The following is a 72,089-nucleotide window of genomic DNA, read 5'->3' as shown; positions in this document are numbered from 1 at the left end:
AAAATTAAGAAAAGAGCTACCATGTTACCCAGCAATCCCTCTACTGGATATCTACACAAAAACTCGAAAACATTGGTACATAAAGAAACATGCATCCCCATGCTCATCACAGCATTATTCACGGTGGCCAAGATATAGGAACAACCAAACTGTCCCTGGATAAAGGATTGTAGAAAGAAAGTTTGTTACATATATACAATGGACTATTACTTATCCATAAGAAATGATGACATAGTGACATATATGACAACATGGATGGACTTTGAGAACATTATACTGAGTGAAATAAGTAAATCAGACAAAGCTAAGAACTATATGTTTTCAAACATAAGCGGGATATAAAAGTGAGACTCATAGACAAAAGTAAAAGTGAAGTGGTTACCACGGAGATGAGAATGTAGTGAAGGATTGGAAAGGAGAGTAAAGAAGGACAAATACCCAGTGACAGAAAATGATTTGACTTAGGGTGATGGGTATACAACATAATCCACAGTTCAAATGCTTTAGCAATGTTTACCTGAAACCTATGTACTCATATTGATCAGTGTCAACCTGTTAAATTTAATTTTCTAAATAAAATTTTTTAAAAAGATTTTTTAGATTTGAATATACTAAAAAGTAAACCATTTCAGGTTTTGAGTCTTTTGAGTTTCTCTATGGTTTACCACAAGGGGGCATGTGAAGATCAAATACAAGAATATATTTATCAAAGGTCTTTGATTTAAAAAAAAAAATACAGTTGTTTGAAAACATTTTGGAAAAAGTGATTTATTTTTCCATAGGTGGGTTTATTTTGTGAAACACAGTTTAACTGAACATTAGAGTTGGCTAAATATTAAGTCATTTCATATTCTTTCCTGAATTTGGAGCTGAAGAAATGATTTCGTTGTTTTCTGAAACAGTTTAGCCCTCTTGATTTAGTGGATGAGGAAAAATGTTAACTCAAACATGCCTGCAACTGTCATTTTAATAAGCATGTATTTCAGGTGGACAGGGACACCTTTTGTGAAACTGGTTGTCCTAAGAAAACTGATAACGTTTGAGAATTTTTTTTACTCTTTCATGTGGTGCAGTTTATTTTTACTGTATTAAACTTATTTTAAAATGCCTTTACTTAAAATAATTAACCTTCAATTCTTATATTAATAATAAATATCTGTACTCCATTGGTTATTTACTCTCACAAACAAACACATTTGCACACATAAATAATAAATCAAGACTTACATGTCTCAATGGAAATATGAGCAATTTGATGTAAAAAAATATACACAAATCATGTTTTAAAAATTTATAAGCGTTATCTTTAACTCTCTAAACCATTTGTCATAATTCCTCAAAAGAGAATATTAATTAAAAAGGGTGAATGGCCAAGCAAAACAGAAATTTGGAATTGAAAAATGTTTTGAAAACTTTAAAAGCAGATATATTTTTAGTGAAAGATATTTTATTGAAATAAGATACAAGTGAAAATTCAAGCAAGTGTTTTAAACTTTAGGTAAAAGTTGGTATAAAATTTGATATATATTTCACATATTTCAGCCAGCCCACTGTGGAAGTCTGCAGTAGTTCTTTTTGTAAGGGTTATGAGAACAGGAGGCAAAGTTTTGGGGATTCCATACAGGAATATGATAAATACAACAAATATTTTAAACTTGTATCACATTTATATGAAGGGTATGAGAGGCTGAAGCAATTATAAACTGGCATGCTTATGTTTTCCTTCTTTTATAACTTAAATTAAAACTGGAATCATTACAATATATACAGTGAGTTTCCAAAGCATTGTGTATAGGAAGCCAGGGCAAATAATTGCTTTCCAGAAGCATCTGGTCTAGATTATAGCGTGCATTACTGTGGCTTTATGTTCTTTTTAAGTGTGTTGGAATATTTCATTATATTATAGGTTAGAAACTTCAGAAATATTAAGTTTTCTATGTTAAAATGGCATATTCTTATAGAATTTATTAATGCATTTATTCAACAAATATTTGTACAGTGACTGTTATGTGCAAAGCAACTATGCTTTGGGAAATAAATGTAAATAAATAAGCAATGATTTCTGTGTGGGAGAAGCTTTTGCCGAATTGGGAGAGAACAAACACAGAGCCAAGAAAAGTGAAGTCTTGCAAACAAGTCACATTACAGAATGTGCCAAATAGATACTAAATGTTATTGGATTTCAGAGAAGGAGCAGAATAGAGAGACTAAAAAGCATATAATGTGAACAGGCAGAGAAAAAGGAACTGAGACTTTTAGTTAACCAGGTCAGTATGAATAAATCATTAAAGAGAAATTGGTATATACATGATGACTTAATGACAGAGAATACATCAGACTGGCTAAAGTAGAAATTTCCTATTTGGAAACAGAGGTCAGTAAAATTAGAATGAATATTAAGTCATATAGTGTGAGCAATAGGCAGTATCCATTGCTCTTTTTTTTTTAATAATTTTTTATTAATGGTAATGGGATGACATTAATAAATCAGGGTACATATATTCAAAGAAAACATGTCTAGGTTACCTTGTCATTAAATTATGTTGCATACCCCTCGCCCAAAGTCAGATTGTCCTTCGCCACCCTCTATCTAATTCTCTGTGCCCCTCCCCCTCCCCCTCCCCCTAACTCTCCCCCTGTCCTCCCTCCCCCCACCCCTGGTAACCACCACACACTTGTCCATGTCTCTTAGTCTCATTTTTATGTTCCACCAATGTATGGAATCATGTAGTTCTTGTTTTTTTCTGATTTACTTATTTCACTCCTTATAATGTTATCAAGATCCCACCATTTTGCTGTAAATGATCTGATGTCATCATTTCTTATGGCTGAGTAGTATTCCATAGTGTATATGTGCCACATCTTCTTTATCCAGTCTTCTATTGAAGGGCTTTTTGGTTGTTTCCATGTCTTGGCCACTGTGAACAGTGCTGCAATGAACATGGGGCTACATGTGTCTTCACGTATCAATGTTTCTGAGGTTTTGGGGTATATTAGAAACAATAAACCAATACAGTAAGGTCGCAGGATACAAAATTAACATACAGAAGTCCATAGCCTTTCTCTATGCCAACAATGAAATATTAGAAAACGAACTCAAAAAAATAATCCCCTTCACGATTGCAACAAAAAAAATAAAATACCTAGGAATAAACATAACAAAGAATGTAAAGGACCTATATAATGAAAATTACAAAGCATTGTTAAGGGAAATCGAAAAAGATACAATGAGATGGAAAAATATTCATTGCTCTTATAAAAAATGGGTAACATTAAAGAATTTGGGGCAGAACAAAGACATCGTGAAAAAGAGTTTTAGAGAAAATGAAGCTGGCAGTGTTTTATAAAGTTAACTGGAAGAGAAAATTGGAGACTAATGTTATAATCTAGAGGCAAGGTGATATGGAGTTGGACAAGAATGATGGAAATAGAAACTGTATTACAAGAGCCTGACCAGGTGGTGGAGCAGTGGATAGAGAGTTGGACTGGAACTCAGAGGACTCAGATTCGAAACCCTGAGGACGCCAGCTTGAGCTCAGGGTTATCTGGTTTGAGCACAACTCACTAGCTTGAACCCAAGGTTGCTGGCTTGAGCAAGGGATCATTATGTCTGTAGTAGCCCCCATGTCAAGGCACATATGAGAAAGCAATCAATGACAACTAAGGTGCCGCAATGAAGAATTGATGCTTCTGGAACTTTGCTTGCTTGAATAAATTTTCATTTGATCCATGAGTAGTAGATAATCTTGAAAAATTCTAACAATTAAAAAGGTAAGTATGCACTTCAAGTCTTGGCTTATTCCCAAAAGCTAATTTACACGTCCTAAAAGGATAATTATCTATGAATTGTTTCTGCTAATCTGTAATCTTTATACCAATATCACTTACTTATATGTAATGGATTACAGAAATATATGTTATTTTGGAACCTTATTCTACTCCCAGATGTTCACTACCTGAACACTTTCAGTATATAAAACTCTCAGATGTCTGTAAGTTAGAGACTCAAATCGGGAATTGATATTACCAAAGGATAACCAGATTCTTCAAAATATGTAGAGAAAATGGGAGCAAATTTATGTGACTATTCACAGCAGCCCGACCATTTCTTAACAACTTATTTTATTTTAGATACTCTGGGAACTGAAATAATTCTAGAGACAATAGAAATTAAGGAAAGAATAACTTAAAATGTGGATGTGTTCCAGTGTTATCAGTTATCCTAAACTGACCCCCTCCGCATACTATTTTGGTAAAGATAGTAAAGAACCTTATAACATTTGTCAGGTGAGAGCACCAGGTAAGGAGGATCAACTTGATGACTTTTATGGTGTTTCTAACCTGATATCAGAAATGTGAAAGAATTGAAGGATACTGAAACATACTATGCCCTTGTACTTTGAGGATAAATAGAAAATAGTGAATGAAAGCAGACGATTAATATTAGATGAATGCACTATTTCTAAGTAAGATTATGGCAACTCCATTGATTAAATTTTCCCAACTAAGGCCCTGGCCAGTTGGCTCAGCGGTAGAGCATCGGCCTGGCGTGCGGGGGACCTGGATTCGATTCCTGGCCAGGGCACACAGGAGAAGCACCCATTTGCTTCTCCACCCCCTCCCTCCTTCCTCTCTGTCTCTCTCTTCCCCTCCCGCAGCCAAGGCTCCATTGGAGCAAAGATGGCCCGGGCGCTGGGGATGGCTCCTTGGCCTCTGCCCCAGTCGGTAGAGTGGCTCTGGTCGCGGCAGTGTGATGCCCCGGAGGGGCAGAGCATCGCCCCCTGGTGGGCAGAGCGTCGCCTCTGGTGGGCGTGCCGGATGGATCCCGGTCGGGCGCATGCAGGAGTCTGTCTGACTGTCTCTCCCCATTTCCATCTTCAGAAAAATACAAAAAAAAAAAAAAAAAATTCCCAACTAAGTGTTTGGCTAGACAAGCCCAAAATTTTCTGGAGAGAAAAAAAAAAAAAGAAAAAAAAAAGCGAAGTCTCTAAGTCTTTGTTATTTAAGTAACATCTGATCTGAGTTCATGGGTGATAACCATAGATTTAGCATGTATCCTCCATGGAATAGGTTCTCCAAATTCAGGGAGGTGAATTAGCCTGTGTATCCATGTGTTCTTAAAGGTCAGAGGCATTTTGTGCTGTGTTGCATTTAAAGTAAGAGTCTCTCAGCAACTTTATTTTTTGATTATTTTTATTCCTAGACCTAAAGATTTAAATGTAAAAGTGAAGACGTTGGACAAAGTTATCTTCCAGGTTTAACATTCTATAATTTTAACTGAATGTACCGATATCACTGTTGATAAGATTATTTGATGAACTTCTCCTTGAAGTCTTTCTTTTTTTCTTTTTTTTGTATTTTTCGGAAGCTGGAAACGGGGAGGCAGTCAGACAGACTCCCGCATGCGCCCGACCAGGATCCACCCAGCATGCCCACCAGGGGGCGATGCCCTGCCCATCCTGGGGCGTCGCTCTGCCGCAATCAGAGCCATTCTAGCACCTGAGGCAGAGGTCCCAGAGCCATCCTCAGCGCCCGGGCAAACCCTGCTCCAATGGAGCCTTGGCTGCAGGAGGGGAAGAGAGAGACAGAGAGGAAGGAGAGGGGGAGGGGTGAAGAAGCAGACGGGCGCTTCTCCTGTGTGCCCTTGCCGGGAATCAAACCCGGGACTTCTACACGCCAGGCCGACACTCTACCACTGAGCCAACTGGCCAGGGCCTCCTTGAAGTCTTTCTTAATCTATCTTTTCTCAAAAGAAATTACCTTCTTCTAGCTTTGGATCTTCATAACATGTATTATATATACTGCTCGCTTTGCTACTATAGTGTATTACTAGTGACATTTTTGTTACTTCTGTCCCCAAATATATTGAGAGTTATTTGAAACTTTGCTATGCTTAGCTTCTCCAACAAAATGTTGGGTACTTGACAAAAATATATATGCGGACAGGAAGCTCTGACCCTTTTTAGAAGAGTTGGAGGAAGAAAAGATGGCAGAAGTCAATATTTTATTTTTAAAAAATTTTATTGAATTTATTGTGGTGACATTGGTAGCTTTCAAGTGTACAATTCTATAATACTTCATCTGTCTATTGTATTGTGTATTCATCGTAAAAAGTAAAATCTCCTTCTGTCACCAATGATCTCTCCTTTATCCTTTTGACTTGCTCCCAATCTCCCTTCCCCTCTGGTAATCACTATACTGTTGTGTGTGTCTATAAGTGTTTTTGTTTTTGCTTACTCCCTTTACCTTTTTCACCCAGTCCCCCAACCCGATTCCCCCTTGATAGTTGTTAGTCTGTTCTCTGTATTTGTATTATTATGCTAAACAAATTAAGCCAGTCAGGGAAAGACAAATACCATAGGATTTCCCTTATATGTGGAATCTAGTGAACAAAATAAACAAAACAAAATAAAAAGAAGTTACTGTTTTAAGACACATAAGGAAAAAAGAAAATGTGGGTCAAAAAAAAAAGAAGATAAAATAAGAATGGCAAGAAAAACAGCTTCTTTACTTATTTTGGAGAAATAGTTGTAAAAATGATTCTATAAACATGTTTACTAAAGGGATTATAGTAGATAATTTTAAGTCTGTGGAACCTTAAAGATCTTCAGGGATTTCTGTGAAGCTACATATTCATTCGTGTGGACTTTGTCTTGGGACACTCATAATAGAACCATATCTCCTTTAATAGAAACCACACTCTAAAGAACTGAGATTCCTGATTTGGTAAACACCAGTTAAATGATCCACGTGTATGTTGAGATGGTAGACTATAGACTTACTTTGGGAATACTTAAGTATATGAAATCATTCCTCTAGTCAGGATATTTTAAAGTTGGGAAAGCAAAGGTAAAATGTGTTCATTTGTCAAGATACAGTATTGACCTTTGGATTTTGGGTACTTTGTTATAGAGGCTGTCTGTCCTGTATGTTGCTGCATGTTCAGCAACATTTCTGGACTCCATCCACAAGATGCATGTGACATCCACTTCCCAACTGTGACAAACAGTTATCTCTCCAGACATTTCTAAATGTCTTTTGAATAATCCCTGATTTACAAATACTGCTCTGAACCTAAGGTGTTTTTGCACCAAACCTAAAGCTTTGAATCATCAATGTTTTAAAACTGGAAGTTTTCTTAGAAATAATTTATTCTTTCCATTTTTGCAAATGAGGAATCTGAGAACTAAAAAAGTATTAAAAATTATTTTGAAGTAGAAATCTTTTCAGTTGACTTGAGGAAGGGGGAGTTGGGGGGAGGGGAGTAAAGAGGGACAAATATGTGGTAATGGAAAATGGTTTGATGGGCACAAAACTCAATCAACAGTTCAAATGTGACAGAGATGTTCGCCTGAAACCTATGTACTCTAACAGATCAATGTCATTCCATTAAATTTAATTTTATAAATAAAAATTTTAAAAATAAAAAATTCTTAAATTGAAGTCACATTTAACTCATTTTAACCAACCTTTCCTCTTTGTCTTTGTCTCCAAACATATATTCTTTCATATATAGATTAATTCTTTCATATATATTCATTCTTACATATATATATTTATAATACACATTTATATTCATATATATTATATATATATATATAATTTAGTCTTATAGTAAGTCAGTCAGTGAATCAGTCATCTTCCTGTCCCAAATGACTGTTTATCCCACATTCTCTCTTGGATCAAGTCTTCAAGCTCTTGCCAACATCCATTCAGCTGTGGGTTACAAATTCCAAGTGTTATGAAAGGGCAGCCAAGTACAACAAAAAATAGAGAACCCTAGCCAATCCAATGTATCTGGTTACCTCATTTCATGCTAACAGAGAGAAATACTTTACTCATATATTGATAATGTATTGGGAATTTTTTCCAGACTTCTCTGTAAGATTATGGTGATCAGTAATTGCTAATATTCTCAGTACTCTCACTATCTTCCCATTTCTCAAAGCTTTTAAAATATTTCTCAACTTAAGTAAATAGCTAGTCTGAGTTAAAACTAAAATGTAATTTATTATACTGTGAAAGAGAAAGGAAAGTAAACAGTCTTATCCAATTTTAATTGCAAAGTTTAGAATCTAAAGTGAACTAATGGAAACAGAAATATACACAACTGTTTATCTGAGGAAACCTTACAAAACTCTCTTCAGTTTAGAAAGAGTGAGAAAAATTAATGACTTGTGTGAAAGACAAATTTGGGTAATGAGGAAAGTTGTATTGCAGTTAACATTTAAATGTATGGCCTATCTTCAAGTTGTTATTTTGTGCATAGAGGTTTGTGGATATATAATTGGCTCTTATTTAGAAAGTTGTAATTAAATAAAATAATTATTTTGTATAAGTCAAATTTATCACCAATATTAGTGGTATTTTTCAATATTAGTTCTTGGCATTACTAATAAAAGATTTTATAATTATCTATTTTATTAGACACTATCTCATTTTAGAGTTGTTTTAAAAGTGCTAAGAAAAGTATGCTTTAAACATGTACACTTATACATGGTTTCCACAAACCTGAAGATCCATTGAAACTTAGTAATTAAAAGAATTTAGGATGCTTTTGTTGTTAGCTCAATATGTAGTTAACTAGGGACCAATTGTCTTATGTTCTCCACTACCACCACCTCCATCTAGTATACACATATGATACATTCCATTTTTCTGACTTCTCCCATGTGCCTTTGCACCTAAAATATAACTATATATATATAATATAACTATATATATTTATATATGCATATAAATTAAAGGACAGAAAGAAAAGAGAATTATAAGACCAGTTTCTTCAGGAGTAATTTATTTTTATGATTTTATTAGGGTAAGAGCTCTGGTTCTGAATGTCCCAGTAATTTACTATTATAGTATGTGCTATAATGTCAACCTATAAAACCTTCATTTAAATATAAATACTGAGAGTTAACTGTTATTAAGTTGACCCTTTCTGTCTCAGACTCCTTTCCATATAATTTGGAAAGAAAAGTATGAATTTTTAAGCCTGTAGATTCTAAGTATTTAGATCAAAATTAATACTAAATTAAAAAAGAATGGTTAAAACTTGAGTATAATTATTTGCTTAAAATGATATAATATGTCTAAGTCATATGCAGATGAGTAGCATGAATATCTCACATTACCAAAGATAAAAAAACATAAATAACTTAATTTGTAGATAATTATGTGATAGAGTACATTGGTTCTAAATGACGGTCCTGTGGCTGATTTTTTCTTTTCTTTTTCTTTATACATTGCTTAACCAAAAAGTTTTTTATGATATTGTGACATTTTCCACATTCAGGAAGCATTTAACCTGAGAATCATTATTTCTACAAGAACAATTTCTAAATCTAAGTATAGAGATATTAGGTAATTTGCATGTAGCAAAACTTTTCAACTATTCAAAATATATGAACAATAAGTATGAACCAAACAGAAAATGCTCTAATTTTTCTTTTTATTGTTTCTAGAACTCACAGTATAAGCATGCCTGAGAACTGTGAGCTAACAGCAGCACACCCTTGCCTCATTTTCCCATAACATTTCTAGACAGCCAAAGCAACCCTGCCTAGTCTCTATCCTCTTGCTTCTTCTATCCTAAATTCTTCCTTGTTTCACTGTCCTCCACTTTACTAAACGTAGTGTCAAAACAAACAAATAAATAAAACAATTCAAGATTAAATCAAGCAAAAGAAAATGCAACAGATGTAGTAAGCAAAAGATGTATAAAGCTGTTATTGGTGTAACACAGCAAACTTTATTTTGTAAGTAGAAAGTACACTCTCATGTAATGATAAAAAGTATAATATAAAACAGACTCATGGGCATAGATAAAAGTGAAGTAGTTACCAGGGGGAACAGGATGTGGGGGGGGAGAGCTATAGGGGAGAGGATGGAGGGAAGGGAGTAAAGAGTAACAAATATAAGGTGATAGAACATGATCTGACTTTGAGTGATGAGTATACAACATAATCAACGGTTCAAATGCTATAGAAATGTTTACCTGAAATCTATGTACTCTTATTGATCAATGTCACACTGTTAAAGTTAATTTTCTAAATAAAATTTAAAAATAAAAAAGTATAGTCGAGTAAAGACTTAAACCAGTAACAGTCACTTTTATCATTATTATTATGTACTGTATATAATTGAGTGTATCATACTTTTATATGATTGGCAACTCAGTACATTTGGTTATATCAGCAACACCATGACACATGCGTAATGTGTTATGCTATGTTGTTAAAATGGCTATCATGTCAGTAGGCAATAGGAATTTTTCACATTCATTATAATTTTATAGGAACACCATCATATATGAGGTATCATTGACCAAAATATAGCTTAGTAGCATACAATCATAGTTTATTTCATGAAAGTGAGAGAAAGGCTGGGAGGATACAATTTAATTTACTTACATTAATTTTTGTTTGTTTGTTTGTTTATTTATTCATTTATTTATTAAGTGAGAGGCAGGTAGGCAGAGACAGACTCTTGCATGCCTTCCGATTGAAATCCACCCAGCAAGCCCCCTACCAGGCGATGCTCTGCCTCTGTGGGCCACTGTGCCATTGCTCATCAACTGAGCTATTTTAGCATCTGAGCGAAGGCCATAGAGCCATGCACAGCACCTGGAGCCAACTTTGTTTGAACCATTCAAGCCATGGCTATGTGAGGGGAAGAGAGAGAGCCAGGGAGAGTGGAGAAGTAGATGGTCACTTCTCCTTTGTGCCCTGACCAAGAATCAAACCCAGGACTTCCACATGCAAAGCCAACACTCTAATACTAAGCCAACTGGCCAGGACCATAGTTAATTTTTTATATAATTTTCTTATGTGGAATGATCTGTAAACAAACTTGGGAAAATATCTCTTCTTCTAATCTTGTTTTTATGTTGACCAAGAAGTATGACAGTTCTGCCCCCCCCCCAAAAATGACTAGTCTTTACAATCAAATACCATATCTTTTGACAAGTAAATAAAGTTTGATGAAGTTAGTCACAATTTTGCAGTTCTTTCTCAGATGCATGTTTTCCTTCTATTATACACAGTATATTTTATATCTTTCTGTTATCTACCACTACCTCTGTGCAGTAGATTTTAAAACCAGACAACAGATTTAAAAATACATTTAAAGCAAAATTTACTACCTACCAATTTGACATCCAAGTTTTCTGAACTTTTCAGAAGCCTTAGCCATGTAAGTCACTTCCTTTCATCACCTTCATTGCATGTTCTCGCCCACTTCCTACACTAAGCAACAAAAGAGAATATATCTAATTATAAAACTCCCATTCTCAAGACAACAGGTTATTTAAAAAAATAAGTTGAGTTTATATGTTTTTCCAAATTCTTTGGTTTTGATCATTCCACAGTTTATGTCAAACATGTATGTATATAAATATATATATATATATTTTGATGCCAACTCACAACCATCATGAAAGATTTACAGATACCTGGGCGGTAAAATCATTGAAATAAACATATTTAACCAATCATCTAGGAATTGCTAAGCCATCAAACAGTGTAGAAATTAAATGATGTGATCTTTTAAGATAACTTTCAACTCAGCTAACCTATTATTTTATATTCTTCTCCCAAAATAAGTGATCACTTTTAAAGATGTTTTAAGATCACCCTATCTAAAATACCATCCTCATGTTATCCAACTCTATCCTCTTACTATGCTTTATTTATTTTTTATTATGTAACTCTTCACAGCTGACACTGTATTGTGCAACTATTTGTTCATTTTCTGCAAATTCCATGACAGAGGCCTGGACTATGTCATTTTTACGACTGATAATCCAGTACCAGAAATATGGCTGGCATATAGTAGACTCTTGAAAAGAATCTGTTCAATGAATAATTGTAATATGTATGGTGGTCCTGGCTAATTCATAAACAAGGCTAAATTCAGAAAAAATATATATATTGAACTGTTACATTATTAAGCTAAAAGACACATGGTTAAAATTGTGGTAATCATAATTTTAAAACAAAAATTAGTTGGAGATTTGATGAAAGGCTTGTTTTAGAATAAAAAAAAATAAAAATACTTAAGAGACATGATTCCTGAATATAAATGGAATTTGTTTAAATACTACACCAACAGCCAAATGGTAAAGAGGTATTTTTAGACAATTAGGGAAGTTTGAAGAAGGACTTCACATTAGATGATAAATAATGAAAACGTGTTAATTTTTTAAGCTATGATGATAGTATTTTCAATACAAATATCATTATTTATCTTTTCTGAAAAACAAACTTTGGTATTTAGGAGAGAATTAACATTATGTTGAGTCATTTAAAAGTACTATAGCTTTTAAAAGGGTTAAAGAATATATTTTAAAAATATGGTAAAACATTGATGATTTTTAAAGTTGGATGAGTTCATAGAGACTTGTCGTACTCTTGACCTTGGAATCTTTCCTCTTAAAATGTGTATAGGATAAAGTGTGATTGGTAGACAGAAAAAAAAAATTATATGAACAAATTGAGTGTAATCAGGAGAAAAAAGTAATTTACTTCTCAGTCTCTTGTCATTTCTATTCTGTGATTCAATTGCTACTTTTGAAAAATCAAGGAACAGTATTTGAATTTCAGTGCTCCTGTGGCTAAATCTATCCAAAGGAATGTAGAGATTTGAGGAGTCTGTAGATAATTGGAACCAATCTTGGTAACATAAGGCCACAAAATAATTTTCTTTATTATATGAATAATTGTTATTTGTCCTTATAATCTAAAATTTGAGTAATTGACTTAACGAATACTCAACATGCTTGGTAGGTGCTATCATGAACAATGAACACTTCTGGCATAACTGTTATGCAGTCATCTCTGTTCAAAAGGATTATTGAAAGTTTTTTCCTTTTGTGAATTTAGAACCAGAATCATTCAGAACCAACTGAAATGTAGCTGAACAAAAGTTCTATAGGTAAAGATATAAAGAAGAAGTCACATTGAAACTGACAAGAGGGTCCAAGACAGTGAACAGTCTGGTCCCAGACCTATATGCTGTGGTTAAAAATTAGGGGAGATGTCTCAGCTGCAGAAGACCTGCTAAAGGCTGAGTAACTGCAATCCAACGACAAGCTTCACATCCCAGGTTTCCAGTGCCAGGCAGAAAAGTTATCATTACTGCTGACTGTAAAACCCTGTGGGGATTGTGACTGAGTAAACTGATGGCTACTGGATTCCCAGGTGTTCCTCTTAAAACACCCACCGATGGACTTACTGAACTCATTTTCTCTAAGCTCATGTATTGGGGCAATAGTTCAAAAAGCACCAGGAACATACAAGGAGAAACTTAATTATCTGGCTTTAGCACAAAAGCTAGAGAGGCAACTTTCCCCCAGACAGAAGTGTTGGCAGAAGCCATTGTTCATTTGCTGAATATTCTCTGACAAAGCCAGCAAGCGGGCATCATATCTGAGGCTCCATAAACTTGGTGAAACCGTTGGTTCCACACTAGGTGGTTCCCTGAGACCTCACTCCACTCAACTTTGGGGCCCCAGAAAGCTGTTTCCATTGTCGTTTTTACATGAATGGCTTCTTTTAGATAATTTTTTATTTTCCTAAAATATTTCAAAAAAGCAGCATCTGGCCTTAGCATCACCTGTACCTGTGAATAAATGGCCCCAGGCCCAGCACTAGCAACAGCCAACTTGAATTGCAGCTTGAGCTCCCCTGAACACCTCCAAGTCCAACACAAGCAGCAGTCAACCACAGATTTTTTTTTTTTTTAGCTCATGTTAGGTGGCCCTGATCAGGGCATAGGTGGCACCTGAACTTAGCCTTCACTTTTCAAGAGACCCCATAGCCAGCACACCTGGTAGACACCTGCAGACCATACAGAATACTACCTAACAATCTCCACAAAGAACACAATCAAGGGGTGAACTTTGCAGATATTTAAGCTCCACTGAATTGAGTTCTGTTTCATGTGGTCGGTCCCTGCACAACATATCCTCTGCAGCAGTCAAAACCAGTTTTGGCAGCTGATCAGATTGGGGGTAAATCTCTCTCAGTCATGTGCCAACAGCAACCATGGCTCAATTACAAGAGGATGCACACAGCCTTCAAGTATGTGTGCACCTGAAGTGCTCATTTCAGTTATCTGGAGAGGTTGTGCCACTCCAGTCCTAAAGGACACTTACTTGGTCTTAAAGCACACCTACTACATAAGGTCACTCTGCCAAGATCAGAAGATATAGCAGCTCTACCTAATACATAGAACAAACACAGGGAGGCAACCAAAATGTAAAACATGTCCCAAGTAGAGAACAGAATAAAACTCAAAAAAAGAAGTAAATAAATAGACATAAACAATCTACCACATGCAGAGTTTAGAACACTGATTATTAGGATATTTAATAAATTTAGGCAAAAAGTAGAGGAACTTAGTGAGAACTTCAACAAAGAGATAGAAAATATAAAAATTGAGATAGAAAATATATAAAAAGAACCAGTCAATAAGGAAGAATACAGTACTAAAATGAAAAATAAAAAGCAAAAAATCAACTCTAAGGAAGATAAAGAAGAAGATAAAGAAAACACCTAATCAGAACAGAAAAAAGAAAAGACCAAACAAAAACTATGGATGGGGATAGCATGAGAAAACTCTGGACTACTTCAAGCATACCAATATTTGCATCATGAGGGTTGTGAAAAAAGGAGAGAGCAAGAAATTGAAAACTTATTTGAAAATAATGACAGAAAACTTTCTTAATTTTATGAAGGACATATACATATAAGCCAAGAAAACGCAGAGTTCTAAACAAGATGAACCGAAAGAGGTTCACACCAAGACACATCAAAATTACAATACAAACGTTAAATACAAAGAAAGAAATGTAAAACAACAAGAGAAAAGCAGTTAATAAAGTACAAGATAGCTCCCATAAGACTGTCAGCTGATTTCTCAACAAAAACATTGCAGGCCAGAAGGGATTAGCACACAATATTCAAAATGATGAAAAGCAACTATTCAATACATACAACCAAAATTACTCTACCCAACAAAGATATCAATTAATATCAAAGGACAGATAAAGAGTTACCCAGACAAGAAAAAGGTAAAAGACTTTAGCACCACAAAACCAACATTATAAGAAATGTTAAAATGTAGAAGAAGAAGGAGCAGGAGGAGAAGAAAACAATTATGAATAGTGTCAGTTCAGTATGGGAAATATCAAGGGAAACATTCTGTAAGGCAGGGGTCCCCAAACTTTTTACACAGGGGGCCAGTTCACTGTCCCTCAGACTGTTGGAGGGCCAGACTATAAAAAAAAACTATGAACAAATCCCTATGCACACTGCACATATCTTATTTTAAAGTAAAAAACAAAACGGGAACAAATACAATATTTAAAATTAAGAACAAGTAAATTTAAATCAACAAACTGACCAGTATTTCAGTGGGAACTATGGGCCTGCTTTTGGCTAATGGGATGGTCAATGTGCTCCTCTCACTGACCACCAATGAAAGAGGTGCCCCTTCCGGAAGTGCGGTGGGGGCCGGATAAATGGCCTCAGGGAGCCGCATGCGGCCCGCGGGCCGTAGTTTGGGGACCCCTGCTGTAAGGTATATGATTGTCATGATTATGCTATACATCTGAAACTAGTACAAATAATATTAAATGTAAACTAATTTTTTAATGTAGAATAATTTAAAAAATAAGCTCAGCTTGATCAGCGATGACACAGTGGATAAAGCATTGACCCAGAAAACTATTTTTTATTAAGGGCAAAATCTGGCTTCAAAAATATGACCAATAATGCTGAGGTCACCGGTTCGAAACCCTGGGCTTGCCTGGTCAAGGTACATATGGGAGTTGATGCTTCCTGCTCCTCCCCCCTTCTTTCTCTCTCTCCTTTCTAAAATGAATAAAAAATATATATATGACCAATAAAATGGCAACAAATAAATATCTGTCGACAATTAATTTAAAGCAAATGGATGGAGTGCTCTAATCAAAAGACATAAGGTGGCTGAATGGATAACAAAACAAGACCCTTATATGTGTTATCTGTAAAAGATATGCTTGGGCTCTTACCAGGTAGCTCAGTTGGTTAGAGACTTGTCCCAATACACTAAGGTTGCAAGTTCAATCCCCAGTCAGGGCACATACAAGAATGAAACAGAGCCTGACCAGGCGGTGGTGCAGTGGATAGAGTATCAGACTGGGATGCCGAGGACCCAGGTTCAAGACCCGGAGGTTGCCAGCTTGAGCGCGGGCTCATCTGGCTTGAGCAAAAAGCTCACCAGCTTGGACCCAGAGTCACTGGCTCGAGCAAGGGGTTACTTGGTCTGCTGAAGGCCCGTGGTCAAGGCACATATGAGAAAGCAATCAGTGAACAACTAAGGTGTCACAATGTGCAACGAAAAACTGATAATTGATGCTTCTCATCTCTCTCCATCCCTGTCTGTATGCCCCTATCTGTCCCCCTCTCTGACTCTCTCTCTGTCCCTGTAAAAAAAAAAAAAGAATTAAACAGAGAACCTGACTAGGTGGTGCCACAGCGGATAGATTGTTGACCTGGGATGTTGAAGAGCCAGGTTTGAAACTCCAAGGTTTCCAGTTTGAGTGCCAGCTCGCCGGATTGAGCGCGGGGTCACTGGTTTGAATGTGGGATCATAGGCATGACCCTATGGTTACTGACTTGAGCACAAAGGTCACTGGCTTGACCAACGGGTCACTAGCTTGAAGCGCAAGGTTCCTGGCTTAACCAAGGGGTCACTGACTCAACTGAAATCCCCTGGTCAAGGCAAGTATAACAAAACAATCAATGAACAACTAAAGTGCTGAAACTATGAATTGATGCTACTCATCTCTTTTCTGTCCTGTTTGTCTGTCCCTCTCTCTATCTCTCACTAAAAAAAGAACCAATGAATGCATAAATAAGTGAAAAAACAAATTATTCTCTCTCTTTCTCCCTTCCTCTTTCTTTAAGTCAATAAGTAGCAATTAAAAAAAAAGACACAGACCAAGAGGAAAGGGATGGAAGAAAATATTTTACAAAAAAAAAAAGCTGTGGTCACAATACTTATATCAGTTAAAACAGACTTTAAACCGAAGGTTATAATAAGAGACAAAGGACATAAAAATTCCACTTCTGGGTACATACAAAAAGAAACTCCAAACAGTAAATCAGAAAGACATGCATTCATGTGTTTATTGCACTATACACAATACACAAGATATGGAAGCAACCTAAATGTTCGTTGAGAAACAAATGGATAAATATGTGGTATTATATACAATGGAATACTACACAGACATAAAAATGTGAAACCCTGCCATTTGCAACAACATGGATGGACCTTGAGAGTATTATATTAAGTAAAATAAGTCAAATGAAAAAAGACAAATGCAGATGATTTCATTCATATGTGGAATAGAAAAACAAGAACAAACCAAAAATATTAAAAAATTTCAAAGACATGCAACAAATAGATGAGTGATTACCAGAGGGAAGGACGGTTAAAATCAAGGTGAAGTGGGTAAAGGAGGTCCATTGTATGATGACAGATAGAAACTAGACTTGGTGGTAAACACAATGTAGTATATTCAGATGTCTAATTATAATGCAGCACTCCTGAAAATTATATAATGTTATAAATCAATCTTACCTCAAACAAAAATAAATTAATTTTAAATACCAACATGTAAATAAGTAGATAGATACATTTTAAGATCCATTACAACTATCAGAGATAGTCAGTGAAACAAATGTCATGAAGTCTGGCGACTAGACATGAAAAAACTTTATTATTTTAAGATTTTGGTGCTTAGAACTTTTCTTTCTATCCTGTCCTTTCTTTCTTTCCTTCTTCTCTTCCTCTTTCTCTTTTTCCTTTCATTTCCCCTTCTTTTTATTTTCTTTTCTCTTTCACTTTCTCTTTTTTTAAGAATTTTTTCTTCAGTGAAACTGCACTTACTCATTTATACATCATCTTTAGAGCTTTTTACATTTTTATTAATGCTTCTATTCATTCCCCTACATCTCATATTCACCATAATTTTGAGCCCAATATAATTGTTTTGTTACTCAGATACATTTCCCCTATCAATTTCTCCTTTTAATTCCCTTTACAAGTTCCACTAATTTCAGAAACTTAAATTTGACTAGGCCCCAGCTGATTGGCTCAGTGGTAGTGTGTTTGCTGTCATGTGGATGTCGTGGGTTCAATTCCCAGTCAGAGCACACTAGAGAAGAGACCATCTGCTCCTCCACCGGTCTCCCTCCCTTTCTCTTTCTCCCTCTCTCTCTTTCTCTTCCTTTCCCACAGCTTGGTTGGAGCAAGTTGGCCACCGGGCTGAAGATGGCTCCAGGTAGCCTCTGCCTCAGGCACTAAAAATAGTTCTGTTGCTGAACAATGAAACAATGGCCCCAAATGGGCAGAGCATTGTCCCATAGGGGGCTTGCCAGGAGGATCCCAGTGGGGATGCACACAGGAGTCTGTTTTTCTGCCTCTCCTCCACTTGCTTAATAAAAAAAAAAAAAAAGAAAAAAAAGTTTGTCTAGTATAGCTTCCGGCATATATAGGGTTTGAATTTGTTTTTTATTTAATCTAATGACATTGACAAACATGAGGAGGAAAGGCAGTTTCAGTAAAGAGAATTACCTTTAAAAATATTGAAATTTTAATGAATCTTTCTCTAATCTTGCTAAAGAATCTAAAATTGAATACATTAAAAGATTCTATAAAATTTGTGTTAGATCTTCAGATTCATTAAAAATATAAGCATATTTCCTCTCCCTCCCAAGTTTGGACATGTAATACCATTGACTTTGTCAATTTTTAAAAAAGTAACATAAGCCTGACCAGGTGGTGGCGCAGTGGATAGAGCGTCGGACTGGAATGCGGAAGACCCAGGTTCAAGACCCCGAGGTCACCAGCTTGAGTGTGGCCTCATCTGGTTTGAGCATGGGCTCAAGCAAGGGGTTGCTCGGTCTGCTGAAGGCTCATGGTCAAGGCATATATGAGAAAGCGATCAATGAACAACTAAGGTGTCGCAATGCGCAACGAAAAACTAATGATTGATGCTTCTCATCTCTCTGTTCCTGTCTGTCTGTCCCTGTCTATCCCTCACTCTGACTCTTGCTCTATTTCTGTAAAAAAAATTAAAAAATTAAAAAAAAGAAAGTAACATAAAATATTAGCTGGAGGTGCTCTTGTTTTCAGGAAGTAAAAAGTATCTGGAATTCTTTAATCTTGAATTGTGATTAAGTTTTCTCTGCTATGGTTTCGTACTTCACAATGTAGAGTTTCTTAATGAGTGAAGGTAAGCACCCTAACTGAAGTGCTTACCTATTATAAATCTATTATAAATCTAAGAAATGTATATCAGTCCATGGTATTTGTGTTTCATTTGTTGCCACAAATCTCACATAACTGAAAACAAATAAATATATTGCCACTGCAAGTTTATTGAAGTATTTCCATTTTTGACAGAGTAATTTTAAATCAAAGGAACTAAGATAATCTCTTGAGTTCTTAAAAACTGTAGTGAACCTTGATTTTCCAGATTATTTTTCATTTAGACGATTGCATACTCTTAAGCATGGGTAATATTAACTTCACAGCACAGATAGTTTTCAAAAGTTCTTTAAAGGGAATTTTTGTACATTTTCATGGCTAAATATTAAACAACAGCTAACCTTAATTTTTTCTTTTTATCATGCTAAAATTCCTTACTGAGTAGATAATGACTACTGATACCACATTTCCCAAATAAAACTAAAACACATCTTACAAGGTAGAACATTTGCAATTAATTTTATACTAGGACACTTGGAGTATATAGACAATAATCCTGGATAAGAGGAGCATCTAATACAGTGACCTTTCTTTCTCTTTTCCTTAATGTATATTACCCCATAAAATCCAAAATAAACAATTTTACTGAGAACATCTTATTAAAGGTAATACTGTCCTAGGCACTATTGGGCACATAAGGAATTACAACAACTGACTTTCTTTTAAAATTCAGTGAGAGGAGAGGAAGCGGAGAGACAGACTCCTTTATGCACCCTGACCGGGATCCTCCCGGCAAGCCCACTCGGGGGAAATGTTCTGCCCATCTGGGACATTGCTTCGCTGCTCAGCAACCAAGCTCTTCTTCATGCCTAAGGTGGAGGACCTCGAGTCATCCTCAGCAGCTTGATCTAACTTGCTTCAATTGAGCCATGGCTGCAGGAGGGGAAGAGAGAGGGAAAGTGAGAGAGAAACAAGAGGGGGCAGGGTGGAGAAGCAGATGGGCACTTCTCCTGTGTGCCCTGACTGGGAATCAAACCCAGAATATCCACATGCGGGTGATATTCTACCACTGAGCCAACTGGCCAGGGCCACAGCTAACTCTTTTAATGTTACATTATAGTTAACAAAACTGGCAAATGTGTATAAATATGTTGTCTTCTCCCAGGAGCTTAAAGAAAGTATGCAAGAAGTCTTTATGTTATAGAAGCCAAAAGAAATTAACTGATGTATCTAAAGTTACACAGCAATTTTGTGGACTCAAGTATAGATTACTGAAATCACAAGGCAGTGTTCTTTAGCCTCTGCCTGTGGCATAAAACAGGATGCATAGATTTAGGGAGTATATAATCTAGATTGATAATAGTTACATAAAATAAACTAAAACAATATTGTAACATAGCAATAGAGGAGTTGTCAAAGTGAGTAGATTAGTGAATAACAATGAAAGTTGAGATTTAATATAAGCAATCTTTCTCAATAAATCAGTAAATAAAAGCAATCCCAAAGGAAAATACTGACATACTGAACTCTACACAAATATAAAGCTTCTGTACATGAAAAAATAACTAGAACTTGGCCATTTAGATCAGTCGGTTAAGAACATTGTCCCGAAATGACAAGGTTGTGGGTACGATCTCCGTTCAGGGAACACAGGGAAGCAATCAATGAAGGCTTGACTTAGTGGAACAACAAATGAATCCTTCCCTTCCTCTTCTACTCTCTCTCCCCTTCTCTCTCTGTTACAAACAAACAAACAAACAAAAACACATTAAGCCCTGGCTGGATGGTCGGTTGGTTGGAATGTCCTTCCAGAGTGCAGAGGTTGCTGGAGCAGCTTGATTTTCCCATCTTTCTCGCTCTATCTCTCTAAAAAAAATAATAACTAAACATTTTTAAAGAAGATAAATGACCAAGAAATATGCCTCAAATACAGCAGACAAAAAGGTAGTCTATATAAAGAGTTTATAAAATTAAAACAAAAACATTAAAGTCCAAATAAACAAATGATCAAAGAACAGGAACAGACTTTTTATAAATGAGGGTATAACAGCAAATCTATATATAAAAAGTGTTCAACATTTTTACTACAATGTTTAAAGTAACAGGGACCTGACACAAAAGTGTACTATTTTGAATATTACATAGCTTTAAAACTAGAGTATAATACACAAAACTGATGTGTGTACAAAACTGGCTATAAATTGCTGATGGCATAAGAGCCATTGCAATGTACATACTTTTTCTTCAAAAACCTCTTTTTGAGAATTTTATTTTAAGGAAATCATCCAAATGGAAAGAAAATTTTATGCATAAAGTTATGAATGAAAATATTATTTAAGATAACAAAAGAGTAGGAAAAGGAATTCAAGTATGTAACAATAGGGTCATGCATGAGTAAAATATGATGCATGCACAATACAAATTTTTATAAAACTATTAAAATAATCTTTCTGTAGATGGTACCAAAATAGAAAAAATGCTTATAAAATAGTATTAATTGAAAAAAAATATGTTATCTGCTATGAAAATATATGCAGCATAACTGAAATGGAATATGAAAATACCATTAGAAAATTTGCTGATTTTCTTGTGATAGAATGAGTTTGACTTTTTTACATGTGTTATCTCAGTTAATAATCATAGCGACCCTCAGAAGTATGTATGGTCATACATTTAATTTTCCAGATGAGGAAATTGAGACTTAAAAATCTATATTCTCAAATACAATGTTTTCCATTTAGAAACCTAAGAAATTGGGTCAGCTTCTTCAACTTATCATCATTGCCCATCCCTTCTCAAGTATTTCTTTCATGTTTTACTGTTTCTATAATAAAAATAACAATTAAATAATTTAATAAAAAATAAGGCAGTTGAAAATTCATGACCAAGTAAATAACTGGTATAGGATTTCAAAGAGAGAGATTATTTAAGGTTTAACGAAGTTGGCCAGTTTTAAGAAAAAATCTGACTGGGAATTTGAGGTATGGCTGAAGGCTGCAGAGGTGAAGGGAATAAGGAGCTATAAAGTCTGGAAAAAAAAAAAGAGAAAGCTTAGTGATACCAGTGGAGACCATACTGATATGTGTGAAGGCATTAAAGCTGGAGAAGAAAGCTTAAGCCGAAATGTAAGGGCATTTTAATTTTAAGACAAAGGAGATTTTCTTTATTCTAAGAAGCAATGGAGAACCACTGAAGATGTATTTTTCCTCCTTCTCTTCTTTCCTTCCTTCCTTCCTTCCTTCCTTCCTTCCTTCCTTCCTTCCTTCCTTCCTTCCTTCCTTTCCTCCTTTCTTTCTCTCTCTCTCCCTCTTTATTTTTTTCCTTTTCTTTAAAACAAGCTGAGTTTTGAAATGTTGATATAATGGCAGAGACAAAGATGATCCGGAGCAAGTAGTGAGAATGCTCAGGAGGCTTTCCAAGTAATCCAAGTGTAAGCTGGTAAGAAGATGCAGTGGGAATGACAGTGCTGCAAATGGAAAAAAACAGATGCAAGAGAGATTGTCTCAGAAAGCTTGGCAGAATATGGTGACTGATTGGTCACAGGGTGAGGAAGAGGGAAAGCATTGTTCTATTTCCTAACACTCTTTTCCACAACCCCACACAAGTGCTGAATGCTGTTGGCTCCTACATTCAGTTTAAATGATTGTGAGTTGGTTTTGTCCTTTCTTTGCTCCCTACGATTTTACAATGCCTTCTGAGATAGAGACCCACGAGGGTGTAGCAAAACCAGTCACCCATTCCAATCAAAAGATTATTACTCTTAGCCTCCTAGTTAATGTCTACCATTTTAAGGTAAACTCCAGTGTGTGAAGCAGCTATGGAGACTTTTGCTTCCAGAAGAAAAAGTAATATATCATAGAGGTATAGGTTTATAGGTCCATATTCTTATTTCTGTAGAGGATAAATCTAAGGCTTTGAGAAGGATCCTGACTACCTGAGTTTGTTTAGTATTCTTTGCTTGGCAAAACTAATTTTTCAGCAGTATTTTCCTTTAAAATATCTAGGTTATCCAGCTCTGATTGGGACTGACAATCTGTTTTGTGACTAGAAAGTGACAGTTCTTTAACATACTACATAGAACTTAGAAAAAAAGTGTCTTTTAAGATGAATGAGGTACTGGTTTCTACTAGAAACATTACCACTTAATATATAAGTTTTATGTTAAGTGTTCTGAAGTTTTTATAGTCTTCACATTCAATGTGCTGAGGCCCCTTCTCACAGGGTCTTTTTCTAAAACATGACCATAAGGCATTTAAAGAGGTGACATACTGATTTATAAAACCTCCTTCATGAATCAGCCATAAAAACCAAAATCACATAAACCGAAAACATTTACTTCTGTGAAAACTGTTGTTACAGCTCAGTAATAAATAGGTACACAGTCAGTGAAAGAACAGCTTTATTCATGTCTAATTTATAAGATCAATCATTTAGTGTCATGGTAATGATGCTTTGGAACACATCCTCAGGCTAACCTTAACATGATCACAGTTACTTTCACATGGTCATCATGCAGCAGGATGTCCTAGAAAAACAATGAGGCAGTGGGCTCTGTGGTGGTAAAGGAAGCAAAAGGGTGTTGAAAGGTGAATAGAGGGTACCCAGCAGGAGGTGAAGGGAGAAAACAGATGTTTGCTAGTGATAACTGTAGACAGATTAATATTAAATGGACACTGGATGATGATTGCAGCACCTGTGCTTATTGTGACCCAGAGTAAATCATCACAAAGTGATATTGGATCTGTCTGAAGACCAGGCTGCAGATTCCAATGACTGTCCCTCACACCTGTTCATTTCTTGTCATCAGTCAGCCTTTGGGAAACTTGTGTGTGTGTGTGTGTGTGTGTGTGTGTCCAGCTATGTGTATCAGTCATGCTGAACCAAACGCTAATAAAAATAAAACAAAAAACTCTTTCACACAGATAATAAACCCCACTTGTCCCTAATTCTGATGGAATAAATAAAATAAATAACCAACAACAAAGTCTACACCAAGAGAAAAAAATTCCTAGTAAGAAAAACTGGTTATGTAAAGAGAAAATGCTATAGCATCGGCAAAGGCATTTATTATTATTTTTTCTGTGGAAAAGGTTTTTGTGGGGAGGGATATAAATTTAATCAACAGCAATAGCTGAGTTAGAAGAGACACTAAACACAGAAAGAAAGACTGTAGTAGAAAGAGCTAAACAAACATGGACTTCCAGTCTCACTCTCCTGATAACTGACTGTGAACTATGAACAAGGCACTTTACTGTGCAGCCAGAGAGGGAATTAAACCGAATTTTCAAAGTCCCTTTCGTATCTGACATTGTATGATTCTATAAGGTTTTATTCTATTTTTTGTTTGTTTTCAAAAGAACAAGACCTTCACACATACTTATTTTGATAGTGCATTTCCTTAGCAACACAATAAAAAGACACAAATATATTTGTAACAATAATCTTGCCGTTATGTAGATGTTTGGTCACATGAGGATCTTCAATGGGGGTTTTAAATTATTTTGTGCAATTGGGAGCTGATAGAACTCCTAACTCAGACCTTTCAAGCCAAATCTCATTATTTATACCGAAAATGCACCCCTTTAAACGAGATAACATTGATGAATATGAGAAAGTTAGCAAGGAGCAGGAAAAAAGTAGAGAAGTAGCAGTGTCTGCTTCAAAAGAAAGTACATACTGGGAAAACAGTATTTCTGATTGCTTAAGCAAACACACTCTTTACAGGTTTAGGGCCATAAAACTGTAAGCAAGTTTTAGCTCTACTGACTTTTGCCATAATGAAAAGAAGCAGCATATATAACAAAGACTAGAGTGCTCAGGCCGGTCTCTCAACATCATAGTCTATATTCAGAGACAAGAACCAGTAAATCACACAGGCAATACAGAGGCCTCTAGTTGTGCAGGAGAGCTCCACATCAGAACTGCCAAAACTGCTTAACATGCAAATGGCACTGGGAAGGAGGCCTGGAATCCTGCTGCGGCCCTCAGTAATTTAAATGAGGCTTCTGTACACAAGAAGAAAGCCTACTCTATGCATTCCCTGGGCAGGCAGTGTGTAGGGGAAAAAAATCCAAAGAGAAGCAAGTTTGAAAGAAAAGGGAGGCTCAAGACGTTCTTCCTTAAGATATGCTCAGAGAAAGAAAGAGGAAAAGAAGGAAAACTGGAATATCATTATGTTTTGAAGACAACTTTTTTTCCACCAGATACACGACTCTAATTTTTTAATGAATGTCAGTAAATAATCAGGATTTGCTTGATTGGGTGTAGGGGAAGAGTAAAAAGGTGTGTCTAATGGCAAATATACAGGATGGAGCAATAGTAAGATTATATTCCTGAGTATGCAAAACAGTTTATTATTTTATTATGTTCCATATGAACAACTGTAAATCTATGTTTAGCCCACCCTGTAGATAAAGAAAAATAGTCACGAACTTTCTAATAAAAGTACTATTTCCTAAATTAGTTGCAAACAAAGTAGGTTTATTTTTACATTTCTCATGGAGGTTTCAGGTTAAAAGGAAAACAAGACAAAACTTAAAAAAGCAAGAAATCCCTTAGTTCCTTGTTTCTTCTATTAAACAATCTACAGTCTTACCAGGAGGTTTCAGTCAATTCTCTGAAGTTTTTTTAAAGGCCAATTTAAACAGCTGGAAGTTAGTGAAAGAGCATCATGGCAGGTTTATTGGTAACCCTGTTCTGATCTGGTTCTTTAGTTCTTATACCCCTTGTATCCCAGAAATGGACCCCTTCCTCATTCCCTTATCTTTGTGAATACTGGTGTTTGGGTTTTTTTTTTTTTTTTCATATTTGGGAGTATTGACTTATGACATGGAAAGTGCAACATATAAAGACTAAGAAGCCAAGCTCTGTTATTCAATATTCCAGTTGATGTTCACATTGAACAAACATAAATTGCACATGCAGCTAGTTTTCATGGACTGTTCCCAAATGTCTTTGACGCTGACTTCTTATTCTTATGTTTTCAGTCCTCTGATATTTTTCTTACATGTTTTGACTTCTACTGCCTACTTTTGAAATCTTCCTAAATCTACTGTCCTATTCCAGTAAGTTTATCCATACAAGAGAAGATGCTGAAAATACTACAGGTATTTTTCTTTCCAATTAGTAGGAAAAAATATCACAAGAGTAATCTATTGTTGCTCTCATAGTTTCATTACCAGTTAAAAACTTGTGGGTGGAGCACAGAGCGCACTCCTAGCAGCTGCAGCTGATGCAATGCTGTGAGAATACTACAGCTCCCAGAAGCCTCCTGGGCATACCCAGGAAGGGAGATCGCCTGGATTAAGGAAGTGATTTAGCTCCAACCACGCAGCTCCCTGATCTTTTCAGCCATTGGCTATGAAGGACATGCTGTAACACTCTATAGGCTGAACACATGTATATAAGCTAGCTTACTTCCTGAATAAAGTGGATCTGCGTCACTGAACCTGGTCCCCGGAGTTGGGTCTTTGCGTCTCCGTCATCCTCACCCCCGGCAGGACTTGTCCACAACTGGTGCCCAATGTGGGGCAGGGACCTAACCAGCATCCAAGGGACGGGTGAGTGACCCTCTGCAATGGGAAACCTTCTCCCCCACTCTCGAGCCCCATAGGCTCGAGCCCTGCATGCCCTATTGCAGAGTAGGCGAGTTAAAGTTTGTGAAAAGGATCTTTGTACGTACTGGGAAATCCTCTCAGGTTTCAACCCTTGGCTCCGGGATGTGCCTCTTTGGAACCCCAATACTTGGGCCTGAGCTTTCCAGAGCATTCGTTCGGCCAAAGTACATGGGGGACAAACCTTCCCTCTCGGCCTCATTCCTGCCCTGCTAGCAATACATGCCTGCCTGACCAGTGCTCCTCCTGGGGATCCTCCACCAGTGTCAAAAATATTGCAGGCTACCTCTCTCTGAGGAGCCCCTATCTCCCTATTCGCCCCCCTCCACTGAGGAGAAAAGCACTTTAGCCTCCGATTTTGACAAAATAGCGACTGAGTGTGCAGAAATGAAACCAACCGAATTGCTAACCGTGCCATCAGCTCTGCAGCCGGAAAAAGTGGAAGTCGCTACTTCCGCATTCCCTGCCGGGGCCGAATGCCCCACCCCAGCCTCTCAGACACCATTTTCTCCAACACGTGTTCCTGCTGCAGACCCATGGGCCAGCCTATACGCCCCCATGTGTCTTTTTTCTTTCTCTCTGTCCGTCTTGTCTATTTTTCTGTATCTCTCACTCTCTCTCTCCCTGCCCTGAAATGATGCTGGAAGGACCCAGCCACGGCACAGTGGCAGGGATCACACCCTCTTCTAACACAAGGGAGAGGTTATGCTTGTGTTTTTCAGCCAATTTGGATCCCAGGAACCCCCCAACCTGCTTGACAGTGTTTCTTGGGCACCCACTAAGTGGTTCAGTTTTCACCAGTCGAAAGCCAGAGCCCTGGCCTTCTCCACACCGACTATGCCTGAGGGATGGAGGTCTTCTGCACTCCAGAAGAAGATCTCATGGCCGGCATGCACACCCCATCACCTGGGGGGATGTGGAGGCTTTGGCGGGGCAGGCCAAGAGAATTGCCCCTGATGGGCCCCTAGGCTCTGGTGCTTATGTGTACTATAGTAACCGCTGACTCTCAGACGCAGGTAGTGGCAGCCTGGGGCTTAAGCCTGGCAGCACGAGCTGGTGTTTTCAGTTCATCTTTAGAGGATGAGGAGAATTGGGCTGGGGTTGTGATTTGCAGACTCCAGAAGGTAAACGGCAGCAGCTGTGGTGGGAGGATGAACGAAAGCCAGGCTTGCATTGCCAAGTGGCTACTGGAATGGCAGGGAGTGCCTGCTAAGCTACTGGTGGGTTCGCTGACATTTTGTGACATAGGGGTGAATGCCATCATGCTCTCTGGAGCAGAGATGGAAATGCTGGCTGCCATGCCATGTGCTCCTCTTTGGGACAGTGTAAGACTTGCCAGGACAGCAGGGATGAGGGGGGTGGCTGACACCTCATGTGCATGGACTGATTTCCTGGACAACGACCGGAGTAGGCACTGGCTCCTTTGTTAGATGGACTTACGGATTTTGGACAATGTGAAATACCCTGATGGGGGTGGGGAGCGGCTTAGCTGTAGGCCATCCCCTGCCCCAGGAAGCTTTTCCCATGGCTAGAAAGAAGGCCGAGGACATTTTGTGGTTTGGGCTAAGTGCTCAGAGACTGGTGAAATGTACCTTTGTAATTGTTGAAATTGTATAGTTTGTCATGTTGTTGTAATTTGTGTAATGTGCCTTGCAACCATATGCAGTATGCAGCCCATGGCAAGCCATCTGTTTCGTGTTTGGATGCTGGGACCTTTGGGGGAAGGGGGCATGCATGGACCTACGTACATTTTTTACAATCAAAATAGAACTGTGTTTAACGGCACCTAGAAGGTCTCTGTAACACAATGGGAGGGAAATGACATCCTGATCCCTAGGAGGAATCCCCTGTTTAAGACCTCCGTTCTATTTCCTAACTAGTCAAACATTACAGAAGCTTACCTCATTGTTTAATCCAGCTAATCTGTTAGCATATAGTATAATAGGTATTATAGTTGTTTTAGTTCTACTAGGGTTCCGTTGCATAATGCATAGCATTCAGAAGCTACAACAGCAAGCTGTCATTCATCAAGTCCAACTGGCCTTAATTAAAAGAGAAGGGGGAGATGTGGGTGGAGTGCAGAGCACATTCCTAGCAGCTGTGGCTGATGCAATGCTGTGAGAATACTCCAGCTCCCAGAAGCCTCCTGGGCACACCCAGGAAGGGAGCTCACCCACTTTAAGGAAGTGACTCAGTGCCAACCACACAGCTCCCTGATCTTTTCAGCCATTGGCTATGAAGGACACGCTGTAACATCCTATAAGCTGAACCCATGTATATAAGCTAGCTTACTTCCTGAATAAAGTGGATCTGTGTCACTGAACCTGGTACCTGGAGTCGGTTCTTTGCATCTCTGTCGTCCTCGCCCCCGGCAAGACTTGTCCACAAAAACTAGCCTGTGCAATAAAGTCATAGAATTCATATTAAAAGGATAATATCTGCTGTCCTAAGAAATTCTTAAATCTAAACTCTCAGTATTATCTGCCCTCCCTCTAGCAGGTTTCAGCTATTTGCTTCCAAGTTTAAATTTACCAGCTTGCACAAAGTTCTTATTTTAATATGAATGCAGTTAAATCTCCATTCAAAAAGACTATGTTAGCTTTGACATCTCCTGAACTGGGTAGAAATGCTCTGATGCCATGTGGATGATCTGTTTTAGCAAAAGCATTCTGATGCCATGTGGATGATCTGTTTTGGCAAAAGTTTTCTGAGTTTTTAGGCATTTGGTCCCCACTGGATTCCTTGTCACTCAACCTGTTTTTTCACTTTATTCCTCTTAGACTAAAAGGTGGAGATTTTACATTAATTTATATAATTTGAGCCACTAATAAGAGCAAGTTTATCTTACTTGCATTATGAAATTAAGCACAAATAGAAACTGTTACCAGTACTACCTGTATATTGTTGAAGAAGTGTCACTTTTAAAAATAAAATTGATACCATCAAAATTTAAAGTCACATAATGTATTTTGTAGTTTTAATTATAGTTGTTAATAAAGCACTAGTTTTTCTTTTAAGAAAAAAAACACAAATCAAACAAAAAGGTTAAAACTTCACATTGTTAAATGTCTTTTATAAAATAATTTAAGAAAACAATGTTTTAAAAATTGACTCCTTCAGAATCCAAAGTTGAGATTTCATTTGACTAAAATTGTTGAAAACTCAAATCTGAAAATTATTTGGACATTTTTTTAAGTCCAACAAAGCTGTATTTCCTCAATCATGCACCCGAGCCTGTATTTTTTGTAGTTGTGTTTGTAGGCAAAAATGTGCTAAAGACCTATGAATTATAGAACCAAAACATTTTAGGTACATTAAAACTGGTACTATTACAATGAGAGTAGTTTATGTACAAAAATGTAAGACCTAAAAGAAGAATTTCTGAGTAGTTTTTCTGCCTAGAAGAGTCCTACAATTGCAATAATTTACTGATAAGACTCCATATGATTTCACTGATGATAATGTTTATACATTTTTTTTCTGGAAAGAATCATAAGAGTATTACTGGTTGCTTACTTTGTAATAGTTACCCTTCTTCATAGTCACAGGAAACCCAGTTTTGTCTACCCCACAAAACCTGGTTTTCCTTCAGACCACAGTGAGTTTTGAACGGACTTAGCCAATAATGGGAATTCCTTTTATTTTCCTTGTCAATAATTGTTATACAAATGAGTATATGATGCAGTCTGGCCAAAGAGATATCAGGGAAAGTCTGCTGAGAAACCTCTAAGAAAGATTTCAATTTGTGCTTATAACCTTTACTCTAGACTGCCTAAAAGAATGAACAGAGATAAGAAGCACTGATTGTGTTCTTCTTTTAAGATGTGATTGGTTTTCTTCTTGATAAGTCCTGCAAGACTGAAATTGTCTTCCTTTACTTACACCAAGGAACACTGTCTTGACTACTGATGTTACGTGTAACTATGCTGTAGGGAAAAGTAAAATGTTCTCATGCCCATATGTGAAATTTCTCTTAGAAAACTTTCTCATGGTCTGCTTTAGAAATTTTCATGGTATCGGTATTGGTTTACATAAAATCCCTTTGTGAGTTGAAAGTCTCAAATAGTAAGCACTACAGGTCATATTTTCAGACTGTTACCATGATATGTGATACTGGTGGTAAAAGCAGGGGACATCTGTTGTACTCTAAGGTAGCATGGTGTAGTGTATAGGAAACTGAATTTGTAGTTAAAAGACAGATATTCCAGCCCAAGCTCTGACACATCCTGATTGTGTGACTGAACAATCCCTCAGAGCCTCAGTTTCCACACCAGTCAAAAGGAGGTGAAGTTGTGGCTCATTCTCAGCACTTTTATTCAGTGTAGTATTGGAAGTCTTAGCCAGAAAAATTAAGAAAAATACATGAATGAATGAATAAATAAATGAATAATGACATACAAATTATAAATAAATTAAAACTGTCACTACTTGCAGATCACATTATGTAATATATAGAAAACATTAAAGACTGCACAAAAACACTGTTAGAACTAAAAAATTATTTCAGTAAATTTGCAGATACACAATCAATACATGAAAACTGTTGCATCTCTATAGACCGATGATGAACTATCAGCAAGAGAAATGAAGAAAACAAATCTCTTTTTACAAGGCATCAAAGACTAAAATATCTAAGAATAAATTTAAACAAAGAGGTAGAAGACTTTCACATTGAAAACTTTAAAATATTGATAAAATAAACAGAACAAGATACAGGTATATGAAAAAATATTCCAATTCTGAGTTCATGTATTAGAAAAATAATATTATTAAAATAACTATTCTACCCAAAGCAATCTACAGATTTAATGCAATCTGAATCAGAATTCTGATTCACAAAATTCGAAAAAAAAAATCCTAAAATTTGTGTGGACCAACAAGACAACAAACAGCCAAAACAATTTTGAGAAAGAAGAACAAAGCTGGAAACATCACACTCCCTGATTTCAAACTATACTACAAAGATCTAGTAATCAAAACAATATAGCATTGTCATTAATAGAGACACATAAGCCAATGGAACATAATGGAAAAACCCTGGCCAGGTAGCTCAGTGGATAAAGTGTCATCCCACTCACTGAAGTAATCAATAAGTGTACAACTAAGTGGAACAATGAGTTGATTTCTCTCTCTTTCTCAAATCAATAAAAAAATTAAAAAAGAAGAAAGCCCACAAATAAATCCACACATATATGGTCAATTAATTTATGACAGAGGAGCCAAAATTATACAGGGGGAAAAAGACAGTCTTTTCAATAAATGATGTGGGGAAGCTGTACAGCCACATACAAAATAATGAAACTGGACCTTTATTTTATGCCATATACAAAAATTAATTCAAAATGTATTAAAGAGTTAAATATAAGACCTGAAACCACAAAAAATCCTAGAAAATAAGCACAGTTGGTAAGCTCCTTAATGTAGGTCTTGGTGATGGTTCTTTGGACTTAACACCAAAAACAACGGTAAGAAAAGTAAAAACAAGTGGGACTGCATCACACTACTAAGCTTCTGCAGAGCAATAGAAACCATTAACAAAATGAAAAGACAATCAACTAAACGGTACAAAATATTTGTTAATCATATAGCCAATAAAAGGTAATATGAAAAATAAAAGTTCTCGATAACAAAGAAACAATATGTTTTTTCAAAGTGGCTAGAGAATCTGAATATACATTATTCCAAAGAAGACATACAGAAGTTTGATATTGCCTGATCTGTGGTGGTGCAGAGGATAAAACCGTGACTTGGAACACTGAGGTCACAGTTTGAAACCCAGCTTCGACCAGTCAAGGTGCATACAGGAAGCAACTACTATGAGTTAATGCTTCCTGCTTCTCCTCTCTTTCCTCTCTCTTCTCTCTAAAAATCAGTAAATAAAAAATTTAATAGGCCAATATTTACATGTAAAGACAATATCACTCATCATCAGGAAATGCAAACTAAAGCCAAAATTAGATATAATATCACACCTGTTAGAATGATAATTATCAAAAAGACAACAAATAACAAATGTTGGAGATGATAAGAAAGGAAAGGAATCTTTGTTTGGTGTTGATGGGAGTGTAAATTAATGTAGCCACTTTGGAAAAATAGTATGCAAGTTCCTCAAAAAATTAAAAATAGAATTATCATATGATCCAGCAATTCTACTTCTCAGTGATTAACCCTACTTCATGTAGAAAATAAATTAAAGAAAACAAAAACACTAAGTTGAAAAAATATATGCACTTCCATGTTTATTGCAACATTACTTTTACAATAGCCAAAATATAGAAACAACTTAAGTGTCCATCAACAGGTGAATGAAGAAAATATAATATATAAATATATAAATAAATTAGAATATTTATATATCTATAATCTATATCTACATTTATATAATGGAATGATACTCAGTGATAAAAAATAATATATTGCCACTTGAGAAAATACTGATGGAACTTGAGAGCATTATTCTAAGTGGTATAAGTTAAACAGAGAAAGACAAATATTGTATGATTTTACTTACATGTGGAATGTGAAACACACACACACTCATACACAAAAACTTCATAGATGTGAAAAACACATTGGTGATTTTCATAGGTGAAGGATGGGAGGTAGCAGAAATATGTAAAGGAGGTAACAAGGTACAAATTTCCAGTTTTAAAATAAATAAATCATGGGGATGTAACGTACAGCATGGTGACTATATTAATAATACTATATTGTATATTTGAAAGTCAATGAGTAGATCTTAAAAATTCTTACCACAAGAAATAAATCTTTAACTATGTATGGTGACAAGTATTAACTAGATTTATTGTGGTGATCATTTTGTAATATATACAAATATTGAATCATTATGTTTATACCTGAAACTAACATAATGTTGCATGTCAATTTTACTTTCATGGATAAAAACTTTAAAAATAAGCAATGAGGTAGGTGTTAGAGATGAACATTTATTTCCCAGTGCTAATGTTTTCATGTAGAGGTAGAATTGCCTAGAAAAGAATTTTCTGCATTTTGCCCTCATCCATCTTTATTTTCTCCCTACCACAACACCAGGAAGTTTTCCCTCTACTGGTGAATCTAGGAGCAGTGTACTTCTTCTGTCTGGAATCTCAGAGCCACAGGTTGAGTGTATTCTGTCTGATCTGGGGCAGTTTTGCCTTATGGAGTAGACTTACCAGGGGTTCAGTTCAACTCAGGAGGAAGAATATAAAAGAAAATCCATTTGGCTCACCAAAATGACTCACATTATCAAAAGCTTATTGGTTGTAAAAAAATGTTTGAAAGTTGGTAAGTTCTGCTGTGATGTATATAACATTTTGTAGGCTCAAGTGAAGTAAAAAATGTAAAACTGATGTCATTCGATAGTGATGACATTTATTACTTTTCTATTGCTAAAGACTTCAAACATCTTCAGAAGAATAGAATTCATATATTTCTGTATTTTCGAAATAACATAAAGTTGGGAAGATCAAAAGGTTACTGAAAAATTTTTAAGTGGTAGAGTGGAGGCATGAGATTGTAAAGACAATATAAAGCCCCCTTAATTTTCCACTTACTTGCTTCCTCTTTCTTCCTAAAGAGAAGCAGGTGTCAACAACCAACAACTAACACAATCAATGAGTTTGGTTGAATATTGGCTAGGTATTTGCTCAGACTCATGCTAGACCAGGGGTCTGGAACCTTTTTGGCTGAGAGAGCCATGAACACCACATATTTTAAAATGTAATTCCATGAGAGCCATACAAGGACCCGTGTACCTTACGCATTATCCAATAAAAATTTGGTGTTGTCCCAGAGGACAGCTGTGATTGGCTCCAGCCACCCACAACCATGAACATGAGCAGTAGGAAATGAATGGATTGTAATACATGAGAATGTTTTATGTTTTTAATGTTATTATTATTTTTATTAAAAATTTGTCTGCGAGCCAGATGCAGCCATCAAAAGAGCCATATCTCGCTCACAAGCCATAGGTTCCCGACCCCTGTGCTAGACACTGTGTAGATATAAAGCATGAGGCTCTGGCCCCGTTCTTTAGAAATACTGTCTAATATAGTTATGGAGATGAAATACAGTCACATACATGCAGTGTCATTGGATAACAGAAGAAAGAGTACATGAAGTTCGTGTTGGTGGAGGTAAAATAATGGGAGAACTGTGTTCCAAGAGAGGGCCATGGAGGAACAGATTTTTTGTTCTGTACTTATCTTTTTTTTTTTTTCTTTTTTAGGAGAGAGAACTTTTTTTTTTAAATTTTTTTTATTTATTATTTATTCATTTTAGAGAGGAGAGAGAGAGAGGGAGAGAGAGAGACAGGGGGGAGGAGCTGGAAGCATCAACTCCCATATGTGCCCTGACCAGGCAAGCCCAGGGTTTCAAACTGGTGACCTCAGCATTTCCAGGTCAACGCTTTATCCACTGCACCACCACAGGTCAGGCGCTCTGTACTTATCTTTAAGAAGATGGTTGTACTTAAGACTTCCTCAGGATTTGCATGGTTCCAAGACAAGGTGCACTATAAGTCATACAGTATCTCATCAAATTTAAAAATGACATTCCAACTAATGAAATCACATGAGTATCAACTGGAGCCATCTCGAAGGAGAAAAGTCTATGTGGAAATCCTAAGGAGTGGAGGGATGGAGGCAGAGCTGGTCCCATCTGCTTTACTTAATGAGGTTTACATTTTGCTTATGTAAACCTTTTGCTTGCTTATGAACTTCAGTTTTAGTTCAATTCAACAATTTTATTGAGCCTCCTCTTTGTACAAGCAAAAGACTAAACACTGGAAAAGATTCAAATGTGAGGGCTCATAGATGTAAAAGATAGATATATGTGGAATTGACTATAAACAAGACACTATTTATAATAGTATATCATACAAATTTAGTTAATTATTTATAAGCATAAGTGAGTCCCAGAATCACTTTCCATTTCTGCAGAAGTACTGAGACTTGATTTGTCACTTAAAACTAGTTCTGCCTTTCTTTTCCAGGCAGGCAAGCCAGAAGTAAAAACACCAGAGAAAACCCTTGCACACAGAAAACACGAAAATGAAGAGGACAATGTAAGGACTAATGATTAAGAGCAATGTCAATATTGTTTTAGTTTATGGTCCAGTTTGTGATGAGAACTTTACTATCATATGCTATAAACTATCAACACACAAAATATAATAGATGTGCTTTGGAGAGTTTCATCATAACTTTTTTTTGGATGCTTAAGATGAAAGTATGATTTAGAAACACTATTCTCAAGAGAATATGCTCATTAAAACATACACAGAGAAACAAATTATGTGCTTAGTTGATTTGTTGGGAGACTTTTTTAACTTCTTTGAATTTCTTATACAAACAATTATAGTTACCTTTACTTTGAATTGCTGGGGAAAGACTTTTGGCTATATTTGGGATGCAGATTTGGAATTCAATGTTTTTTTGTTTGTTTGTTTTTTCTGGCAGAGTTGTATTTGGAAGAAATTGCTGTGCAGATGGCACAATCTGTCTACAGTCTCAGTACATTTATCATAGTATGTATTGAATATTATTGTTAATAAACCCTCACTTCCTCTTCCAAATTTATCCATGTTCAAAATTGTATAAAATATTGTACTTTACTCATGAGTAAACTGACCTCCTGTGTCACCTTTAAATATACATGTATTTTTTTCTGTGAATTTCTCATTGTTGTTCAATAACAAATCTTGGCATCAATTGAGAACTGATTTTCAAGTTATTCATAAATAAACAACCAAGTAATATATCAATCAACGTCAGTGAACTAAAAGTTTCGACCAAAAAGGTTGCTGAAAGGGAGACTAAATAAGAGTACATCAGGATAGTATACATTGTAGCTGCCTTGCAAGGTTGACAGAAATGGGAAATTAAGCATTTCATAGCCCAGATAAATAGAAGTTCTTCTCACAGCTTAAAGGTCAAGGAGTAACATCATACTGGGAAGAAGGAAAAGACTATACATATTTATAATGAATGTTGGTATTTGTTTAAGCAACCATTTCTATTATAAATGCCACTATTCTTATCTTCCCCATTTGGTAGAATCTTTTATGTTGTAAATCCCAATGTCAATATTAGGGACAAAGTAACTTGTTTTATTTAATTGCAGCACAAACAAAACATAGAAGTGACCACATCCTTCCCAGACCGTGTAGACAATTTACATAGGATTTTTCTTAATATGGTGGAGGGAATTACAAAATTTACTTGCTAAAACAAAAATACTAAAATTCTCAGAAGATAATTCTCCTAACTTGCAAGTCAAGAATATAATTGATGTGTTGATGCAAAATGGTACAGAAACTCACAGACTACAGTGTTCCTTTGTACAAGAATTCCCTTTTGCTCTATAATAGAAACATGACAAACACACTAAAATATAAGCAGCATGTTCGATGAATTTGAATTTAGGTTAGAAAATTGTCAACCAGGATTTTACAATCATGATCTGACTTAATTTGTTGGAACTGACTGTGTCATTTACCTGACAACAATGTAGCTTAGAGAATTTTTTACTGTGTATGCTTTTTTTAGCCTTAATATTTAAAATATGCCATCATACTTTGAAAAAAAAGTTAAAGGCTTTGAAATATGATTACATTAGAGTTAACCTAAAAATAGTGAAATAAAAATCAAAAACAAAATTGCATTTGGAAAGCAATCAAGTTTATTTACATGTCATAAAACAATTTGGAATTGTGTGTTCTTTATTTTTTTTTGACAGAGTCAGAGAAAAGGACAGAAAGAGACGAGACAGACAGACAGGAAGAGAGAGAGATGAGAAGCATCAATTCTTTGTTGAGACACCTTTGTTGTTCATTGATTGCTTTCTCACATGTGCCTTGACTGGGGGGAGGGGCTACAGCAGAGCCAGGGACCTTTGGCTCAAGCCATTGACCATGGGGTCATATCTATAATCCCATGCTCAAGCAGCAACCCTGTGCTCAAACTGATGAGCCTATGCTAAAGCCAGCGACCTCGGGGCTGTGAACCTGGGTCCTCCGCATCTCAGTTCGATGCTTTATCCACTGCACCACCACCTGGTCAGGCGAATTGTGTGTTCTTTACATCTAAACTAAGAGCATAATATGTTGAGCTCCCAATAAAACTAATTATTAGAGTAAAAATAATATCTGACTTAATAATCATTAATTAAAATACAAATGTTTATGCTTTCATTGAATAAGAATATAACTATAAAATTAGAAAGACATCTTATTATTTAATCAGTAATATATTATAAGACAACTGAACCACTTGGACATTCTTCAAAGAAATCCTGAAGCATGACTTGAATTTGTCCCTTGGATTACTCAAGACTGAGACTTTCTGTAAAGTTTGATCAGATAAAAAATGTTCAGATATTGATTCATAACTCTATTTTAAAAATTCCCCAGTTATTCTGCAACAGGATAAGAATTTTTACAGTTTTAAACAGGTGCTTTGAAAGTGCAAATAATTTCACTAGATTTTTTAGTTACTCTTAATGAAAAAAAAAGGTGACTTCTAGAAATTAGGGTAAGGCAACTTTAATCTTCATCTTGAAGCTAAGACCACGTCACTGTGGAGAGAGATTGAAATCTATTCTTATATTTAAGAAAATGTTGCATCCTTAAATGGAGTCAAGAAATAAGAATCTGTTCCAGAAAGTGAGTTGCTCTCTATTACACTGTGTGAAGCTCTAGCTCTCCTCCCAGTAATGAGCCTCCTATACAAAGAAATAGTGGCTGTAGAAAATGGCCTGACCCTTTAAAGATTAAAACCAAGTTCTTGGAATTATACCAGAAACAGATGGCTGGCCAGTTCTCCCTGTCTGCTTCTCTGATGCTAAAAGCAACTGCACAACTCAGGGGAAATATGCTTTAAAATGAATAGTCTATAGCTAGCAAAGTTTTACTCGGGTGTCAAATGATTTTAGTCCTGAAGAAAAAGCTAGTCAGGAATCTGCAATATAGGCAGGGAATCATGCTTCATTTCCCTAGAGAATATATTGGTTATTTTTCTTGCTTTCAAACCAGCGGGGAGGCAGTGAGACAGACTCCTGCATGCACCCGACCAGGATCCATTCAACATGCCCACCAGGAGAAGATGCTCTGCCCATCTGGGGCATTGCTCAGTTGTAGCTGGAGCCATTCTAGCACCTGAGGGGGAGGCCTTGGAGCTGTCCTCAGTGACTGGGCCAACTTTGCTTCAATGGAGCCTTGGCTGCGAGAGGGGAAGAGAGAGACAGAGAGAAAGGAGAGGGGGAAGGATAGAGAAGCAGATGGGCACTTCTCTTGTGTGCCCTGACTGGGAATTGTACCAAGGACTTCCACACGCCAGGCCGACACTCTACTGCTGAGCCAGCCAACCAGGGCTACTAGCTTCCTTCTTAATATTCCATTTTCTTTAATATTAGCCAGACAATATAGTGTTTAAGAGTATAAACACTAGAATCAGACCACCTAGGATAAAATTTGATCTTGGGCAAGTTACCTAACCCCTTGGAAATTCAGTTTTTTCATCAATAAATTGAGGGATTTAATAATACCTTACAGTGTGTTAGTTAGATTGAATGACATAATCAGTTTAGTGGGCTGAACACAGAAGTCTAGCTTATAACGTGTTCAACAAAGGTATAGTATTGTTATCAAGGGCACCATCATTCCCCCAATCTTGAGTTCCCTTTTATTCCAAACAGAATTATTTTTCTAAGTTTTTTTTTTTCTCTGTATGATCTATTCTTGCACCAGACCTTATAAAGTGTGGCTCCAAAATACCTCTGGATGGTGTCTCTTTATTTTAACTATTGAAATCATGAATTTATTCTACCACTTCTCACCTAGAATAGGGAGTGCCTCCTAACTGATTTCCTAATTCAACTTGCTGTCATGTTAATAATTTTAAATAGAATGCTGGATCTGAAGTCATTGTAGATGAGCTAGGAATTTAAACATTCTTAGTATCATTGGTGGTGAGTGGAACTACTCTGCTGCTTTGTAAAATTACTACATCCTATTCCATAGCACAGGACCAGTGTTCCCTCTCCAAAAAATGGAAAAATTGTGACAAATATGTCATTGCCAAGGGGGCAGTGATAATATGCTATATAAGGGCAAAGTTTTCACCACAGCATTCTCATTGCTAATCACAGCACAAGACAGATCTTTAGTAAATATTTGACAAATATATAAATAATTTAATGAACGAATGTTATCATGATACCACAAGTAGCCTTATTTTTGTGTTATTAAGTTTTTGGTCATTTCACATCATCCAAAGAGTATTTATATTGTTGCTTGGCATCTGATTGTATGCCATGTTCCATTTAGTCCAAGTTGTGATTATTTAGTCATCATCTGGCATGTGAGAACAGGGAAGTCATTTATAAACTTGAATGGTGAGCATTCAGACATGATTAACAATGTAAGCTGAAATCAGCATGGCAGCCAGATCCTGACAGTTTCCAAATACAAGAAAGTGAAAAGAATTGATTCTGAGAAAGAAAAAGTTGTTGCTGGGAAAAAGAGAGTACAGGAAAGAGCTTAGCCAATAGGAACATTATTTTTAGTAGATAGAAATATGTTCACTACTAGTTTCAGCCCAATAAAAAAGTGGCAGATTATATTTTGAAATTCAAAAACCATTCAGGAGCTATATGCTCTTCCTGAAATGTACACTAACAATGGGTGTTGTCGCTACTTTATGATTCTAATACAGTATTGCTTATTTATATTGAGAGGGTACCAGCTGTAACCGCTAACTTATGCCTTACATAAGTATTGGTGACTTTCCTAAAAGGGGGCATGGCATAAGTAAACTAAAGATGGCCAAAGTTACAAAATCCAATAGAGAGTTAAATGTCAATTTATGAGACTATTCTTAGAATTCTGACCCCAGATGTCTGTTCTGCAGCAGCTTTAGAAGCTAAAAGATAGTTAAAAGATTTTATAAAAATAGATCATTCTTATAACCTTGAAATATGAGTACGTTAGAGACTGTCCTAGCCTTTTCATACTTAAAATGTGTCTTCCTGCATTATCCTAAATCAGGGGTCAGGAACCTATGGCTCGTGAGCCAGATGTGGCTCTTTTGATGGCAGCATATGGCTCGCAGACAAATCTTTAATAAAAATAATAATAACGTTAAAAATATAAAACATTCTTATGTATTACAATCCACTCATTTCCTACCACTCATGTTCATGGTTGTGGGTGGCTGGAGCCAATCACAGCTGTCCTCCGGGACAACACCAAATTTTTATTGGATAATGCGTAACGTACATGGGTCGTTGTATGGCTCTCACGGAATTACATTTTAAAATATGTGGTGTTCATGGCTCTCTCAGCCAAAAACTTTCCCCACCCCTGTCTTAAATGGTCCTCACAGCAATGGGATGAAAATATCACACCACTCTGCTTAAGAAGAAACTAAGTCCCAAACAGATGAGATGGCAAGTTCAATGTCACATACCCAACAACTAATCATATAGTTGCTTGGTTGTTACTAGAGTTTGGAACTATACATCTGTAAAATGGAAATAATCCCTGCCCCTTTTGCCTGGCCATCTTTCAGGGAAGATAAGATAAGATAATGCATTACTATATCAACTAGCACTTTGCAATTGGTAGGTAACTGCATAGAAGAAACAATTTGTTCAGCCATCTGTATGATGTGGATCACAGGGTCAGACTATCATAGACTCTAAGCTGATATGTCATAAAGGTGATGGAAAACAGAAGGTACCTATAAGGAGAAACATTTTAGGATGTTGAGGTTTCCTGAGCTTACACTAAAGTTTGCCTGATATATGTTAAATTATGGTGGCCTGACTTGAACACAGAATAAGTGAAAGAACACAAATGTTAATATTTCTATGCAAACTCAAACATCTGGCCCTGTGTACAGCATAGGCTGCCCACTGTTTTCTCCCTCTACCTTCCCATCTGTGGTCTGAGAAAACAGAGGCTGTCTTCACAAAGCTCAAACAGTGGAAACAGGTTGTGGGCTTCAGAGTAATTCAGTGGGAAAAACTCCAACCTGGAATTCCTTGTATAAATGGGTGGTGACTCTTATATTTAAGTCTTTTTAATAAGCGTGTGAATAGATAGGGAATTCTCAGCACAATCTGGATTTTTTTTTTAAGTATTAAACCGCTTTCACACAACAAGCCACTCTAGTGGCTTTGGCAGCAAGACTATTTATAAATTCTTTATCACTACCAGCCCCAGTCATCAAACTTCTAAGCATGAATTTCACATAGTGAGATTCTCTATCAATGTCACCAATCAGGGAGAACTGATTGTGAAGAAAAAAGATGATTACACTGGCTGAAAATGTAAATGTTCCACTAATAATTTATAACTCAATCCCTTTGAGATTATTGTTGTTTCCCACCAGAGCTGGGTTAATATATAGATAAATTCTGTATCCTTTAATCACACTTCCACATCCCTAAACACAGAGGTGCATTCATACCCCCCCTCCTTTTTCCTGCAGATTTCACAGCTGGTGGTTGAAGAGAAACAAACTCTGGGCTGAATTGTTACTCTGGGATCCTTGACCTGAGAGTGTGAAAAAACATTGATTATTTTAGGGATTCACTATGAACTTTGTCTTACTTTGTGTTTCATCATGTTTTGCCTGCAAAATGTGAAGTGGAAGAGGGAGGAGTCCAATAATTCTGATTTAACATTGATCTAGTTTGGGAAATTAAAATTACAAAACAAATGCCAAGAAAGAAAAAATTATTGAGGGAAGGAACCAAGTAACTATAAACAGGCTTCCAGTGTTCTTTAAAGAGAAGGTATTATTATAAAGCAACAGAAAAGTCATGAAACTGTACTTTTGGGACCGGGGTGGGTGCAGAGCTGAGGAAACTGGAGTTTCTGCCAAGTTCAAATTCCCGGCCTCACGGGGAGCCAGGCCCAGGTTTGGGAAAACAGAATCCAGGTCAGGGGCTCCTGCGGCCTGAACAGAGGCAGAAAGACACGACAGGCAGGGTTCCTTCCTGTGTTGTTCTTATCTGAGGGCGCAGATAGTGTGTGGGAACACGCCTGGAGTGCAGGTGAGGCATGTTCAGCCCCCGAGGGCCATGAGGTCTCCTATTCCATCACGGACCACCCCCGCTCCGATCCCAGCCTTGGGACCCCCTCCCTCTCCTCCCCAGGCCCCTCCTCGGGCCCGCCCACGGTCTTCCACCCAGTTTAGGACTACATCATAAGTATCCCCAGCCCCAGGCTTGCAGCAGCAGACGACGTAGAGAATAGGTGCTGCTAGAGCTAGCGCTATCTTCTCTTCCAACCTGCAGCCCAGGACGTTGATTCGAGCCGCGCCTTACCGCGCAGCCCGAAGATTCACCATGGTGAAAATCGCCTTCAACACACCCACGGCGGTGCAAAAAGAGGAAGCACGGCAAGACGTGGAGGCCCTTGTAAGCCGGACCGTCCGAGCCCAGATCCTGACCGGCAAGGTAGTGGTCCCCAATCCACTCCTGACTGCCTGTGGCTGTCGGGAAGATGGGGAAGGGGTGGTTTGCAAGGAAGAAAATGGGAAAGTGCAAGGACAAAAGGAAAGCTGCCCCAGTATTCTTGAGTGGTTCCCTCTGTATTATTGTCCCTCGGGTTTGCCAAGTCTCCCCTGAACCATCTAGTCGCTCCACATTCTGCTTGCGGGGTGCTGCAGGTCTCTTAGCATCTCCGCACGTCGTGCCACGTTCTGTTGATTCCAGACCACGCCGTGTACCTAAGGGTGATGCTGGAGGGAGTGTGAGGAGAATCCCTGGGACCTCATGTTACATTGTCTTGGGGAACATGTAAGCGAATGGGGGTCAATAAGAGGCACCCTGCCACTCCCCAGCTCCAGGGACCCACATAACCTCCTTAGGGGCGGAGCTGACACTCAGAGAGTTAAACTCTCTTTCTTTTTGACTTGTATGAAGTTTTGCGTTATCTAACTCTTTGTAGAATCAATGAGTGTTTGCAGGGTGGGCGGATAAGCAAAGCGCCGCTATGACTGGAAGGATATGGCTTGGGCAGTCTGTGTTTGTGTTTGCCTGTGCATATTTTCAATTTCTCCCTGGTCATAAGTGGGGTTAAACTTTCGGTGAAGGAGTTGTCAAAATTTAGGTTGGTTTTAGTTAGAATTTGGGATTTTTACTGTTTCCTCTTACTGCCAGAGTCTTATATGTTTTCACAGTGGCATTTTCTAAAGAAAACACTCTTGTGTAAAAAGAAATTTTGAGCGTTTCTTTTTTCTTCTTTTACTACTTCCTTTTTAAGCGATATACCCTCTAGCCTTGTTCCCCATTGAAAGATCTGTCCGACGTCCAACCTTGTAATTTAAGCTCCTAACGTTGCCAGGAAGTAAGAGTTTTCTCAAAAAAAAAAAAAAAATGTTAGCCATTATTTATTTAGTCAAATTTCCATTACCTTTAAAAATCTAACATGTTTTCACTGTTTATAAACTATTCTTCATTTTCTTCAATAAAATCTCAATGTTGAAAAGGGACAATCGTATTTTCTTCTTGTTCTAGAAAATCTGTGCAGTGTTGGAGTTTGCAGATCTGCCCTAACTTATCTTGTTCTCTCCATAAAGTTTTCACTTTAGTGTTCAGAGTAGGGATTTGAAAAGTGCTTTGAGTGAATCCAGAATTCATGCCGTCAAACTTGATTATGCACACAATTTGAAATGCTAATGTACTTATGTAGAATTTTTATCACATAAATTTTTAATATTTAACCTAGCAATAAAACTAGCTTTTGTGTATTATGCATTGTTGTGGTTTTGATTAAATGACAGGTCAAATAGTCAAATATGTAATTGTCCTACTTACTGTGTAAGTGAAACATACTCAGATTTTTGGGAGGTCTAATTAGATGCCAGTAGTTAAATATAGCCACACAGTAATCCTTTTTCACTATCAAAAACTTCATGACTTGTAGTCAGAGTCAGTTAATATGGAAGTAATACTTCTGCCAGGTCTATGGTATGATGAGGAATAAACAAAAATGAATATTTGCACTATGATTATATTTCTTTGATAGGTGTTGGAGAAGCTTCCACAGGATTTTGACCTGGCTACTATATAAGATATTGTTTTAATATTTGACAGAGTATATTGTGATGAATTGCTCAGTTTATTAGAGATTGAGCACAATAGAATAATGGGTCAACAGTTATGTACAATGATTTTAAAATACATTTCAGAGAGAAATTAGCTATGGTAAGTGGCAACCCTTACCACCCTGAAACCCAACAGATTTAAATGAAAAAAAAAATCCTTTATTCCTACAATGGTGGGAAATTTTATGAAATTGAGAATATAATGCTCAGATCTTGCTTAATTGAAAATTCCATGACTTTTTCAAAGGAGAAATTAAATTGCACTGCAAATTGTTCTTTTCTTGTCTTAGTAACAACAACAGAAAGAATTTCTGTAAGAACTTCAAATTAAGTGATTCTGTTACAGATAAGTCATTTCATCTTTCTGGACCTCAGTTTAATAATCTGAAATTTAACTTCTAAGCTTCTCGCTCTAGATTACAGTGATTCACAATTCACTGTGTGTGTGTGTGTGTGTATATATATTTCTTTTTAGTGTTAATCTTAGTTTAGATTTTACTAAAAATAATTTAAAATTTATGAAAATTATTTAGACATGGAAAAACCTCCAAGACCTATAGAGTATTAATAGAGGGTTTGACATTAAATAAAATTAACTAAGAAAATGTGAATACCAAATTTCTTTGAATTTTAAATAAAAATAATTTCTTTAACAAACCATTTACCAAATGATTGCCTCTCCTCAGAATATAATCATTTATTTCCACCAGTAATCGAAGTTCAAGACCCATAAATATTATAGCAGTTATAATAGAATAGAGTTAATAGTTTCCAAAAACTAAAAAAAAATTATTTACATATCAGTATGTGTGATTTAGCTTTTATTGACAGAGACTAGATTTGTTGACTTCATTTATTCTGCTTTTGAGTAATAATGCTGCTTAGGGCATAATGTGACATATAAGAATGGGGTTGGAGAATTCTTTGGCCCACTACCCTGAGAAAAAATAGTGAATTAGTCAGTTACTTGTTTGTTTAGTTCTTGTTCCAAATCTTAAACAAATTATGAATTTAACAGAATTTTACAGTTATTATTATACAAACAGCTTTTGTGTCTCACTATGGCAAGTGCTATACATTAAAATCTAGTGTTTTGCCCAGAACTTGGAAAATACTTTTTGATTAATTCAATACACAGCTATAGAACATCGAGTGATGTTAAGAAGCCTACTTTCTTATTACTATTAGGAACATTATGAAATGTAGCTCATCCTTAATATGTAAATTTCTAAAATAGGGGAAAATGGCATACTGTATATGTGCCTTATAGAACTCTTCTTGTAAAATGTAATTAAAACATTTTTTTCTGAAAATCAGTTAATAAATAGATCAAAGGTTATTAATTTACCATTAAGTTGGCAAAAAGGTTGATTTATGAAAATAAAGAAACATAATTATATGCCAGAAAATTAGTAATTATATCTCCGTACGAATCCCAAAGGTAGTGACTTCCATTTATTTAAAGAGGATAACATTGCACAGACAGTTATTTTAGCCGATTCTGGCAGTATGTATTTTGAAACAACTCAATATTTATATTTGGGTTTGGAAATGCCAGGAGGAAGATAAATATAATTTAAGATTTTCACAATTATTAAACATCAAAAATTGTCTTGAAATGATTTTAGGCTAAGATGAAACCACTTAAAAGTACCTTGGGTTTCAAAAGAGATAAATTGTACACAATAGCAACTATGTGTCTAAAAGTGCAACATGGTTTTTGTTTTTGTTTTTTAATAAATAGGAGCTTCGTGTTTCTACCCAAGAAAAAGATGGCTCCTCTGGAAGATGCATGCTTACCCTCTTAGGCCTTTCATTCATCTTAGCAGGATTTATTGTTGGTGGAGCTTGCATTTACAAGTACTTCATGCCCAAGGTAATAATAATTACAATTATAATCATTTAGATTGTTAATTGCTATACATTTAGTAGCAACTTAAATTATTTTGTGTTCCTTACCAGAGAAATGAAGATTTAGGGAAAGTTTGCAAGTTACCTTTACCTTATTAAATCGATTAGTCTTCATAGTGATAACTGTAATCAACAGTTCTCACCTTTTGGGTGAGGGAATAGAGGGTTTGAGCAAAAAGAGAAAACTCATGAGCACGGGCAGCAGTTTGATGATTGAGGGAGAGGTTGAAGAGGATATAGGGGGATAAATGGTGTTGGGCAGAGACTTCACTTGGGGTGGTGAACACAACTACAGTGTGTAGATGATGTTTTGTAGAACTGTGTACCAGTGTCAACCCAAAAATCCAATTAAAAGGGGAAAAAACAGCCCTCACTTTGTCAAATAGTACAATGAATTGATACTAGCATGAAAAATGGTTCAAATGTCATAGTGGTGCATTATTAGAAGGTTTTAAATCTTCCTTTTTGTCTTCTAGAGTACCATCTACCGTGGAGAAATGTGCTTCTTTGATTCTGAGGACCCAGCAAATTCCCTTCAAGAAGGAGAGCCTTATTTCCTGCCTGTGACTGAGGAGGCTGACATTAGAGAGGATGACAACATTGCCATCATTGATGTTCCTGTCCCCAGTTTCTCTGATAGTGACCCTGCAGCAATTATTCATGACTTCGAAAAGGTGAGTTTCTCATTCTTTTTAGTTATTAGCGAATTTTCAATTTTGTCTTAGTTTACTTGGCAAATATTAAATCTGTTCATAAATGTACATACTTTTGCAATAAGATGTTTTTCGTTCTTTTGTTATTAAAAATACAGTAGTTGAATTTGAACAAATACAGCTGTTTATTTTAATGGCATTTGGAAAATCTACAGCATCAATAATGTATAGATCACCCTTCCCCCTTTCTTACCAGGGCACGACTGCTTACTTGGACTTGCTGCTGGGGAACTGCTATCTGATGCCTCTCAATACCTCTATTGTTTTGCCTCCAAAAAATCTGGTGGAGCTCTTTGGCAAACTGGCAGTATGTATTTTGGATGTCAGATTTTCATATAAGCATTTCCAAATAATTTTGCTTTCTCATTTAAAAAAAATAATGATTTGAGCCAAAACATTCCATTTAATTGAAATAATTTTCAAATAAAAATATGCTGTTAATCTAAAAGGGCCCTTAAAACAGTTTATTTCAAAAAGTATATCTGCTATTAAGGATTTAAATAGCATTTTAAAGAATTTCTCACTTTAGTCTATTTTTATTTATTTTTTAAATGTTTTTATTATTTTTTTTTAGAGTGGCAAATCCCTGCCTCACACTTATGTGGTTCGTGAAGACCTGGTAGCTGTGGAGGAGATCCGTGATGTTAGTAACCTTGGCATCTTTATTTACCAACTTTGCAATAACCGCAAGTCCTTCCGCCTTCGCAGAAGAGATCTCTTACTGGGTAAGTAATTTATTCCTTCTTTTACCCTGTGTTTTGGGACTTTGAAGGAAAGTGAGGGTGGAGTATGGGGTGGCAGGGCGGGGGAATGGAGAACCATTCTAGATGTCACAAAATAAATTCCACAAAACTAAACAACCACTTTTTGCTGTGCTTTTTCTCATAGGTTTCAACAAACGTGCCATTGATAAATGCTGGAAGATTAGACATTTCCCCAATGAATTTATTGTTGAGACCAAGATCTGTCAGGAATGAGAAGCAACAGAAAAAAAAAAAGTATTCTTAGTAATAAGAAGTCAGATATTTACAATATGACTTCAACATTAAATTGTATGGAATATCAAGATATTTACTCATGCATTTACTCTATTCTTTATACTAAAATTAAAGGAGGGGGGAACCCTACTAACCACTGTAGGCTCTTGTCCATTTTTAGTTTAATTGGCATTGCTTGTTTGAAACTGAAATGAAACAATTCTTATATTTTTCTTATGAATTTATAGGGTTTAGATTTCTGAAAACAGCATGAATATGTCACCTAACATCCTGACAAATATATAAATTCCATCCTTTGTGTTCTTTTTTAAGTAAGCTCTTCTTTCAGTTATAGAATATGTTTGAAATATAAATATTTAAATTTGTTTTTGACCTTTTTTTTCTGTGAAGCATGTCAAAACTCTAACCATTGTTAAGGTATTTTTGTGTATGTGCCACTTTCTTGAATTTAAAAATTGCATCTTTGCATTTTTATTAGGTGCTCAATAATAGATATAACTTACATGTGAAAAATTTTTATAAAGAAGTCATTTTCACTAATGCAGTGATTCTTTCTCACTGATACCTGTATGTGAAATCCACAAAACTGTAGAAGTGCCAAATGCTGTAAGAAATTTAGGTTGTATGAATTCTACAACCCTATAATAAATTTTACCGCATTTAACTACTGTTTCTCACTTGAATTATATTTAGTGTGGAGAATTAGCATTTCTTATTTAGCTTTTGTCTACCTATAATAGATCTAAAATGAGCTTGTTTCTACCCTTACTTATGCCTCCATCATTTATACATTATAATATCATATATTTTACTCTTCTTATGAGGTTATATCAAGTACTCTTTTTTAAAAAAACCATAATTAACTTACATGTAAATTCAACTATTTGTAAGAGCCTTCAAGACCATAGCAATTTCAAACATTTTTTTTAAGTGAGAGTAGGGGAGATAGAGAGACTCCTGCATGATCCCTGACTGAGATCCACTGGCAACCCTTGTCTGGGGCCAATCCTCTGACTATCTGGGGCCACTCACAACTGAACCATTTTTACCACCTTAGACAGAGTCTCGATGGAGCCATCCACAGCACCCAGGGTGACGGGGTGATGTGTTTGAATCAATTGAACCATAGCTACGGGAGGGAGAGAGAAAAGGGAGGGAGGAGAAGCAGATGGTTGCTTCTCCTGTGTGCCCTGACCAGGAATTGAATCTGAGATTTCCACATGCTGGGTTCTACTGCTGAGCCAATGAGCCAGGGCCTATTTCAAACTTTTTAATGTTTCTTTTTTCATAAAATAACAACTAAGTTATCATAGATAACTATGGTGAGTCACTAAGAACTAACTTTGGCTAAGATGTTGTTGACTTTTAATAACTTCAGGCGGAATGATCACTACTCATTTATCTATGAGTATAAACTTTATACAAAAGGGGCCAATATTTTAAACTTTTTAGCTTGTGTTAGGTTAATTGTTCCTGATATCATTGCCCAACATTTGGTGGTGACTATTGATTAATTTCAGTAGTCAAAACTGTATCCAGTCAAATCCAAAGAATTAAATACTCTTTTCTATAAAAAGAAATACACTTACTACATTTTAAAAGAATTATTTATTTTTAAATTGTTTAAAAAAATTTAAATTACAGTTTACATTCAATATTATTTTGTATTAGTTTGGGGTGTACATCATAGTGGTTAGCCAATCATATACTTTACAAAGTGTTTCCTCTTATATTTCTAATATGCCACAAGCACTATATATAGTTATTACTCAGTCCCCCAACCCTTTGGCAAACATCAGTCTGTTCTCTGAGTCTATGAGTCCATTTCTGTTTTGTTTTGAATTTATATTATTCTTTAGATTCTACATATAAGTGAAATAATATAGTATTTGTCTTTCTCTGACTGACTTATTTCACTTAGCATAATAATCTCTAGGTCTATTCATGCTTTTATAAATGGTAAGATTTCTATCTTTTTAATTGCTGAGTAATGTTCCATTGTGTAAATGAACTACAGCTTTTTTATCCATTTGTCTATTGATAGGCACTTGGGCTGCTTTCATAACTTGGCTATTGTAAAAAATGCTGCAATGACTATAGGGGTGCATATAATAATATAATAACACAAACTTTAATAAATGAGAAAAGATTAGAAAATAACAGTAGCTGAAAATTCAAAAATCTATTCTTTATAAAGAATGAGAATATTTAGAAAATTTTAAAAATTAGACACCCATTCTTTAATTTAATGTATGAGATAAAGTTTTTACAGATTTATCTTAAGTTGTCAACATCATAAGTAAAGAAAAACCACAAGAAAAGAAGTTGGCTATTGAAGTTATTCAGTGTTATTTTAGACATTCCAGTCAAGGCAATAATGTGAAACAAATAACAAGTATCACTATTTAAGAGGAGTGAAATTACATTTATTACCATAAGCAATTACTCTACTAACAATAACAACAGACATAAAATAATACCAAGCAAGAAATGCATGGAATTATTATAAAGAAAACCACAAAACTTGAGCTGTAAAAGAGAATTTGGGGCCCTGGCCAGTTGGCTCAGCGGTAGAGCGTCGGCCTGGCGTGCGGGGGACCCGGGTTCTATTCCCGGCCAGGGCACATAGGAGAAGCGCCCATTTGCTTCTCCACCCCCCCTCCTTCCTCTCTGTCTCTCTCTTCCCCTCCCGCAGCGAGGCTCCATTGGAGCAAAGATGGCCCAGGCGCTGGGGATGGCTCCTTGGCCTCTGCCCCAGGCGCTAGAGTGGCTCTGGTCACGGCAGAGCGACCCCCCGGAGGGGCAGAGCATCGCCCCCTGGTGGGCAGAGCGTCGCCCCTGGTGGGCATGCCGGGTGGATCCTGGTCGGGCGCATGCGGGAGTCTGTCTGACTGTCTCTCCCTGTTTCCAGCTTCAGAAAAATACAAAAAAAAAAAAAAGAGAGAGAGAATTTCGGTCAGTGGAGCAGTAAGGAAGAACATTACCAATAGACAAATTGTTTCTTATTTAAATTTATTGGTTTAACCCATTCTAATAAAAAAAAAATCTTATGGATATGGACAACAGTGTGATGATTGCCGGGAGAAAAGGAGGTAGAGAAAGTAATTGAAGGATAAATGGTGAGGAATGAAGACTTTATTTTGGGTGGGGTGGACACATGGTATGGTATGCAGAGATGTGTTGTGGAGTTGGGAACCTGAAACCTGTATGATTATGTTAAGTAGTGTCACCTTAATAAATTCAATTAAAATAAAATAAAAAAGAAGATAAAAAGACCAAAGAAATGTTTTTAGAACTTGCCTAAATTACCTGAAAGTTCATCCAGAATCATAAATAGGTAAGAATAGTTAAAGAGAAAAATGAAACAAACAAATAAAAAGCATAATGGGAGACAGGGTTTTCTTACATGAACAACTTTAAACCACATCCAAATATAAATAATTTTAAAGGTGATGTTCACACAAGATAAAGAATATGATACCAAGAAAGAGACCTAGTATACAAAAGAACAGAACCCTAAATGAAGTTCCATGCAGTAAAATGTATTTCTTATCAAAATGTGTTACTACAATTGGTTAAATGAAAAAAAATAAAACAAGTTTTAGTTGCTACAATATGAAATATCACATGGCTAGCAACCTCTTACAAGTTTTTACCACTAATAAATATTTATTTTATTTTATTTTATTTTTTTACAGAGACAGAGAGAGAGTCAGAGTAAGGGATAGACAGGGACAGACAGACAGGAATGGAGAGATGAGAAGCATCAATCATTAGTTTTTCATTGTACATTGTGACACCTTAGTTGTTCATTGATTGCTTTTTCATATGTGCCTTGACCATGGGCCTTCAGCAGACCGAGTAAGGTTGCTTGAGCCAGCAACCTTGGGTTCAAGCTGGTGAATTTTTGCTCAAACCAAATGAGCCCATGCTCAAGCTGGCAACCTCGGGGTCTCGAACCTGGGTCTTCCACATCCCAGTCCAACGCTCTATCTACTGCGCCACCACTTGATCAGGCACCACTAATAAATATTTTAAAAAATAGAAAACCCTCAGAAGTCCTGAAAGTATAACTGAATAAAAACTAGGTGCTGGAATGCTGTGAGGAATTGGTATGACAAAGATTAGCTTTCCCATTTTTTGTCCATTTATTCAGAAGCCAGGGTCGATATGAACCAGAAAATTAGTCAGTCATCTATCTAAAAGATATTGTATGAGGCACAGTTTTTATTTTTATACCTTGTATTATTTTTCATTTCTATCTCTTCACCCAGTCACACATGTTTATTGACTGCCTAATTTATTTGTTCATTCATTCATTTGTCAGGCATTGTTCTAAGTATTGGGAATATATACAGTTGTGAGCAAAACAGACATAGGCATCACCTATTGAGAATCTCTTCTCCTGGGAGGAGAAATCTTACTTTTTCAAATAATTGAACTATTGTGTTATAAAGAAAAAAATATATACACTGCCTATGAGAGTTTAGAATGGTGTTGGGGTAGGCAATCCCGGATTATTAATGAAGACTTAAGTAAGAATGTAAAATTTGAGCTGAGTGCTGAAAGATAAGTAGTATAAATGAAGCAAAGGAAAGAAAAACATTTCAGTCAGAAGAAAGCGGCAGCTAAAGTACCTCAGGCAGGAAGAAATGTTGTTGAAAAAAGTGAAAAAAAAGAAGAGTTAGAAGAGGCTTGAGTTCACTGAATAAAGAGAATTGAATGAAAAGGAGTTGAAAAAAAATAGAATCCAGATCATGTGAGACTATGTAAATCATGTTAAAAGGTTATGCTTTTAAAGTGTTTTGAAATTTTGTTTTTAATTACATTTTACATTTAATATTATTTTGTATTAGTTTAAGGTGTACAGCATAGTAGTTAGACAATCATATACTTTACAAGTACCCACATGGCTCCGTACATAGTTATTACAATATCATTGGCTATATTGCCATGTGACTATTTTGTAATTACCAATTTGTACTTCTTAATAGAAAACCATTAAGAGATTGTAATCAGGACCGTGGAAGGAAACATTGATATTTTTAAAAGATCACTTTGGTTGCAATGAGAAAAATGTAATAAAACAAGACAAAAGAGAAGAAAGTAAGATCAGTTAGGAGGGTTTTTCAATTAGTCCAAGCAAAAGATGATAGTAGATTGGACTAGGAATATGAGAGTGATGAAAGAAATAAATACAAGAAATTGAGATATACTTTTTGTATAAAATTGACAAGAAACAGTTATGGTCCAGTATATAGAATAAAGAGTGTCAAAGGTTTGTCATTGATGACTCCCAGATTTTTAGTTTAAACACTTGGATGAAAGGTAACATGGTTTGGCCCTGCAGATCCTAGAACTTACTCACAGTAGGTAAGAGGAAATTAATATTTCATGTGTCACTTAGGGTCTTGGCAGAAAACATAAGGCACTCTCAAACAGGATAATAAAAAGAGATCAATAAAGGGACACTTTATTAAGTTTTAGCAAAGGTTATTAGAAATCAATCAGCTTTAGTAACACTCACTGAGACTAGTAACACTCAAGAATCTTTATGACCTTTGCTTTGAAGATGCAAGGGGGAAGAATGATTCCCAGAATCTGAAAAGACTAGCTAAGTGAGGAATTTCTCTAAGAGTAGCTGTGGCTCTGTATATAAACAGAATGGCAAGAGTGGAAAATGGCTCTATAGAACAAGGCAGGGAATTTCCCGCACAACCATTCCTTTGCTCCTCAGCATCTACTCATTGTCCAGATAAAATGTTCATGTCCCCAACATTGAAAACACACAAATTCCCATTGGCTACCATCTAATTTTAGGTCATTTCTGATTTGATGATTTTTCCACTGGAAAATAAAATGTTGCCACTCTTACTCTTTATTTAAATGGAGGGGATGAGAAGAAGGGAAAAAGAAACATAGTAATTCATGGCTTCTTCAGCCCCTGATTTTCTAGCTTCTTATGAATCTGAAGTTTGATAATGGTAGCTTTTCTTCTTCAATGAATTATTTGTGTTCTTTTGCTCTCTTAAACATATTGGTTGAGTACCCCCCCCAATGGCATACTCCAAACTTTTATCATTGAATGATCCGAATCTTTGACAGTTTTATATTTGTCTCAGTTTTTCAGTGATTATGGATATTTGGCAAGAAAGTATCAGAGGCACCTCCATGAATTTGGTGGATTTCAATAATAATACTTCTCGGCTTTATTGTATAGTAATAACCTAATTTTCCCTTGATAATCAGCATTAATTACTGCTCAACTACCATGATTCTGCCTGTGCTTATTAGTTCACAAGGAGCCACAAATAGTTAAGAATTAGTCTCAGGTTCCAATTTCTTGAAAGCATGGCTCTCTTCCCTGGTGGAAGTATTCTACCCTTGCATAGAAGGACTTCCAAATCCATTCAAATCCAATATTGCAGTAACAGGAAGCAAGCATTCCTTCAATGTATTGCTAGATTATACCATATTTCCCAATGTATAAGATGCAGCATTTTTTGAAAAATTTGGGGTCTAAAAATTGGGTGCATCTTATACATTGGTTGTGGGTTTCTTGATGTGCATTTCCTGCGTTTTCATGCTTGTTTTTGCACTCATTGTTGAAGACAATAATTCATCATCAAACTCAGATGAGGACAAGCTAATGGATGGGAGTTTTGACAGTATGAATTTTATGATGAATAAAAGTTGAATTCAATAATTTTATGTAATATATATTTTTTTCAAATTTCGGGCCCCCAAATTAAGGTGCATCTTATACATGGGATCATCTTATACATGGAGAAATACGGTAATAGTGAGAGGTGTAACTCATACTTCCATCTGTTGGTTCCTGGCTATGAGGGAGAGGCATTATTTATTGACTGCTGCTCTAAGGTTGATGATATTTCTCAATTAGTACAATCACTGAAAACTCAGGATAGCATTCTTCTTATCTGATTTTAGGGAGTCAGTGCATCAGATTATATTATTTTTATGATGAGCAGTTTGGGTTTCTTAGTAATTTTTTATCTCATAGTAAGACATTCAGTCTCTAGTAGGCCTGTTGAAAACACAGGAATGAGATTTCAAATTGAGAATATTTGTCAGAACAACCTTCCTCCAGAATCTTAGGAGTTGGCACTATGATCATCCTATAGTATTTTTGTCTTCCACAGAAATTAACATTATCATGGTGTCTTCTGGGTCATTGACCCATGTGACCGAGAAATTAAAAGTGACACCTAGCTATACTCTAAATAAACTATCTTGCACTAGATCATACTCAAGACTTACAACATTATGTATTACATGGCAAATAAGTTGAAGCAGCAAGCCTAAGGATGGTGTATGTTTTCTACAAAATCCTAAAAAGTCTACTAACAATTATATTTTTATTCATGTCTAGCAGTTTAAGGCTGAAAAATTGTTTCCCACCTTACAGAGGACTTGCTGACTGACTCCAGGCCATTGGAGCACTAGAAAATGCAAAAGATGTGGTACCTGCATGTGTCTTACTAAAAGCACCTGTAATTCTTGTTACTTCCTGGTCACCAGGTCCCCTTAGCACATTGTCATCAATATAATAAACCAGGATGATAATTTACAAAGGATATCAACACAGTCAGGGTCACTCTTAGCCAAATTTTAATAGAGAGCCCTAATATAAGAAAGCAAAGACCACATAGAGAAAAATTGTTCTGATTTTCATTGCTGACAGAAATGGGGGAAGAGAAAAAGATTTGACATTGAAATGACTGCCAGTATCCACTTTAATCTGCTGTAATAAAGACATCACATGAAGAACTGTGGCTGGAATTAGCCTCATGTCCTGATTAAGCTTGCAGTAATCACCAGTCATTATCCAAGACACATCTGGTTTTTGCTTCTACTCAAACTTAACTGACAACATGGCTGGAAATACTATTTTTTGGATTTTTGAGATCTTTGATGATAGTACCAAATTCTTTTCTTAAATTTTATTTAGATAATTAAATTTAACAGGGTGACATTGATTAATAAGAGTACATACGTTTCAGGTAAACATTTCTATGAAATTTAAACTGTTGATTATGTTGTGTACCCATCACCCAAAGTTAAATCATTTTCTGTCACCTTATATTTTTCCTTCTTTACACCCTTCTCCCCACCCCTCTCCTTCCCCCACATCCCCTTCACCCTGGTAACCACTTCACTTTTACCTATGTCCATGAGTCTCAGTTTTACATCCCACCTATGTCTGAAATTGTACAGTTCTTAGCTTTTTCTGATTTACTTATTTCACTCAGTATAATGTTCTCAAGGTCCATCCATGTAAATGGCACTATGTCATTATTTCTTATAGCTGAGTAGTATTCCATTGTATATATGTGCTTCATCTTCTTTATGCAGTCCTGATAGTACTAAATTCTACAATTAACCTTTTGGTTTACTGTCTTGGTGAGGTGTAAGGAGAATTGGGATATGGAGAGTTCTAGTGACTCCTGTTTGTCTTTTCCTATAATAATAGCTCTAACTTCATGACTCAGGGAATCAATGTTCTTTCAGTTTTCCAATAACTTTCAGAAAATCTGTGTGTTTCCTCTTTATTTAGTTATCTTGGTAAATGGACATGGATCCCTTTGGACAAGAACTGAGTGAATACTACAAGTATACAACTGAATTCATTTCACAGTTACTCATAAAAGGCAACTAGCTTTGGTCAAGAAAAGTTTTCCAATTCAGTGAATAATCTTGGGTATGGAGACCAGATATAAGGCTGAAAACCCCCCAGTAGTCATTCAAGTTTGGTTGTTGCCCAACAGATATCAATTTTTTTCTGCCTAAATACACCAAACAGAACCATAATAAGTTGCCTGTTTCATACCTAAGAATGTTAATTACCCATAATCAGAGAAACCTGAGAGATGTAATACTTAATTAGTTTTCTAGCCATATGGTTTACCTATCCTACCAATTGCTTCAACCTTGTCTGTAATAATTAAGACAGGCCACCTAGGCTTAGCCACTCTAGTGCTAATTATTTTTAATGCCTTGGTGGGAGATAATGATTATAGGGTTTCATATAATATACCCATTTTTGTAGAACTGAACACCTGAAACCGGTATGATTATGTTAACCAGTGTCATCCCAATAAATTCAAATTAAAAATATCAAATATTTTGCCCGACCAGGTGGTGGCGCAGTGGATAGAGGGTCGAGCTGGGATGCAGAGGACCCAGGTTCAAGACCCTGAGGTCACCAGTTTGAGCCCGGGCTCATCTGGTTTGAGCAAAGCTCACCAGCTTGGACCCAAGGTTACTGGCTTGAGCAAGGGGTTATTCGGTCTGCTAAAGGCTCAAGGTGAAGGCACATATGAGAAAGCAATCAATGAACAGCTAAGGTGATGCAACAAGAAACTGATGATTGATGCTTCTCATCTCTCTTTGTACCTGCCTGCCTGTCCTTATCTGTCCCTCTCTCTGACTACTCTGTATCTGTAAAAAGAAAAAAAAAATCAAATGTTTTTAAACACATTCAAGAAAGCCTGTGAGGAGTTAAATAAAACATTCTATTGTATATAGAATACACACACACACACACACACACTCTCAGACACACACACACATATATTATGTATAGCATACTATATATATACAGTGTGTCCGTAAAGTCATGGTGCACTTTTGACCAGTCACAAGAAAGTAACAAAAGATGATAGAAATGTGAAATCTGCACCAAATAAAAGGAAAACTCTCCCAGTTTCATACCTATTCAGTGCAGTTTGATGTGGGCTCACACACATTTTTTAGGGCTCCTTAGGTAGCTATCCCGTATAGCCTCTACAGACTCGTCACTGACTAATGACCTACCAGAACGGGGTTTCTCCACTGCACCACCACAGGTCAGGCTATGTCCAAACTTTTTTTTTTACAGAGACAGAGAGAGATAGAGACAGAGAGACAAATAGACAGGGAAAGACAGACAGGAACGGAGAGATGAGAAGCATCAATCACTAGGTTTTTGTTGCGCATTGTGTCACCTTAGTTGTTCATTGATTGCTTTCTCATATGTGCCTTGACCATGGGCCTTTAGCAGACTGAGTAACCCCTTGCTCAAGCCAGCAACCTTGGGCCCAAGCTGGTGAGCTTTTGCTCAAACCAGATGAGCCTGCGCTCAAGCTGGCGACTTCGGGGACTTGAACCTGGGTCCTCAGCATCCCAGTCCGAAGCTCTATCCACTGTGCCACCGCCTGGTCAGGCTATGTCTAAAATTTTTAAACTATGGGTCACATTACTTAATTAGAAAAAGTAAAACTGTTGAACTCTAATTCTTAAAGCCTTTAAGTGACTGGGGAACAATTTTTTTTTTTAAATTTTTTGTTGCATGAGGTTTAGAACTGTTTCTATATATCTCTGCATCACGGATTCTAAATATGAAATCCTTTTTTTTTTTTTTTTTTGGTGCATGCTCTAGTTTTTATGCAATGTTAATTTTTTTGTTACAGTTAATGGCATATATTGGTTTTTCAATTGGAGTTAAAGGGCAATGACTCTTGGATTGAACATAACCACAAGACAATTAATGTTTTACAAACATCATTTTTACATAATTGTAGTTGTTTTTTAAATGTAAAAAATTATTATCTGATAAAAATATCCTTTTATTTTGTTTTAAGATTGAATCATGGCTTCTTCGAGTAGGCATAAATGTAAGAATAGTCCTGACACCTCTGTTACATATGTGTCTGTTACACACTTCAATGTCAAAGACACAATATTTCATCATCTGTGACACATGCATATATTGCCTATTTTCAAGTTCCCCTTGGTGATCAAGACAAGAATTGGGCTCCTCATATTGTGTGTCATAATTGTGAGGAAATGCTTTGTGACTGGACAAAAGGAAAATGCAAAGGAATGCCTTTTGGTATTCCCATGGTTTGGTGTGAACCTAAGGACCACAGCAGTGACTGTTATTTCTGTCTGATCCATACAAAGTGCATCGGCAAGAAAAAAATGGCATATGATCGCATAGCTTAATATTCCTTTGGCAATACGACCTATCCTACACTCTGAGATGCTCCCAGTTCCAGTTTTCAATGGTTTTATTTCTTCCAAGGATTAAGAAAGTGATCATGATGATCAAGTGTATTTTGATAAGATGCATGAGGAAATGATTGTAGAATCTGAAGGGTCTTTTTCTGATGCCAAGCAGTCATTAACCCCTCAGCAGTTTAGCCAACCCAAATTGAATGACTTAGTAAGACTGACTTAAAAATTGTTCTCAACTTTCTGAAGTATGATGAGCATAATTGGATCATTTGTGTGAATCTTAAAATGGTAAATTTCCTGCTGGGACAACAGAGAGGTTTCACGAAGTATCCTTGCTTTCTGTGTTTGTGGGACAGCCAAACTTGGGAGAAACACTGGACACAGAAAGAGTGGCCAAAACGTGAAGCTCTGGAAGTAGGGATGCAAAATATTGTGAATGAACCTGTAGTTAATCAAGACAGGATCATTTCCCCCCCACTTCACATCAAATGGCTTAATGAAGTAGTTTGTTAAGGCTTTGAATAGAGAAAGTGAATGCTTTCAACATATTATTTCTGCTTTTCCTGCCTTGTCTTTTGAAAAGATAAAAGCAAATGTATTTGATGAACCTCAAATTCAAACTCTCATACATGATGAAGAATTTTCCAGAAAGGTGAATAAAGAGGAGAAAGTAGCATGACAGTCTTTTGTGGCAGTAACAAAGAATTTCCTTGGCAACAAAAAAGCAGAAAACTATGAACTTCTGGTTCAAAAGATGCTGTTGGCTTTCCACGACATTGGATGTAACATAAGTGTTAAGATTCACTTCCTGAACAGTGACCTTGATAAGTTTCCCAAAAATCTTGGAGCTGTTAGTGATGAGCAGAGTACTGCTGGAGCATCAAACGAGATTGTCCTCAACAAGTACACAAATGCAAGAGCTACAAATGCTAAGTTTTACCTGAATAGAATTTAAATGTTTTGTGCAAATTTTATAATTAAAAAAAGTGTTTTGGCCCTGGCCAGTTGGCTTAGTGGTAGAGCGTTGGCCTGGCATGCAGGAGTCCTAGGTTTGATTCCCGCTCATCTGTTTCTCCACCCCTCCCCCTCTCTTTCCTCTCTGTCTCTCTCTTCCTCTCCCGCAGCCAAGGCTCCATTGGAGCAAAGTTGGCCCGGGTGCTGAGGATGACACTGTGGCCTCTGCCTCAGGTGTTAGAATAGCTCTGGTTGCAACAGAGCAATGCCCCAAGATGGACAGAGCATCGCCCCCTGGTGGGCGTGCCAGGTGGATCCCGGTCGGGCGCATGCGGGAGTCTGTCTGACTGCCTCCCCGTTTCCAACTTCAGAAAAATACAAAAAATAAAAAAAATAAAAAACTGTTTTAATATGTTCTATTTTGAAATTGTAGACAAATTCTGATGCAATTATATCTTTTTGTGTATTAGTGTATTTACTGCATTATATAAATTATTATATTTTCACAAAGATGATGCCCAAAAAGACATTCTACTTCATTATGTTAAACTAAATGTTAAAAATTTTACAATAAGATAAAAACCTAAAATCTTGAATTACAAAAAAGTGTAGCTTACAGAGAAAAACTAATGTCAGATTTGAGATCAGCACACTCAAGTTAGGTAAGAACAAGTGTTTTTGTGGATGCAACAAAAATTATGTTCGCCATATCGCTTCTCGGCCTTTTGGCTAAGATCAAGTGTAAAAATTATGTTCCCCAGTGTTATCTGATGCTTCTTAATTACCTAATGACTTCCCTGGAAATTCACTCAAACTAACAGGGCTTATCAAAGGAACAGTGGTCTCTGCCACCACTTCATTCTAGAAGAATGTTGTCTTTGCAGCTCTTTCTCTGGTGTTAGACAATTCATTTTCTCGCTGTATAGCCCTTTCAAGATGCTTCCCCATTTATGGAGCTCAGAGGGAGTGAGTCCAACTTAGTCTGTGCATAGGCCCTTTAAGAGGAACTGCCTGGGATTTTGTCTCCTTTAGACTCAATCCTCACTGCTTTTTCACAGCCAGGAGGGATGAGGCCTTCTCTGGAACCCTGAGTTATGGGCCTGGTGTAAAATGGGGACCCTTCCTTTCTCAGGTGGGACTTCTGTAGCTGAGATATTGCTCACAATTTTTATTCACCATACATAGAGGTGAGACCAGCCCATTCTGCATTTCCAACCCTCCTACCAGTCTTGATGTGGCTTCTTCTTTATTCTCTAGTGTAAAACTTTCATCCAGCTTGATTTCAGGTGGTTCTAAATGATGGTTGTTCTGTAGTTTAGTAGTAATGTGGCTGAGTTAAAAGTGCAAAGGACTTTAAATACCGACTCATAATTAGTGGAAGGATAATTAAAAGTAGGCCCAAATTATTTTCAAAAAGTTTCTTTAATTTTGATTTTCAAAATTATTTTTTAAAACATTATCTTTATTTTTAATGAAAAAGTGGCCTTATTAATTCCCATACTTCAACATCAAACTGTGACTCTTCAATCTGTATCTCAATCCTGTCTTCACTCAGATACATTTACATTACTTTATAAAATATCAGATCTGTTTGTCTCACATATTAAAGATAGATATCACATCCCATTCCACCCTGAGATTCTTAATCTTATCAGTGGTGTGGTTCAGAGTTGTAATGCTTTAGAACCAGGGAAGCCAATATTGTGTATATTAGTTTGTGGATAGGAACTGATATGATGTGATGTCCCAACTCAAATAATGAGGCAGAAAAAAATAGCCAAATTCCTCTGTCCTCTACAAAGTTTTCTCCACTCTTATTGTGGTAATTTTTTTCTACTTTATTATGGCAAAACTTCTTCTCATCTACATGCACACCTCCATTATGTGCCTAAAGCTTTATAATTTTTTATATATGACTTTAAATGTTATTTTATTCAGAAAGTACTTTCCTGACTACCCAGTACAGAGAAGCCCCCACCCTACCACAATAGCCTTTCTCACAAGAACATTTTTTTTAAAAAAAATTACGTACTAGAAATTTTAATTTAAATATCTATTTTATGTTATTTTTAATTTCTATTTTCTTCCAATAGTCCATAAGTCCACAAGAGTCTACTCATAATTTGTTCACCACTGTATTATAACCACTCAGAAACCTATCTGCCTCATGGTAAGTGTAAAGCCAGCAGGCAGGGCCGGGGCCACTATCACAGCAGCCTGCCCCATGCAGGTTCGCATTGGATTCGGACAGTCGGTAAAGAAACCATGGAGCCAAAAACTGGTGGGCCATAGCCTTTAATCTAGCTTGCACCCGGCGGGCAAGTAAAAATACACACTGGGATCCAAAACCCAGTCACACTCAGTGCTCACAAAGCCACTGACTTATCCGGGTTTCCTAGAATCAAAGGTTTCTAGCTCACCAGCCTTCTTCTCCTCAGTTCCCCATCTTCTTCCTTATCCCAGATACAAACTCTACACAAACTGGCATCTCACTCAGCACTCCGCCATCTTGGCTGCTTCTCCTGGCCTTCTCCACGTGGCCTCCTTTAGCTGCTGGCTCTACTCTCTCCGCTCTCTCATGCTAACCTCAGGAACCAAGAGCCAAACTCCCGCTCTGTTCCCATTTTATAGTGTAGAAATCCAAACCCTTAATCCAATATACATAATAGGGAAGTCTCTTAATACAAAGTCACTTCTCTGAGGCATGATAGGATTGTACCGCCCTACATCAAAAAGGGTAGGAAAGGCTTAATCCCAAAACCAAGCCCCAGGCTAAAGGATTCTGCCTGCCTTTAGCCCACCCCAACACACATTAATATCACCTGGGCAACGGCCTCTTTAACAAAGTGAGCATAATACATTTTATCTGCCCAACAGTAAGTGTTCAAAAAATGTGCTCAAAAATAAATGTAAATATGGCTGACCAAAGAATGAAAGCTATTTCAGTGTTACAATAAATGTTTTTTTGGTGCTAACTTAATTTCCTAAACATGTTAAATATGTCCTAGTTGTTTTTTTTTAATATATCTAAGGAAATGTCATCCCCCACAAGTTAGTAAGTTAATAACTTCTAGTTTCTTGCATTCTTTTTTAGTTTTCTTTTTCTATTATGAATTCTTGGAGAAGAAGATCAGGATGAACTTTATAAGACCATTTGACCTGAAGTAATAAATAGAGATGCTGCAGAGAACATAATGGGAACAATACAGATCATTTAAAAATAAGGAACGGGGCATCAGTATAGGTGACTGGAAGGCAAACATGCCACAAGGCAGAAAGGATGTAAGGAGCAAGGAAATGGAGCAGTACTGCCACAGCGGTAGTCTAAACAAAGTACCATTTAGGAAAGAAATACTTTGTAAAGTGATCACTGAGACCTCAGCTTTAACATATCGATGCCACACATACAAACACATGCTTCTTATAGGCATCAGTGATCAATTTAAAATAAATTTTTCTCATATGTATTCATTCTCAAATGGTGAATTATCCCACCTGTTGTTATAATCTTTAATTTGTACGAAAGTTCAGTGTCTCTGGACCCTTTTTGTGATATTTTAATAGCAAGGGGCAAGATCATAGTCAGTAAGCTGAGGTAAATTGTCCACAAATATGGCAAATGTATTGCAGGGACCTACTTAGTTTCATCCTGCATTTGAATTCATTGTAAATTAGTAATTTAGCATTACTTTTCAGTTTTATACTTTATATACTCTATTGGAGCTATCTTGACATTTCCATTTAATCTTGTCAAACAAATTGGTGAATGAGCCTGTTGGCTCCAGTGCAAAATGCAACCAGGAGGTGGCTCTTTCAGCAAATACAAATTGCTTTCAAGAAACGAAACACTTCTCTATGTAGTCTTTAATGCTTGCTTCTATAGAAAGTTTTTATATGAAACATGTTCAGCCAAAAGTACTAGTTTCTTAATCGTAAAATTTAAAAACAAAAGACTGTTGGGGCATGGAAATGGTACCCATCTAGTAGATGTGGTCAGGAAGTTAGTTACTTTGGCTAGTTGAGTGTTCTATTTCACTGAGAAGTTTTAAGTTCTCAGTCTGATCTAGATTCACCACTAGAATATCCAACAACAAGAGACCTTGAGCTTTCGGGGATCATACTGGTTGAGATCAGCCCTGCGAGAAACTTTCAGGCAAGTCAGTATACTTCTGTACTTTTAAAGCTCAAACTTCAAATGGAAGAGCAAATAAAAATTTAACATGCAGGCAATTATAAAATAGAGAATATCAACAGTTCAAATGCTATAAAGATGTTTACCTGAAATCTATGCACTGTTTTTGATCAATGTCACCCATTAAATTTAATTTCTAAATAAAAAAAGAAAGAATGAAAGAAATAGAAAATTATCATTAAAACATTTTAGTAATAATTTTTGCTTGTAGGCAAGGAAAGATCCACCAGTGGATTATAAATTAGTGAGTGTTTGATGAGGAACAGAATATTTGAATAGTCTCAAATTCTGCCCCAAGACAGTTGTCAATTACAAGGTAAAAGTAATAAATTTATCAAGGTTAATGGCATCAGTAAGAAGGCAAATTGACAGCCCCTTTGATAAGAAGCATTGTTAAGGACACATACATCACTTCTGTGATTTTCTTGCCCAATGTGTGTAGGTTCAACCAATCGTGAGAAAGCACCAGACAAACTCGAACTGAGGAATATGCCACCAAACAATTGATCAGTATTCTTCAAAAATGTCAAGTTCATGAAAAACAAGGAAGGAATGAAGTACATTACCAATTAAAAGAAATTAAGGAGATGTGATAAATTTCAATTAAGGGTCTTAGACTGTATCCTGAAATAACAAATATAGCAACAACAACATGTTAGTTAAAAGCCTGGTGAAATCTAACTAAAACCTGTAGTTTAGTTAAAAAATAAAATGTAGAATATCAAGTGTTGATTATAATATTTATAAAAAAATTTGTCAGGACTGTATTGTGGAATCAGTCCTATTATATTACAGCATAAGAGAGTTCTTAATAGCATGATTCTAGTGGGTTTGAGAAGGGAGAAAGCATGAAGTGAAATATTCAAGAAATATTTTTCCAAACAGAGATTTGTGATGGACCTGAAAATAATGAGGATGGTAGTTGGTTTGATTAATGTCAAGTGGAGGAAGAACATTTTGTTAGAAAATCACTTTAACCAATATTTATGAAGGATAGAAAAGGAAACTAGCATGATCGGATAATAAAGAGGAGTGAGATAAAATATTAAAAGTTTCCAAAGAGAACATCTATTTCTGAACAGAGAATTATAAAGTAATTTTAAAGTACAGAGTATAAGTTGTTCAGAGCAGCCCATCTTGATTCTCTGCTATAAGACAGATAGTTAATGAATGGCAAGATGTTTGATTTTTTTGTAACTCATTTAGATTTTAGCAGAAATTTTTTATTTCTTTTTTTATAAGTTTTTTTTTTAATACAGACTTGTTGCTTGAGTGAGACTTCTATCACAGCTCAAATTTCAATGTTATTTCTTGTCCTCTGGAACAATTCTTAAATTTAGAAATGAAAACCTAAAAGAATATGTAAAGGAGTTGTAGCTGGATTTCTATCATCAGAGCTGTGTCTTATACCAATTAGATCTGAATTTCTGCATGATATTTCAAGAATAAAATAACATATAATGTAAGAAGAAAGTCAAAAGCCCAAAGGTAATTCAGAAACAAAACCCATGACTTACTTTGTTGGGGGAGGGGTCAGAAGAGGGCGCCACAGGCTTTAGGAGAACTTCTCTCAAGCCTCTTTAAAGAGGAAGGTAGTTAGAATGATGAAACCACGTTATTATTGCTTTCAAGTAATTATTAGGTATTCCTGTGCTAGCAGTTAATAAAATTCCTCAGAAGATAGAAATAATCATGCTTGAAACCTATTTCACTAACTTTTAAAAGTTTCTTTTTCAAACTCAAATTCCTAATGCAGTTAATGTTTAAAGATACTAGGTTTTTTTTTCTTCTTTTCCATATACCTACTTAATAATGAAATAACAAAAGATAAGGCCACAAACTTAACCATTTTTGCCATTTAAATCCAGAATCTTGGAGATTAAGGGGGTCTTAGAGGTCCTAACCATCTGATTTGACATAAAAGGAAGCTGAGATCCTAAGAGATCACACAGTTGGATGTGATAGAGTTGGAATGTGATTCCAGGACTCCCATTATCTCGTGGGGCTTTCTTGAATAAAGCAAGCTAACAAGTCCAGTAAAAATAATTATGTATAGTCTGACCTGTGGTGGTGCTGTGGATGGGAACATCAACCTATAAGGCTGAGGTCACCATTTTGAAACCCTGGGCTTGCTCAGTCAAGGCGCACACTAGAAACAACTAAGAGTTGATGCTTTCTGCTCCTACCACCTTCTGCCTTTCTCTGTGTGTGTGTTCTCTCTAAAATCAATAAATAAAACTTTTTAAAAACCAGTTATGCATATGGTGGAAATGTAAAACAAATATTGTCCTTATCAATTAGTGATACTTACTAAAGCATTTATAGATGAAATGACCTTACATCTAGGATTTGCCTTGAAATGTTTTAGTAAATATTGTGAGGGAGGAGATGACATCACAATAATGGTGCGGTAGGAAGTGATACCGATAAATCTCCCCCAAAACTCAACAAGATCTTCAACCAGAAACAGAAAAACCTATCCTTGGAGCCTCCAAATGTTTTGCAATACACCCAAAGGTATGGTCAAGCGAAAAATTGGCTAAATATATAATCAAACCCCAAAGAAAATAGGGAGTAAGAAATGCTCTGCCTTCCTCACTAACCTAAATAGGGCTGCTTTCACTGGGAACTGAGAATATAGAAACTAAGGCGGGCAAAGGGGGTGAATAGATGCAGGCCGCGGAACAAACAGCCGAACCAGGCTGTGGTACGAAGATCCAAGCCGAGGAAAAACTGTGCCTGTGGCAACCCAGTCAATACAGGCTAACACTAGTGCCAAACCCAGACAAAGAAAGACAAGTGGGGCAGCCATTTTCCCCGATCTCCTGGTCGGCACGCACAGATAGTTGGTGAGAGATTCCTCCGAGTGCCTCAGCAGTGGGTGCTCGTGTTACCCCACAGAGAGACAGAGTCAGGGGCCTTTGTGTGGGCTGAAAGAGGAATCTCTGGGCTGCCCTAGTGCCCTGAAAAAGCCATGCACAGGGAGGGAGCGAGAGCCAATTCCAACGCTGGAACTTTTCTGTGCGGGTGGGGGTTTCACTCAGAGGGTGAGGCGGCTGGCCTGATATCCTGGTCTGCACGCACAGAGACTGGGCAAGAGATTCCTCTGAGCACCTCAGGAGTGGGAGCCCGTGTTATCCCACAGAGGGACAGAGTCAGAGGCCTCTGTGTGGGCCAAAAGAGGAATCTCCGGGCCGACCTAGCGCCCTGAAAAAGCCGCACATGGGGAGGGAGCGAGAGCCAATTCCAATGCTGGAACTTCTCCGTGTGGACGGAGGTTTCACTCAGAGTGTGAGACTGCGGCCTGATATCCTGGTCTGCGCGCGCAGATAGTGAGCGAGAGATTCCTCCAATTGCCTCAGCAGTGTGCGCCCGTGTTATCCCACAGAGGGGCAGAGTCAGGGGCCTTTGTGTGGGCCAAAAGCAGAATCTCCAGGCTGCCCTAGCACCCTGAAAAAGCTGCGCACGGGGAGGGAGAGAGAGCCAATTCCAACACTGGAACTTTACAGTGCGGGCGGGGTTTCACTCAGAGTGTGAGATTGCTGGCCTGATATCCTGATCTGTGCACAGAAAGTGAGTGAGAGTTTCCTCCAAGCGCCCCAGGAGTGGGAGCCGGACAGAGTGGCAGAGCCAGAGGTCTTTGAGTGCGCAGAAGCCCTGCCTGATTATGCTAGCAGCTCTGACTGACTGAGCCTTACCCAGAGCCCTGTGCTGAGTGGGAATAGAGTGGGGAGTTGCCAGCTCTTTGAGCCTCTTACTATCCAGGCAGAGGCAGCAGCAAACCCATAGCTGGATTATCAGGCTACTACTTGAGGAAGGAAAGACTAGGAGAGAGGCTCCAGGAACAAGGACTCTCTCACTGTCAGAGCCTATAAATGCTAATGAGCCTCAACTGCCAACGAGACTGAAGCACAATACATGACATCGCCATAGAGACTTATCAACTACAAACCTCTACCTGAGCTTGCCAAAGGGGCAGAACCCGGGGTACAGAGTCACTGACCAGGAAGAGGGAGAGAAAAGAAAAAGCAAGAAGATAACCTCTCAAAATCAAGAATAATCCGCAGACTTTATAACCTATCCCATTTTATTATATTTGTTCGTTTGTTTCTCTTATCTTCATTCTTGATTTTCTTTTTTCCTCCTCCAATTTGGTAGTTTAACTCTCTGCCAGTCTTACTTTCTTCTCTCCTTGAACTACACTACTCATAAGTGTTACATCTCCTATTATCTTTTCTTTCCTCTTCCTTTCTCCTTATGAGGGTTGTACTCCAAAACCCTTAACTCTCTCTCTCTCTCTCTCCTATTTTTTCTTTTTTCTTCTTTTAGTGGTTCCCTCTTTTTTTCTCTCTCTCTTTCTTTTCTCCCTCTATATTAGTTTCTTCCTTTCTCCTCTACGTCTCCTCTCATTCAAACCTCAATAACAAACAAATTATCTTATCTGGGACTCAGACTTATGTTAGTGGCATTTTGTTTTGTTTTTTTACTTCACCTCTTTAACTCACTAGCAGTGCTCCCATCCCTGGCTCTCCATTTTATCTAGTTCTTGTTCCACTAAATACAATAGTAATTTTTTAATTTGTCCCCCCATTTTTCTGTTTCCCTCTTATTCCTCTCATCATAACTCTTAGTCAACCAACACCTAAAAGCAAATCATTTTATTCTTGATCCAAATTTTTTCCTTATTAGCTTTTTGTGGGTCCATACCCCCTTTTTTCTGTTTTTTTTTTTTTTTTTTTTGCCCTTTTATTACTTCTCCCCAATTCAGGTCCTCCATTACAGGCATTGTTTGTTCTATTTAGTACAATGTAATGCACAGTTCACCACAAGATTTTCTCAAGAAAGAGGGGAGAGGAGAAAAGAGGAAAAAAGGAGGGGGGAATAATTTCCTTTTTTAATTTTTATTTTATTTTATTTTTCTTTATTTAATTATTAATTTTTTTTAAAAAAACAACTCTTTTCGATTTTTTATTTTTATTTTTTTTAACTTTTTATTCTTTATTAAATCTCATTAATACTATCAACAAAACCACCCTCAGATGCCATTAAGGAAGAGAAAATCGAATATCATGGATACAAAAGAAAGAGAAGTAACACAGATAGATGAGGAAAAATCTATGGAGAAAAAATTTAATATATTGGAAACCTTGGAGCTAAATGACAGAGAATTTAAAATAGAAATCCTAAAAATACTCAGAGATATACAAGAAAACACAGAAAGGCAATTTAGGGAGCTCAGAAAACAACTCAATGAACACAAAGAATATATTTCCAAGGAAATTGAAACTATAAAAACAAATCAAACAGAGATGAAAAACTCAATACACGAGCTGAAAAACGAGGTAACAAGCTTAGCTAATAGAACAGGCCAGATAGAAGGTACTATTAGTGAAATAGAAGACAAGCAACTTGAGGCACAACAGAGAGAAGAAGAAAGAGACTCAAAAATTAAAAAAAAAAAATGAGATAGCCGTACAGGAATTATCTGACTCCATCAAAAAGAATAACATAAGAATAATAGGTATATCAGAGGGAGAAGAGAGAGAAAATGGAATGGAGAACATATTCAAACAAATAATAGATGAGAACATCCCAAGCCTGTGGAAAGAACTAAAACCTCAAATTCAAGAAGCAAACAGAACTCCGAGTTTTCTTAACCCCAACATACCTACTCCAAGGCACATCATAATGAAATTGGCACAAACCAACAGCAAAGAAAAAATTCTCAAGGCAGCCAGGGAAAAGAAGAATACAACATATAAAGGAAGGCCCATTATATTATCATCAGATTTCTCAACAGAAACTCTACAAGCTAAGAGAGAGTGGACCCCAATATTTAAATTTCTGAAAGAGAGGAACTTTCAGCCACAAATACTATACCCATCAAAGCTATCCTTCAAATATGAAGGAGAAATAAAAACATTCACAGATACAGAAAAGATGAGGGAATTTATCATCAGAAAACCCCCACTTCAGGAATTACTAAAGGGGGTTCTCCAATCAGATACAAAGAACAACAACAAAAAAAAAAACAAAGCCACAAGTAAAAGATCCAAGAAGAACACAATAAAACCAAATTTAAACTGTGACAACAAAAAAAAAAAAAGGGGAGGGGAGAGGATGGAGATTAACAGTAGCAAAAGATGAAGGAGTGCAAAGGTACTCACAAAATAGTGCACTACAATGAACAGGGTAGGAACCCTTTTCATGTCTTAAAGGTAACCACCATTGAAAAAACCACCACAGAAGCACATGATTTAAAAAAGATAGAAACAGAAGAAAGATGTATGGAATACAACCAAATAAAAACAAAAGATAGAAAAATGAAAGAGAAGGATCAAACAAGACACAAAACTAACAGAAAGCAATCTATAAAATGGCAATAGGGAACTCACAAATGTCAATAATTACACTAAATATAAACAGATTAAATTCACCATAAAAAGGTACAGAGTAGCAGAATGGATTAAAAAAGAAAATTCAACTGTATGCTGCCTACAAGAAACTCATCTAAGTAACAAGGATAAAAACAAATTCAAAGTGAAAGGCTGGAAAACAATACTCCAAGCAAATAACATCCAAAAAGAAAGCAGGCGTAGCAATACTCATATATGATAATGCTGATTACAAGACAGCAAAAGTACTCAGAGACAAAAATGGCCATTTCATAATGGCTAAGGGGACACTTAATCAAGAAGACATAACAATTCTTAATATATATGGACCAAACCAAGGTGCACCAAAATATATAAGACAGCTACTTATTGACCTTAAAACAAAAATTGACAAAAATACAATTATACTTGGAGACCTCAATACAGCACTGACGGCTCTAGATCGGTCATCCAAACAGAGAATCAACAAAGATATAGTGGCCTTAAACAAAACACTAGAGCACCTGGATATGATAGACATCTACAGGACATTTCATCCCAAAGTGACTGAGTATACATTTTTCTCCAGTGTACATGGATCATTCTCAAGAATTGACCTTATGTTGGGCCACAAAAACAACATCAGCAAATGCAGAAAAATCGAATTTGTACCAAGCATATTTTCTGATCATAAAGCCTTGAAACTAGTATTCAACTGCAAAAAAGAGGAAAAAAATCCCACAAAAATGTGGAAACTAAACAACAAACTTTAAAAAATGAATGGGTCAAAGAAGAAATAAGCGCTGAGATCAAAAGATTTATACAGACAAATGAAAATGACAATACGACATATCAGAATCTCTGGGATGCAGCAAAAGCAGTGATAAGAGCGAAGTTCATATCACTTCAGGCATCTATGAACAAACAAGAGAGAGC

At 36.6% G+C, this 72,089-nt stretch overlaps 1 protein-coding gene across 4 annotated transcripts; it reads left to right on the top strand.

Moving 5' to 3' along the window:
- The first annotated feature begins 26,706 nt into the window (after positions 1 to 26,706).
- Positions 26,707 to 49,278, top strand: ITM2A (integral membrane protein 2A). Of its 4 annotated transcripts, XM_066357266.1 has the most exons (8): positions 26,707 to 26,819; positions 35,869 to 35,940; positions 43,179 to 43,343; positions 46,737 to 46,868; positions 47,380 to 47,577; positions 47,813 to 47,923; positions 48,191 to 48,341; positions 48,505 to 49,278. In XM_066357266.1, the coding sequence occupies exons 3-8, from the start codon at positions 43,230 to 43,232 to the stop codon at positions 48,591 to 48,593; spliced, it is 795 nt and encodes a 264-aa protein (XP_066213363.1). In that variant the 5' UTR covers positions 26,707 to 26,819; positions 35,869 to 35,940; positions 43,179 to 43,229; the 3' UTR covers positions 48,594 to 49,278. The 4 variants fall into 4 exon arrangements, with proteins under 4 accessions (XP_066213363.1, XP_066213362.1, XP_066213366.1 ...); XM_066357265.1 differs by lacking the exons at positions 26,707 to 26,819; positions 35,869 to 35,940 and adding an exon at positions 42,800 to 42,935; XM_066357267.1 differs by lacking the exons at positions 26,707 to 26,819; positions 35,869 to 35,940 and having other exon boundaries at positions 43,062 to 43,340.
- Positions 49,279 to 72,089: the final 22,811 nt, after the last annotated feature.

The sequence above is a fragment of the Saccopteryx leptura genome, chromosome X, assembly GCF_036850995.1.
Source record: "Saccopteryx leptura isolate mSacLep1 chromosome X, mSacLep1_pri_phased_curated, whole genome shotgun sequence".
NCBI classification, from domain to species: domain Eukaryota; kingdom Metazoa; phylum Chordata; class Mammalia; order Chiroptera; family Emballonuridae; genus Saccopteryx; species Saccopteryx leptura.
This window is presented reverse-complemented; position numbering and strand designations above follow the sequence as displayed.

What these genes read in the sequence shown, in the direction of transcription:
- ITM2A (XM_066357266.1), top strand. Translation starts at nt 43,230, where the DNA reads ATGGTGAAAATCGCCTTCAACACACCCACGGCGGTGCAAAAAGAGGAA. An exon ending in TTATTCATGACTTCGAAAAG is followed by an intron (nt 47,578 to 47,812) that starts GTGAGTTTCTCA and finishes CTTTCTTACCAG; the next exon opens with GGCACGACTGCTTACTTGGA. An exon ending in CAGAAGAGATCTCTTACTGG is followed by an intron (nt 48,342 to 48,504) that starts GTAAGTAATTTA and finishes TTTTTCTCATAG; the next exon opens with GTTTCAACAAACGTGCCATT.